At 41.6% G+C, this 72089-nt stretch overlaps 1 protein-coding gene across 1 annotated transcript; it reads right to left on the bottom strand.

Moving 5' to 3' along the window:
- Positions 1 to 23776: 23776 nt before the first annotated feature.
- TGM6 (transglutaminase 6) lies at positions 23777 to 60146 on the bottom strand (the record flags this gene model as incomplete). The annotated part of the gene is given in 14 exon segments (XM_079944630.1): positions 23777 to 24035; positions 25219 to 25340; positions 25619 to 25773; positions 38148 to 38454; positions 38458 to 38474; positions 50621 to 50869; positions 50948 to 51051; positions 54949 to 55087; positions 55637 to 55814; positions 57288 to 57419; positions 58927 to 58950; positions 58954 to 59001; positions 59003 to 59049; positions 59852 to 60146. Coding segments are annotated over 14 exon segments (2076 nt in total).
- Positions 60147 to 72089: the final 11943 nt, after the last annotated feature.

Genomic DNA, 72089 nt, shown 5'->3' with positions numbered 1-72089 from the left:
GATGGAGGGGATGAAGTTAGAGAGCAGCTAGGGGCCCTGAAGGACACTTGTTTTCACTCAGTGGGAGGGGATCGGAGCAAAGGAATGACAGGACATGACAGATTTTGGAAAGTTCCATCTGGTTGCTTAGAGGAGAAGGGACAACTCATTGTTTTGACTTGCATTTCTCTAATAATTAGTGATGTTGAACATCTTTTCATTTATCTGTTAGCCATCTATATGCCTTTTATTCAGGTATTCTGCCCATTAAAAATTTCTTTTTAGTATTGAGTTGTATGAACTGTTCACATATCTTGGATATTAACTCCATGTCAGTCATATCATTTGAAAATATTTTCTCCCATTCCATTGGTTGTCTTTTTGTTTTGTTGAAACCATCAACAAAACAAAAATCAAAAATCTTTTAAAAGCAAAGGCTTTTAAGTGTAATAATGTCCCATTAGTTTATTTTTGTTTTTATTACTTTTGCCTTAGGAGACAGTTCCAAAAAATGTTGCTATGATTTTGTGTCAAAGGGTGTCCTGCCTATGTTCTCTTCTAGGAGTTTTATGGTTTCAAGTCTTACATTTACTCTTTAAACCACTTTGAATTTATTTTTGTATATGATGTAAGGAAATGTTGTAATCACATTGTTTTACATGTAGCTGTCCAGTTTTCCCAGAACCACTTATTGAAGAGACAGTCTTTTCTCCATTATATATTATTGCCTCCTTTGTTGTAGATTAATTGACCATAGGTACATGGGTTTATTTCTGGGCTCTATTTTGTTCCATTGATCTATGTGTCTGGTTTAGTGCCAGTACTATGCTGTTTTGATTATGGTAGCTTTGTAGTATAGTATGAACTCTGGGAAAGTGATATTCCAGCTTTGTTCTTTTTCTCAAGATTGCTTTGGCAATTCGGGTTATTTTTTGTGGTTCCATATGAATTTTAGGATTATTTGTTCTAGTTCTATGAAAAATTTCATGGTATTTTGATAAGGATTGCATTAAATCTGTAGATTGCTTTGTGTAGCATGGCCATTTTAACAATATTAATTCTTTGAATCTAAGGGCATGGGATATCCTCCCATTTCTTTGTATCATCTTCAATGTCTTTCATTAGTGTTTTATAGTTTTTAGAGTATAGGTCTTTCACCTCCTTGGCTAAATTTATTGCTAGGTATTTTATTCTTTTTGATGCAATTTTAAATGAAAATTTATAAAACTTTCTGATAGTTCATTATTAGTATATAGAAACAACAGATTTCTGTATATTAATCTTGTATCCTGCTACTTTGCTGAATTAATGTATTAGTTCTAATAGTTTTTGAGTGGAGACTTTAAGGCTTTCTATATAAAGTATTGTGTAATCTGCAAATAGTGACAGTTTTACTTCCTCCATTCCAATTTGGATGCCTTTTATTTCTTTTTTTGTCTGATTTCTCTGGCTAGGACTTCCAATATTATGTTAAACAGAAGTGGTGAGAGTGGGCATCCTTATCTTTTACTAAATTTAGGGGAAAGGCTTTCAGCTTTTACCATTGAGTATGATACTGGCTGTGGGCTTGTCATAAATGGCCTTTATTATGTTGAGATATGTTCCCTCTATGCCCACTTTGATGAGAGTTTTTATCAGGAATGAGTGTTGAATTTTGTCAAATGCTTTTTCTGTATCTATTGAGATGATCATGTGATTTTTATCCTTCCTTTTGTTAGTGTGGTGTATCACATTGATTGATTTGTGAATTTTTAAAAATAAATTTATTTATTTATTTATTTATGGCTGCATTGGGTCTTCATTGCTGTGTGTGGGCTTTCTCTAGTTGTGGCGAGTGGGAGTTACTCTTTGTTGCAGTGGGCGGGCTTCTCATTGCAGTGGCTTCTCCTGTTGTGGAGCATTGGCTCTAGGCACACGGGCTTCAGTAGTTGTGGCATGCAGGCTCAGTAGTTGTGGCTCACAGGCTCTAGAGCACAGGTTCGGTAGTTGTGGCACCCAGGCTTAGTTGCTTTGTGACATGTGGGATCCTCCCTGACCAGGGCTCAAACCCGTGTCCCTTGCATTGGCAGGCAGACTCTCAACTACTGTGCCACAAGGGAAGCCCAATTTGTGAATGTTGAACCATCCTTGTGTTCCTGGAATAAAACCAACTTGATCATTATGTATCATCCTTTTTATATTTTGTTGGATTTTATTTGCTAATATTTTGTTGAGGATTTATGCATCAATATTCATCCAAGATGTTGGCCTCTAATTTTTTTTTTTAATAGTGTCTTTGGTATCAGGGTAATGGTGGTGTTGTAGAATGATTTTGGGATTGTTCTGTCCTCTTCAATTTTTTGGAATAGTTTAAGAAGGATAGGTATAAGTTCTTCTTTATATGTTTGGTAAAATTTCCCTGTGAGGGGCTTCCCTGATGGCGCAGTGGTTAAGAATCCGCCTGCCAATGCAGGGGACATGGATTCAAGCCCTGGTCTGGGAAGATCCCACATGCCGCAGAGCAACTAGGTCTGTGTGCCACAACTGCTGAGCCTGTGCTCCAGAGCCCGTGAGCTACAACTACTGAAGCCCACATGTCTAGAGCCCATCCTCCACAACAGGAGAAGTCACTGCAATGAGAAGCCCGTGAACCACAATGAAGAGTGACCCCTGCTCACCACAACTAGAGAAGGCCCACGCACAGCAATGAAGACCCAATGCAGCCAAAAAAAAAAAAAAAAAAAAAAATTCCCTGTGAAGCCTTAAGTCCTGGACTTTTGTTTGCTGGGAGGTTTAAAAGTTTTTATTTATTTTTTAATTACAAATTCAATTTTACTACTAGTGAGTGGTTTGTTCAAATTGTTTGTTTATTCTTGATTCAGTCTTGTCAGGTTGTATGTTTCTAGAAATTTGTCCATTTCTTCTAGGTTGTCCAATTTGTTGGCATACAACTGTTTGTAGTATATTCTCTTATGATTTTTTGTATCTCTGTGATATTGGTTGTTATTTGTCCTCTTTCATTCTTATTTTATTTACTTGAGTCCTCTCTCTTTTCTTCTTGGTGAACCTGGCTAAATGTTTATCAATTTTATCTTTAAAAAAGAACAGGGGGCTTCCCTGGTGGTGCAGTGGTTGAGGGCCTGCCTGCCAATGCAGGGGACACGGGTTCGAGTCCTGGCCTGGGAGGATCCCACATGCCGCGGAGCAACTGGGCCCATGAGCCACATCTGCTGAGCCTGCACGTCTGAAGCCTGTGCTCTGCAACGAGAGGCCGCGATAGTGAGAGGCCCATGCACTGTGATGAAGAGTGGCCCCTGCTCGCCGCAACTAGAGAAAGCCCTCACGCAGAAACGAGACCCAACACAGCCAAAAATAAATAAATTAAAAAAAAAAAGAACAGATCTTGGTTTCACTGATCTTTTCTATTTTTTTGATCTCGATTTTATCAATTTCCATTCTGATCTTTATATTTCCTTCCTTCTGCTGATGTTGGGCTTTGTTCATTTTCTAATTCTTTTAGGTGGTAGGTTATGTTGTTTGAGATTTTTCTTGTTTTGTGAGGAAGACTTGTATCACTGTGAACTCCCCTCTTAGAACTGATTTTGTTGCATCCCATAGATTTTGGAGTGTTGTGTTTCCATTTGTCTTGAGGTATTTTTCTGATTTCCCCTTTGATCTCTTCATTGACCTATTGGATTTTTAGTAGCATGTTGTTTAGTCTTCACGTGTTTGTTCTTTTCCCATTTTTCTCTCTGTAGTTGATTTATAGTTTCATACCATTGTGATTGGGAAAAAAATGCTTGATATAATTTCTATCCTTTTAAATTTGTTGAGACTTGTTTTGTGGCCCAGCATGTGATCTATCCTGGAGAACGTTCCATGTGCACTTGAAAAGAATGCATATTTTGCTGCTTTTTGATGTAATGTCCTGTAGTTATCTATTAAATCCAGCTGGTCTATTGTATCATTTAAGACCAATCTTGCCTTTTTGATTTTCTGTCTGGATGATCTGTCCATTGATGTAAGTGGGATATTAAAGTCCCCTACTATTATTGTATTATTGTTAGTTTCTTCCTTAATGTCTGTTTGTATTTGCTTTACATATTTAGGTGCTCCTGTATTGGATGCATATATGTTAAGGGGTGTAATATCCTTTTCTTGTATTGATTCCTTTATTATTACCTAATGATTTTCTTGGTCTTTTGTTATAGCCTTTGTTTTAAAGTCGGTTTTGTCTGATATGAGTATTGCCACCCTTCTTATCATTTCCATGAAATATTTTTTTCATCCCCTTACTTTCAGTCGTGTGTGTGTGTGTCTTTGGCCCTGAAGTGAGTCTCTTGTAGGCATGATATTGAAGGGCCTTGTCTTTTTTTTTTTTAATCCAATCAGCAACCGTATCTTTTTTTTTTTTTTTTTGCGATGTGCGGGCCTCTCACTGTTGTGGCCTCTCCCGTTGCGGAGCACAGGCTCCAGACGCTCAGGCTCAGCGGCCATGGTGCACGGGCCAAGCTGCTCCGCGGCATGCAGGATCCTCCCAGACCGGGGCACGAACCCTTGTCCCCTGCATCGGCAGGCGGACTCTCAACCACTGCGCCACCAGGGAAGCCCAGCAACCGTATCTTTTGAGTGCAGCATTTAGTCCACTAACATTTAAAACAGTTATTGGTGGGTCTGTACTTTTTGCCATTTTATTACTTGTTTTCAAGTTGTTTTTGTAGTTCTTTGTTCGTTTCTTCTTCTTTTTGTTCTTCCAAACAAAGACGATTTTCTTTGGTAGTATGCTTGTGTTCCTTTGTTTTCGGTTTTTGTGTATCTATCATAGGTATTATTTTTTCTTTTGTATTTTTGAATTTTATTTTATTTATGTTTTTATACAGCAGATTCTTATTAGTCATCAATTTTATACACATCACTGTATACGTGTCAATCCCAATCACACAATTCATCACACCTCCACCCCTACCCACCTGCTGCTTTCCCCCCTTCGTGTCCATATGTTTGTTCTGTACATCTGTGTCTCAGTTTCTGCCCTGCAAACCAGTTTATCTGTACCATTCTTCTAGGTTCCACATATATATGATAATATATGATATTTGTTTTTCTCTTTCTGACTTACTTCACTCTGTAGGACAGTCTCTATATCCATCCATGTCTCAACAAATGACCCAGTTTCATTCCATTTTATGGCTGAGAAATATTCCATTGTATATATGTACCACATCTTCTTTATCCATTCATCTGTCGATGGGCACTTAGGTTGCTTCCATGACCTGGCTATTGTAAATAGTGCTGCAATGAACATTGGGGTGCATGAGCCTTTTTGAATTATGATTTTCTCTGGGTATATGCCCAGTAGTGGGGTTGCTGGATCACATGGTAATTCTATTTTTAGCTTTTTAAAGAACCTCCATAGAGGCTGTATCAACTTACATTCCCACCAACAGTGCAAGAGGGTTCCCTTTCCTCCACACCCTTTCCAGCATTTGTTGTTTGTAGATTTTCTGATGATGCCCATTCTACCTGGTGTGAGATGATACCTCATTGTAGTTTTGATTTGCATTTCTCTAATAATTAGTGATGTTGAGCATCTTTTCATGTGCTTCGTGGCCATCTGTATGTCTTCTTTGGAGAAATGTCTATTTAGGTCTTCTGCCCATTTCTGGATTGGGTTGTTTGTTTTTCAATATTGATCTGCATGAGCTGTTTATATATTTTGGAGATTAATCCTTTGTCCATTGATTTGTTTGCAAATATTTTCTCCCATTCTGAAGGTTGTCTTTTTTATGGTTTCCTTTGCGGTGTAAAAGCTTTTAAGTTTCATTAGATCATATTTGTTTATTTTTGTTTTTATTTCCATCACTCTAAGAGGTGGATCAAAAAAGATCTTGCTGTGATTTATGTCAAAGAGTGTTCTTCGTATGTTTTCCTCTAAGAGTTTTATAGTATCCGGTCTTACATTTAGGTCTCTAATCCATTTTGAGTTTATTTTTGCATATGGTGTTAAGGAGTGTTCTAATTTCATTCTTTTACATGTAGCTGTCCAGTTTTCCCAGCACCACTTATTGAAGACACTGTCTTTTCTCCATTGTATATCCTTGTCTCCTTTATCATAGATTAGTTGACCATAGGTACGTGGGTTTACCTCTGGGCTCTCTATCTTGTTCCATTGGTCTATGTTTCTGTTTTTGTACCAGTACCATATTGTCTTGATTGCTGTAGCTTTGTAGTATAGTCTAAAGTCAGGGAGTGTGATTCCTCCAGCTCCGTTTTTTCCCCTCAAGACTGCTTTGGCTATTCGGGGTCTTTTGTGTCTCCATACAAATTTTAAGATTTTTTGTTCTAGTTCCGTAAAAAATGCCATTGGTAATTTGATAGGGCTCGCATTCAATCTGTAGATTGCTTTCAGTAGTATAGTCATTTTTCACAATATTGATTCTTCCAATCCAAGAACATGGTATATCTATCCATCTGTTGGTATCATCTTTAATTTCTTTCATCAGTGTCTTATAGTTTTCTGCATACAGGTTTTTGTCTCCTTAGGTAGGTTTATTCCTAGGTATTTTAGTCTTTTTGTTGCAATGGTAAATGGGAGTGTTTCCTTAATTTCTCTTTCAGATATTTCATCATTAATGTAAAGGAATGCAAGAGATTTCTGTGCATTAATTTTGTATCCTGCAACTTTACCAAATTCATTGATTAGCTCTAGTAGTTTTCTGGTGGCATCTTTAGGATTCTCTATGTATAGTATCGTGTCATCTGCAAGCAGTGACAGTTTTACTTCTTCTTTTCCAATCTGTATTTCTTTTTCTTCTCTGATTGCCGTGACTAGGACTTCCAAAACTATGTTGAATAATAGTGGTGAGAGTGGACATCCTTGTCTTGTTCCTGATCTTAGAGGAAATGCTTTCAGTTTTTCACCATTGAGAATGATGTTTGCTGTGGGTTTGTCGTATATGGCCTTTATTATGTTGAGGTATGTTCCCTCTATGCCCACTTTCTGGAGATTTTATCATAAATGTGTGTTGAGTTTTGTCAAAAGCTTTTTCTGCATCTATTGAGATGATCATATGGTTTTTCTTCTTCAATTTGTTAATATGGTGTATCACATTGATTGATTTGCGTATATTGAAGAATCCTTGCATCCCACTTCATCATGGTGTATGATCCTTTTAATGGGTTGTTGGATACTGCTTGCTAGTATTTTGTTGAGGATTTTTGCATCTATATTCATCAGTGATATTGGTCTCTAATATTCTTTTTTTGTAATATCTTTGTCTGGTTTTGGTATCAGGGTGATGGTGGCCTCATAGAATGAGTTTGGGAGTGTTTCTTCCTCTGCAATTTTTTTGAAGAGTTTGAGAAGGATAGGTGTTAGCTCTTGTCTAAATATTTGGTAGAATTCACCTGTTAAGCCATCTGGTTCTGGACTTTTGCTTGTTGGAAGATTTTAAATCAGAGTTTCAATTTAATTACTTGTGATTTGTCTGTTCATATTTTCTATTTGTTCCTGATTCAGTCTTGGAAGGTTATACCTTTCTAAGATTTTGTCCATTTCTTCCAGGTTGTCCATTTTATTGGCATAGAGTTGCTTGTAGTAGTCTCTAGGATGCTTTGTATTTCTGCAGTGTCTGTTGTAACTTCTCCATTTTCATTTCTAATTTTATTGATTTGAGTCCTCTCCCTCTTTTTCTTGATGAGTCTTGCTAAAGATTTATCAATTTTTTTTATCTTCTCAAAGAACCAGCTTTTTGTTTTATTGATCTTTGCTATTGTTTTCTTTGTTTCTATTTCATTTATTTTTACTCTGATCTTTATGATTCCTTTCCTTCTGCTCACTTTGTGTTTTGTTTGTTCTTTCTCTAGTTCCTTTAGGTGTAAAGTTAGATTGTTTAGTTGAGATTTTTCTTGTTTCTTGAGGTAGGCTTGTATAGCTATAAACTTCCCTCTTAGAACTGCTTTTGCTGCATCCCATAGGTTTTGGATCATCGTGTGTTCATTTTCATTTGTCTCCAGGTATTTTTTGATTTCCTTTTTGATTTCTTCAGTGATCTCTTGGTTATTTAGTAACGTATTGTTTAGCCTCCATGTGTTAGTGTTTTTTACATTTTATTTGCTGTAATTCATTTCTAATTTCATAGCGTTGTGGTCAGAAAAGATGTTTGGTATGATTTCAATATTCTTAAATTTACTGAGGCTTGATTTGTCACCCAAGATGTGATCTATCCTGGAGAATGTTCTGTGCACACTTGAGAAGAAAGTGTAATCTGCTGTTTTTGGATGGAATGTCCTATAAATATCAGTTAAATCCATCTGGTCTATTGTGTCATTTAAAGCTTGTGTTTCCTTATTTATTTTCATTTTGGATGATCTGTCCATTGGTGTAAGTGAGGTGTTAAAGTCCCCCACTATTATTGCATTACTGTCAACTTCCTCTTTTATAGCTGTTAGCAGTTGCCTTATGTATTGAGGTGCCCCTATGTTCGGTGCATATATATTTATAATTGTTATATCTTCTTCTTGGATTGATCCCTTGATCATTATGTAGTGTCCTTCCTTATCTCTTGTAACATTTTTTATTTTAAAGTCTATTTCATCTGATATGAGTATAGCTATTCCAGCTTTCTGTTGATTTCCATTGGCATGGAATATCTTTTTCCATCCCCTCACTTTCAGTCTGTATGTATCCCTAGGTCTGAAGTGGGTCTCTCTTTTTTTTTTTTTTTTTGCGGTACGTGGACCTCTTACTGCTGTGGCCTCTCCCGTCACGGAGCACAGGCTCCGGACATGCAGGCTCAGTGGCCATGGCCCATGGGCCCAGCCGCTCCATGGCATGTGGGATCCTCCTGGACCGGGGCACGAACCCGCACCCCTTGCATTGGCAGGCCGACCCCCAACCACTGTGCCACCAGGGAAGCCCTGAAGTGGGTCTCTTGTAGACAGCATATATATGGGTCTTGTGTTTGTATCCATTCAGCAAGACTGTGTTTTGGTTGAAGCATTTAATCCACTGATATGTATGTTCCTATGACAATTTTCTTAATTGTTTTGGGTTTGTCTTTGTAGGTCCTTTTCTTCTCTTGTGTTTCCCACTTAGAGAATATCCTTTAGCATTTGTTGTAGAGCTGGTTTGGTGGTGCTAAATTCTCTTAGCTTTTGCTTCTCTGTCAAGATTTTGATTTCTCCATCTAATCTAAATGAGATCCTTGCTGGGTAGAGTAATCTTGGTTGTAGGTCCTTCCCTTTCAGCACTTTAAGTATATCATGCCACTCCCTTCTGGCTTGTAGAGTTTCTGCTGAGAAATCAGCTGTTAACCTTATGGGAGTTCCCTTGTATATTATTTGTCATTTTTCCCATGCTGCTTTCAATAATTTTTCTTTGTCCTTAAAATTTGCCAATTTGGGGCTTCTCTGGTGGTGCAGTGGTTGAGAGTCCGCCTGCTGATGCAGGGGACGTGGGTTCGTGCCCCAGTCTGGGAAGATCCCACATGCCGTGGAGCGGCTGGACCCGTGAGCCATGGCCGCTGAGCTTGTGCGTCCAGAGCCTGTGCTCTGCAACGGGAGAGGCCACAGCAGTGAGAGGCCCGTGTACTGCAAAAAAAAAAAAAAAAAAAAATTTGCCAATTTGATTACTATGTATCTTGGCGTGTTTCTCCTTGGGTTTATCCTGTTTGGGACTCTCTGGGCTTCCTGGACTTGGGTGGCTGTTTCCTTTCCCATGTTAAGGAAGTTTTTGACTATAATCTCTTCAAATATTTTCTCTGGTCCTTTCTCTCTCTCTTCTCCTTCTGGGACCCCTATGATGCGAATGTTGTTGCACTTAATGTTGTCCCAGAGGTCTCTTAGGCTGTCTTCATTTCTTTGCTTCTTTTTTCTTTATTCTGTTATGCAGCAGTGAATTCCACTGTTCTGTCTTCCAGGTCACTTATCCGTTCTTCTGCATTAGTTATTCTGCTTTTGATTCATTCTAGTGTAGTTTTCATTTCAGTTCTTGTATTGTTCATCTCTGTTTGTTTGTTCTTTAATTCTTCTAGTTCTTTGTTAAACATTTCTGCATTTTCTCAATCTTTGCCTCCATTCTTTTTCTGCGGTCCTGGATCATCTTCACTATCATTATTCTGAATTCTTTTTCTGGAAGGTTGCCTATCTCCTCTTCATTTAGTTCTTTTTCTGGGGTTTTATCTTGTCCCTTCATCTGGTACCTATCCCTCTGCCTTTTCATCTTGTCTATCTTTCTTTGAATGTGGTTTTTGTTCCACAGGCTGCAGGATTGTAGTTATTCTTGCTTCTGCTGTCTGCCCTCTCTCTATTGTAGGTTTTGATTTCCGGCTTCCATGGTGTTCATATATGTTGATCCATAATTATATCTACTTGTTTTAAACTGGTAGTCATTTAAGTTCAAACACATTCTAAAAGATCACCTTTTTTACTTCCCTCCCCACATTTTCTGCTTTAGTTGTCATATTTTACATTTTCATGTTTATCCCTAAACTGTTTATTGCAGATATAGTGGGTTTTATAAAAAGCAATTTTTGTCTTTTAATCTATGTACTGGCTTATTTAAGTGACCTTCAATCCTTACTATATATTTGCCTTTTCAATTGGGATTTTCCCTTTCCTACAGATTCTTATTTCTTTTCCATTTAGAGAAGACCCTTGAATTCTTTTTGTTCTTGCTTGTCTGAGAAGTTCTGTGTTTTTCCTTCTATTCTAGATGATAATCTTGCTGGGTAGAGTATTCTAGATTGCAGATTTTCCCCTTTTAGCCCTGACAGTATATCTTGCCACTCCCTTCTGGATACAAAGTTTCTGCAGAGAAACCAGGTGATAGCTTTATAGGGATTAACTTGTATATGACTCTTTTTTTTCTTGCTGCCTTTAGAATACTCTCCTTATCTTTAACTTTTGCCATTTTAATTATGATATGACTTTGTGTGGGTCTGTTTGGGTTCATCTTGCTTGGGAAACTCTGTACTTCCTTTACCTGGATATCTGTTTCCTTCTTCAGTTTGGGAAGTTTTCATTCATAATTTCTTCACATACATTTTTGAAGATATATGATTTTTACTCTTCAATTTGTTAATGTGGTATATCACATTGATTTATTTATGAATATTGAACCACCTTTGCATCACTGGGATAAATCCCACTTGATCATGATGTATGATCCTTTTAATGTATTGTTGAATTCAGTTTGCTGATGTTTTGTTGAGGAATTTTTGTGTCTATGTTCATCCGGGTATTGAGCTGTCATTTTCTTTTTTTTTTGTGGTGTCTTTCTCTGATTTTGGTATCAGGGTGATGCTGCCCTCATAGAATGGGTTTGGAAGCATTCTTTCCTGTCCAATTTTTGGGAATAGTTTGAGAAGTATAGGTTTTAACTGTTTTGTTAATGTTTAGTAGAAATTACCTGTTAAGCCATGTGGTCCTGGACTTCTGTTTTGGGGAGTTTTTTGATTACTGATTCAGTTTCATTACTGGTAATCAGTCTGTTCATAATTTTAATTTTTTCCTGTTTTGGTCTTGGGGGACAGTACATTTATATGAATCTATCCATTTCTTCTAGGGTATCCATTTTATTGGCATATTATTGTTTTGTAGTAATCTGTTATGATCTTTTGAATTTTTGTGATGTCATTTGTAACTTCTCTTTCATTTCTGATTTTATTTATTTGGGCCCTTTCTCTTTGTTTTTTGATGAGTCTGGCTAAATGTTTATCAATTTAGTTTATCTTTTCAAAGATCTAGCTCTTAGTTTCATTAATATTTTTTCTATTTTTAAGTCTCTATTTCACTTATTTCTGCTCTGATCTTTAAGATTTGTTTCCTTTTACTAATGTTGGATTTTGCTCATTCTTCTTTTTCTAATTCCTGTAGGTATAAGGTTAGATTGTTTATTTGAGACTTTTCTTGTTTCCTGAGGTAGGCTTGTACTGCTATAAACTTCTCTCTTATAACTGCTTTTACAGTGTCCCATAGATTTTGGACCATTTTACTTCCATTTTCACTTACATCAAGGTATATTTTGATTTCTTCTTCACTTTCTCCAGTGACCCATTGGTGTTTAGTAGCATATTATTTAGCCTCCATGTGTTCATATTTTTTGCAGTTTTTTTCTTGTAGTTGATTTCTAGTTTCATATTGTTGTGGTTAGAAAAGATGCTTGATATTTCAATATTCTTAAATTTATTGAGACTTGTTTGTGGCCTAGCATGTGATCTATCTTGGAGAATGTTCCATATGCACTTGAAAAGAAAGTTGTATTCTGCTGCTTTTGGATGAAAAAAAAAAATGTATACATACATTACCTATATCTATATCCACATTCATCTCTATCTATATCTCTATCTATCTGATCTGTCATTTAAGGCCAGTGTTTTCTTATTGATTTTCTGTCTGGATGATCTGTCAATTGATGTGAATGGGGTGTTAAAGTCCCCTACTATTATTCTGTTACTTTCAATCTCCCTTTATGTTTGTTAGTATTTGCTTTATGGATTTAGGTGTTCCTATGTTGGGTACATGTCTCTTTACAATTGTTGTATCTTCTTGTTGCATCAATATCTTGTTGGATAAATCACTTTATCATTATGTAATGTCTTTCTTTGTCTCTTGTTATAGTCTTTATTTTAAAGTCTATTTTGCCTGACGTGAGTATTGCTATCCCAGCTTTCTTTTCATTTCCATTTGCATGGGATACATTTTTTCCATACCCTCATTTTCAGTCTGTCTGTCTTTAGATCTGCAGTGAGTCTCTTGTAGGCAGTCTTGTTTTGCTTTTAGCCATTCAGCCACTCTACGTTTGTTGATTGAAAGCATTGAGTCCATTTACATTTTAAGTAATTATTGATAGGTATGTTTTTATTGCCATGTTGTTCATTTTTTTGTTTGTTTTTGTAGCTCTTTTTTGTTCCTTTCTTCTTCTTTCACCCTCTTCCCTTGTGATTTGATGACTATCTTTAGTGTTATGTTTGGAATCTTATATCTTTTTTGTGTGTATCTGTTATAGGTTTTCGGTTTGTGGTTACCATGAGGTTCATATTTAACAACATGTATACAAATATACATACATATATGTAATTATTTTAAGTTGATGGTCTTTTCAGTTTGAATGCATTCTTACAACCTTGCATTTTTATTCCTCCCCACATTTAATGTTTTTTAATTTACTTATTTATTTGGCTGTGTCACATCTTTATTGCAGCATGTGGGCTCTTCTTTACAGCATATGGGCTTCTCTCTAGTTGTGGCGTGTGGGCTCCAGAGCATGCGGGCTCAGTAGTTGTGGCATGCGGACTCTCTAGTTGTGGCATGTGGGCTGTAGAGCAGGTGGGCTTAGTTGCCCCATGGCATGTGGGATCCTAGTTCCCCAACCAGGGATCAAACTCATGTCCCCTGCATTGGAAGGCAGATTTTAAACCACTGGACCACCAGGGAAGTCCCAAATGTTTTTGATATCATATTTTACATCTTTTTGTTTTGTGTATCTCTTAACTGCCTATTGTGGATATAGATGATTTCACCAACTTTGTCTTTTAACCTTCCTACTAACTTGATCTACTACATTTACTGTATGTTTGCCTTTACCAATGAGATTTTTCCTTCTGTAATTTTTATATTTCTAGATTTGGTGTTTTCTTTTCTGCTTAGAGAAGTCCCTTTAACATTTCTTGTGAAGCTGATGTAGTGTTGCTGAACTCTTTTAGCTTTGCTTGTCTGTAAAACTATTAAAGTCTGAATGATAGACTTCCTGGGTAGAGTATTCATGATTATAGGTTTCTTCCTTTCATCATTTAGAATATATAGTGCCACTACTTCTGGCCTTCAAAGTTCTGCTGAAAGGTCAGCTGATAGTCTTATGAGAGTTCTCTTGTACATAACTAGTTGCTTTTCTCTTGCTTCTTTTAAGATTCTCTTTCTATCTATATTAATTGCTATTAATTAGTTGTTATTTTAATTATAATATGTCTCAGTATGAACCTCTTTGGGTTCACTTTGTTTGGGACTCTGTACTTCCTGGACCTAGATGTCTGTTTCATTTCCCAGGCTAGGGAAGTTTTAAGCTATTATTTCTTCAAATAGGTTCTCTGCTCTCTTCTCCTTCTGGGACCTCTATAATGTGAATTTTCTCATGCTTGATGTTGTCCCAGAGGTCTCTTAAACTATCCTCATTTTTTTTAAACCATCCTCATTTTCAAAAATTCTTTTTTCTGTTCAACTTGGGTGACTTCCACTACTCTGTCTTCCAGTTCACTGATCTGTTTCTCTATATCATCTAATCTACTGTTGATTCCTTCTAGTGTATTTTTTTTATTACAGTCTTCACCTCTGATTTTCTTCTTTATATTTTTTAACTCTGTTAAACTTCTCACTGTGTTCATTCATTATTCCCCAATGTTCATTGAGCATCTTTATGATCTTACCTTGAACTCTTTATCAGGTAGACTGCTTATCTCCACTTTACTTAGTTCTTCTTCTGGGGTTTTGTCTTGCTCCTTCCTTTGGAACATATTCCTCTGTTTTCTCATTTTGTCTAATTCTCTGTGTTTATTTCTATGTATTGGAGAGGTCATTTATGCTTCTTGATCTTGGAGAAGTGGCCTTATGTAGGAGACATCCTATGCGGCCCAGAAGCACACTCCCCTATGGTCACCAGAGCTATATGCTCTAGAGGTGCCCCCTATGTGGGCTGTGTGGGCCCTTCTCTTGTGGCAGGGTCAACTACTATGGGTATGCTGGTAGGTGGGGCTGACCCTCAGGTCAGTTGGCTGCCAGGCCCTGCTTCATGTGGTGGCTGCCAGCTCCCTGGTGGGCAGAGCTGTGTCCCAGCATGGCTGATCGTGTGGCTCTGCTGTGTGTGGGATATCACTGGACTGGTTCTGGCCAATGGGTTGGCGAGTAAGAACCCAGCATTAATAGGCTAGAGGGAGTTCTCCAAAATGACATCTGTCAACACTAGTGTCCTCGTAGTAGAACAAACTCTCAAAAATGGCTGCCACCAGCATATTGCTTTCATGTTACTCACCTGAGCTGGGACTCAGAGTGTGAGATTTTGCATGCACACTTTAAGAGTGTCTTGTTCCTACAGCCCTGGCTCTCCCATACTCAAGCCCCACTGGCCTTAAAATCTAGATGTTCTGGGAGCTCATCTTTCTGGTGCAGGACCCCCAGACTGGGGAGCTTGATGTGGGGCTTGGACCCCTTCTCCTTGGGGAGAACCTGTGGAATTGTGGTTATCCTTCTGTCTGTGCATTACCTACCCAGGGGTGTGGGTCTTGACTATACTGCATCTCCACCCCTTCCTTCTCTTCTTATTGTGGTTCCTTCTTTGTGTCTTTAGTTGTAGAAAATCCTTTCTGCTATTTTCAGGTCTTTCTCAGAGAGAGTAAATAGTTGTAATTTTGGTGTGCTCATGGGACAAGGTGAGCTCAAGGTCTTCCTACTCCATCATCTTGGCCACACTGAATAATTCCAAGGTTTTTGATCTGAAAAGCTGGAAGGAGGGAGATTCCAATTACAGTGGGAGGGGATAGGAGTCATGGATTCAGTTTTGGATGTGTTACATTAGACACAACAAACTGAGAAGCACATTTACCAAGCCTTAATATGAATGATGGGAATTCATGGCATGTTAGCTCCTCTCCCACTACCCACTGCCCACAGCTCTGTAGTCCTATGAGGACTGCAGCTCTGCTAATAAAGGGGACAGACTTTATTGGAAAAGAGTACAGAAAATTACTTGCCAGGGTGGTTGTAAAAATCAACAGCGATATCAGTGTCAAATAATTAGAGAAGGACAACATCACAGCTAGCCTAAGGTCTCTAGTGGTTGGAGCAACACATAGGTAGACCAGCCAGAAATTTAACAAGGGAGATCTAGGAAGGAAACAGCCAGAGTGGGTCTTGATAAAATCTTTACTTATGCCTGGTGGTCTGGAATGCTGTGCTCATGTTCAAGGCTGTGAGCACCTAAGGAGAGACCAGAGAGGACACCAGCCAGCTTACTCCTTCCTTGCTGAATGTGAGGTGTTGTAAACATAGAACATAAAAGGTCGAACCTACTTGTAAGTTGCTTGAATGTATTCCCCAAACCACCCACAGATCCATCAGCAAAGGATGGATGCCTTACTGGATAAAGGTGCTTTAAGCACAACCTCTGACTAATCCTATGCTGCCCAAGGGTGACCTCTAGGAAGTCAGGCTTAAAAGTAAAAACAAGAATTAAAAAAAAACCCTAAGTAGAGATACTAGCCACCACACAATGTGAGGGAAATAGACTCCATGGAATTAATCCAGGCAAACAAATCCAGGACACAAAGAAACAAGTAAACGATACTAACAACCATCCCTTCCGGGGGGGATCAGAATTCAGAGTTTCAGTGATATATAAAATGTCCAATCTTCAACAAGAAATTATAAGACATGCAACACATACACACACACACACACACACACACCCAGGAAAGTGTAACTTCCACAGAGAAAAAAAGCAGTCAATACACATAATCTCTGAGGGGGCCCAGATGTTAGAGTTAGCAGAACAAGACTTCAAAGCAGCTGTTATCATTATGTTGGCCTAACAGGTCTATAGAACACCCAACAGCAACAGACTACACATTCTTCTCAAACACACACTGAACATTCTCAAGGATAGACTAAATGTCAGACAACAAAAGAAGCCTCAATCAACTATTTTTTACATTAAACTTCTTATTTTCAGATAACTATAGATTCACATGCATCTGTAAGAAACAATATGGAGAGATTCCACAGACACTTTACCTAGTTTCACCCAGTGGTAACATCTTGCAAAACATCTTGTACAGTATTACAACCAGGATATTGACAATGATACAGTCAAGAGAGAGAACATTCCATTACAAGGACCCTTATTGTGCCCTTTTATACCCACACTCACTATTTCTCCTTCAACTACCTCCTTAACATCTGGCAACCACTAATCTGTTCTCTATTTCTATAATTTTGTCATTTCAAGAATGTTGTATACTGTTGGCTCTCTGCATCTACGGGTTCCACATTCATGGATTCAACCAACTGTGTATTGAAATTCTGCGACTAGTTGAATTCATGGATGAAGAACCACTGGATGAAGACAGCTGACTATACGATGTCATTTTTATATAAGAGACTTGAGCATCCTTGGATTCTGGTACCTAAGAAGGGTCCTGGAACCAATCCCCCATAGATACTGAGGGATGATTGTACATGGGATTGTACAGAAGGTGACATTTTAGAATTGGCTTTTTTTACTTGGCATAATTCTAGGAGATTCCTCCAGGTGTTGCATGTGTCAATAGTCTGTTCCTTTTTATTGCTGAGTAGTATTCCACAGTATGGATTACTCACCAGTTGAAGGACATCTAGGTTGTTTTCAATTTGTGGTTACTACAAATCAAGCTGCTATAAACATCTATGTACAGGTTTTTTTGTGACCACAGGTTTCGTTTCCTGGAATAAGTGCCAGGAGTACAATTTTTGGGTTATATGTTGGTTGTGTGTGTGTGTGTGTGTGTGTGTGTGTGTTTTACTGCCAAACTCTTTTCCAGAGTAGCTGTAACATTTACATATATACCAGCAATGTAAGAGTTATCATGTTTCTCAGTATCCTTCCCAGCATTTGGCATTGTCACTATTGTTTTTTAAGCCTTTTTGTTGATATATAGTGCTATCTCACTGTGTTTTAGTTTGCATTTCCCTAATGTTTAATAACATTAACATCTTCTCATGTGCTTGCCATCTGTATCCTCTTCAATGAAAAGTTTATATATTTTGCACATTTCCTTAATTAGATTGCTCTTTTTTTTACTGTTGAATTCTGAGAATTCTTTATGTATATATTCTGAATACTAGTTCTTTGTCAGATATGTGGTTTGCAAACATTTTCTCCCAGTTTGTAGCTTGTTTTTTCATCCTCTTAACAGGATCTTTTGCAGAGCAAACGTTTGAATTTTGATGAAGTCTAATTTATCAATTTTCCTTGCTGGGATTTTGATAGGAATTGCGTTAGACCTGTGTATCATTTTGGGTAGAACTGACTTTTTAACTACGTTGGGTCTTCCAATCTATGAACATGGTATGTCTCTCCATTTATTTAGATATTCTTTGATTTCTTTCACCAGCATTTTGTCATTTTCAGCATATAAATACATGTGTTTTGTTAAATTTACATCTAAGTTTTTTTTTTTACCATTGTGAATATGTTTTAAATTTTGGTTTGGATTATTCATTGATAGTACATAGAAATGCATTTGATTAAGGAATTGGCTCACACAACTATGGAGGCTGACAAATCTGATATCTACATCCTATTGGTTCTATTTTTCTGGAGAACCCTGACAAATACAAGCACCACCACTACCACAATCATCCCTTTGTCTTTTTTGCTTCAATTTAAAAAGAGTCATAAATTGAGGGAAGGGGACTGACTACAGAGAGGCATGTAAAAATTTGGTGGAGATAAAGAAAAAGAGTCTTAAAACCCACTCTGCCAGACCAATAAATAGAATGTCAAGGATCTTTCTGAGGGACAGCCTTTTAGGCATACAGAAACTGCAAAGATGACACAAATGAGAAGCTATTGAAGTGGTCAGAGTCAAGGTACTGGCCTCTGAATTCCCCTTGTTGGTTGATATCTAGGAATTGTAGGTCAGGGCCACTGACCTATGTCAAGAAGAAGGTATTGAGCTGCAAGTCACTTTGGGTACATTGGCTTTCGCTTTGTCCCTTGGATTCATCATGCTTTTTTCCACCTCACTGCTTTATGAGTCAGGGTTCTTGGTTGCAAGCAAAAGAAACTGACTTTTGTTGGCTTAAGCAAAAGGGGATGGAGTAGAAATTAGAGAGGATGCTAACAGACAGACCAGACAGAGGGCAATACGGGGTTCCATGAGTCTCCAGAGAGTTAGGAAGCAGGCAGCAGGAAGCAGTATGGCAGATCATGTATTTCCAAAAATATCTACAGCAGTATTTCCAGCCCTACAAGCTCTTCCAGAATCTTTCCACTTTTTATTATGGATTGGGTCTACTTCCCCTCCCTTTGAACTTCTCTGATGAACAGAGCATGTGGCAGAGGTGACACTGGTGACTCCCAATCTTAGATCATAAAGGCAACATGGCTTCCATCTGACTCTGTCTCTTGAGATGCTCCCCCTTGCAATCCAGCCATCATGTTGTAAGGAAGCCCAGGCCATGTGGAGAGGTAGTAGGTAGGTGTTCCAGCCCACAGCCCAGCTTAGGACTCAGCCAACAGCCAGCATCGACCACCAGAAGTATGAGTAAACAAGCCTTCAGATTATCCCAGACTTAGCCTTTGAGCTGTAAAACCTTAGCTTCACTAAGTTGAGCAGAGATGAGTTATCTCTACCTAGCCCTGCCTGAATTGCAGATTCATGAGCAAAATAATTATGGTCATTATTTTAAGCCTTAAGGTATGGGTTGGTTTGTCACACAGTGACTGGTAACAGGAACATACAGCAACTATGTCATAGCAGAAATCACCTGGTTAGGACACTGCCCAGGGCTCTACCACCATTAAATAAATTAATATGTGCAAAGCCCTTGAAACAGTTTCTGGCATATAAGGAACTCTCCAGGAAACACACTAATTTGGCTTTTAATCATTATTTTATTGTCATTATTGAAATTTCAGCTTAAACGTCACTTCCTCAGAAAGTTTTTCTCTGATGCCACAATCTAACTCCCCACCATTTGGGGAGAGGTGGCCTTCCGTTTTATTTTCTTTTTGTCATGTGTCACTAAATTGAATTAACTTATTTATTTACGAATTTGCTTGTTTACTTGTATTTCTCTTTTTACTTTTTATACCTTTAAAAATGTATTGAATACCTCTGTATACCACATGGAAGATAATCTCCATGAGTGCAGGGAACTTGGAATCTGACTGCTCTGTCCTTGCATTGAACAGATCGCAGGTGTGGTGGACATGCAGATGTGCTGTCCAGACTTTCCTTCAGTGAAGGGCTTGTTGCTCCAACTGCTAGAAGTGCTTCCCGCAGATGACCCTCAGCTGTTGGCCACTTCAGGGATGGCCTTGGCTGTAGAGTCGCCAAAAGTCACGCCCCTTCTGAGGCGAATTGGTGACAGATGGAAGCATAGAAAGGCCCAGCTATCTCAGCTAAGCCTGGAACAACTCTAACAGGTCATTCTAGCTTCAGAGCTGCCCGTGGGTGTGCGCCCAGGCTGTCACTGGACCTGCATCATGGGCCGACTTCTCCTCCGGCCCCTTCCTCCTTCTTCCTCCCCTTCCCTTCCTTGGGGGTTGATCCCAAGGTCACCCCTCAGTCAATACCCTGCACCCTAAGCTCCATCTCAGATTCAGCTTCCTGAGAAGCTCAGCCTGCGACAGCCAAGCTTAAGGAAGACAGGGAGTTGGTGTTCGCAGGGAGAGTGAGGTGTCTGGGGCTCCCACAAGGGGAGACCATCTTGGATGACATATGGAGCCTCCCTGCTGACAGGAGTGTGCTTTATACTAAGAGCAGGAGATGACCTCCTGCTCTGGTATCAGGTGCTTAGCAGAGCTCCTTCCACTCTTGGCAAATGCGTAAGAGAAGTGAATGCACAGGGGTGGAGAGAGGGCCCTGGTCAGCTGCCAGGCCTTTATATTTACTCCTGGAGAGATGGGCTGTGAGTCCAGACTCTCACAGCATGACACAGATGTGAGGATCCAGTGGTTCACCATGCTTCTCAAATATTTCTGCCCAAGTACCTCAAAGGGAAAGGAAGGTGAGTTCAGATCCCTGGTGCAAGAAGACAGGTCATGTTTGCCCAGTGACATCAAATATCCTGGAGGGGTGTGTGGGCCCCCATTTGAGAAACTCAGATCTGCATGAGAAATCCAAGGCATAGAGCTCAATCTGGCTGGGGTCTGATTGAGATCAGGACTTGGAATGAGACTGGATCAGGGCTCGGGGTGGGGTCAGAGCTCAGTCTGGTACCAGAGTTCTGTTTGGGACCAGGGTTCAACCTGGGTTCAGGGCTCAATCAGATATCAGGATTGAAGCTCAGTCTGGGGCCAGGAATGTCTGGAGCTGGGTCAGGGCTTGATCTAGGGCCAGTCAAGTCATGGGTTAGCTGTGGTAGGAGCCAGGACTTAGTGTGAGGTCAAGGTATAGGACTTATTCTAGCATCATGGTCATGACTAAGTCTAGGCAGTCATGGATAGTGATGGCTCTATCTAAGGTCATGAGCACAAGCTGGAACCTCATCTGAGTTTCCTTGTGGGGTTTGCTCAGGGCTTGGCCTCAGTTCAAGTCTGGGCTTGATCCTAGGCTTGGTATACCCTGGCATCAGGACTCAGTCCTGGAGCAAGCAGCTGAACCAACATGTTGTTCTGCAGCAGGGTCAGCAAAGCCCAACCTGTGGGCCAAACCTGGCCTGTTGCCTGTTTTTGTAAATAAAGTTTTATTGCAACACATCCACACTCATTTGTCTACCCCTAGTCTATGGCTGCTTGCACACCATGACAGCAGAGTGGAGTAGTTGGAACAGAGACCATATGGTCTGCAAAGCCCCAGATATTTACTATCTGGTCCTTGACAGTAAAAGCTAGCCAACTGCTGTTCTAAAGGCTTCTCTGGCATGTGAAAGCCAGATTATGACCTAACTCAGTGTCAAGAGCTTCCCTGAAGGCAGCATTTAAGAGACCAAGGGGACTTAAAGGAAGCAGGGGGGGGACCTGAGTCTCAGGTTGCTGGTGTCGTTCTGGGTCCCCATGGCCAGCTGACTCTAAGGTTTTGCAGTCTTAAACTATGTGTTCTGCCTTCCTCCATGAAGGGCACTATCAAGGTGTTGCCCTATCAACTGACAGGTAATCCCTACCTGCACATTTTTCTTTGCAGCTTCAAAAGTAGCATTTCCATCCACAGTCCCCCTTGGGCTATCTTCGCTCAACGTCCCCACCTATCCCAGTCCTGACCAGGGTATTCTCACTGGCTGCTGCAGTGGCTTCTGCTTTCAGCTGGAGCTAGAAGGACCTGTGAGGCCAGTTTGGTCCCAGTGAAGTGCTACCTCAGCCCAGCTGAGAGGTGTGAGGGCAAGGGGGCTGAACTGGAGCTGCAGCTACCCGGCAGGTGACCCCATCACCTTCAGCTACTTTCCCTTATTCAAATACACACACTCTGACAGGCCATACAAGCTTCAGAGCTGCCCGTGGGGTGCACCCAGGCTTCACTGGGCCTGAATCATGGGCCGATTTCTCCTCTGGTTCCTTCCTCCTTCTTCCTCCCCCTCCCTTCCATGGGGGTTGATCCCAATGTCATCCCTCAGTCAACACCCTGCACCCTAAGCTCCATCTCAGACTCAGCTTCCTTGGAAACTCAGCCTATGACAGCCGAGCTTAAGGAAGACGGGCAGTTGGTGTTTGTGGGGAGAGTGAGGTATCTGGGGCCCCCCCAAGGGGAGACCATCTCGGTCTCCCTCCTGACAGGTGTGTCCTTTGTACTAAGAGTGGGAGATGGCCTCCTGTTGACTTCAGCCCCCAAGGCTCCTTCCTGTTGCTCAAATTTGAGGAAATGGCTGCCTGCTCTGAACCTCCAGCTGCCCTTTTTATACAGGATCAGCAACCAAAACCTTTGGATGGTTTGGAGAGGAGTCCTGGAGCTGAGGGCCTGACTCATTAAATGCATCCACTCATCTGGATTCTCCAAGCTGTCCCCATGGTGTGTGGAATCATCACAGAAATGTCTTCATTAAGGCTTAGGTCACAAAGGTCATGCAAAAGTCTGTGTGTTTGCCTGACCCCCTTCATGAATTGTTCTCACCTGAGTCATGACCAGGAGACGTCTCACTGCAGATGTGCCTGTTTTGTTGTCGTTCAGATTATTTAAATTGCATGCTTAGTTATAATTCCTTGGCTATCTAGAGCATTTCGGAGCTGATTTCTATGTCTGATGCAGTTATCTTCAGGGCCTGATGGTCTCCACTCTTGTCCTCATCCTAGTAGTCTCTGTTCTGCTTTGATGCTAAGAGAGTGATTGTGTGTAAGGTAAGCTGCTGGGGATGTTTTTCAAAGGCAACACTGTTCTGGTTCCAAAGAAGTAAATGAACATTGGGTGTAGCTGGGTTGGTTGTACGAGATCCCTGATGACCATAGCTAGATCAGATTTGGGGCTCTATCCCCAAACTCAGCTGGGCTTGATGGTCCTTCCTCTTTCTTCAGCTTCTTTCAGGCAGCAGTAACCACTCCCTTCCCCACGCGTTCCCCCTCCCCAGCTCCAGTTGCTGGGCCTGTGTCTTCATTGAGGGAAATTCTCCCATCACTTTAAACCCAATGCTTTTCAGGAACATGACTTTGGGGTAAAACTTTGCTGATGTAAATGGCATGCACAAGGGCCCCAGCTCTGTCTCTAGCTTACCCCGTGGCCATAGGCTAGACTGTCCCCTCTGTGTAAGACAGGAGTGTTGAGGGATATTTAGGTGTCAGTGCCAAAACTTTTGGGTTCTCTGTCAGAGCTTGGAGAATATTCTTGATCTTGCTGTGGTCAGAGCATTGAAGAGTTGAGAGACAAGCAAGGATAGTGCAGGGGTCAGCCAGGGTGACGGTGAACTGGCTGGCAGGAGGTGGCACAGCCGGGTGGGCCAAGGTTACTGTGACTCTCAGTCCATTAGTCCATCAGCAATGAGGGTGATGAGATGAAGGTGGTAGTGGCTCCTTATATCATCCATCATTGTCCAAAAGTTTAAGGGTTACTGAGTCTAACACCTCATTTTACATATAGGGACACTGAGGCCCAGGAGGGGAAGGACTTGCCCAAGTTCACAGAGTAGGGCAGAAGCTGAATCAGGACTGGAACCCAGACCTCCTGGCTCCCATATGGGAAGGGCAGAGAGGTGGACAGGAGGAGAACAGGGGACATCTCCTCCACTCTTGGCCCCCCATGGCCCATAATTTGGCTGTGGCCACGTGGATGATCACAAAGACCTTGATGTCTGGGAAGTGGGAGCTGACAAGGTCCACCTGCAGCTGCCGTGGGCCACTCTTGGAGGGGATGATGTTGAATTGGACTGAGGCCCTCTCTTGGGGCTGCAGGCTGGGCACACTGGGGAGATGGGAGAAAGGCAGACCTTCAGCTCTGTCTCCTTCCTGAACCTGGTCTGCCAGTCCACAGCTCTCCAGAGCACTTAGGATCAAGGTCACACCTTGTGGCTTGACATTCAAGCCTTTCAATATGCTTCAGCTTAGTTATCCCTTCTACCACTTCTTGCTTCTTTCAACCAGTCAGGCTAGTCTCCTCCCTGTGCCCTGAACATACCTTACACTTCTCCTCCTCTGGGCTTTTGTCTGGTCTGTTCATCCTACCTAGAGTGCCCTTCCCATTCCAATTACATCTGAGGCCCAGATTAGTTTTTCTTCTTCCAGGAGACCTTCCCTGACTATACCAGCCATGGAGACCTCTGACTGGGAAGTTCTCCATCCTTCTTGATCCCTGAAAATCTCCTCAATTCATCACTTAAGCCCCAGCTTAAATACCAGCTCCATTGGGGCTTTCCCCTGGTCCCACCCAATCCCAACTCAAGGGTTATCTCTGAGCTTTTGGACCTTGAGGGTCCATCCCTTTGTACAAATCACACTGTTTTCATTTGAAGAGCCATATATTGCTGAGAGTCCTTCTTCAGGCAGAACCGCATCTGTTCATCTTGGTGTTCCCAACAGTTGACAGGTGGGTCAGAGCACAGGCCAATATGATGAAGGACCAGATGAGTGTGAGTGAGTGAATGAATGAATAAATGAGTGAATGATTGAGAATAAGTAAATAAATGAGTACACTGATAAATAGAATATGTGTGAATGAATGCATACATGAATGAATGAGTGAATGAATAGGTAAATGAGTGAGCAAATTAAAGAAAGAATGAGTGGATGAATGAACCAGTCAAAACTGAGCTGAGTAGATAAATACATGAATGAATGAGTGAAAACATGAAAAAAAGTGTGAATGAATGAGTGAAGGAGAGAGTAAATGAATAAGAGTGAGTGAATGAATAAGTAAATGGATAAATGAAAGAAAATATGAATGTGAATGAGTGGACAAGTTATATGACCAAATAAGTTAATTATTAAATAAAGAAATGAATAAATGAAGAAAGGCTGATGTGTCTAGGCAGTGGGCTGGTTCCTGGGGATCCAGAATCTCTCCCTCCTCCCCCTGCTGGCAGTGTCTTTATGGCCCATTTTATAAGGAAAGGCTATAAGCAGCCCTCCCACCCCAGGCTGACACTTAGTCGATGCTGAGCTGTCCCTGGAGAAGGCCACTGCCCTCCACCATCAGCATACAGTCCTGCACTCTCTCCGAGAGGGGGTTGACCACCATCACTTCCACCCCCACCGCGGCTGGGCCAAGCACCTGGAGGGGCAGTACCCATAAGTCAACTCCCATCCTCCCCATTCTCCCAGGAAACCCATGATCTTGGCTGGGTCAGAGGATGGGGAGTTAAACTTGTCTACCCCTTGCTTCCACCTACCCCATTACTGAGATCTATCATTATATCCATACTCCTGCATCCACACCACTTATTCCAACCTTTGAGAGCTGAAGCCAGAGCTAAAAGTACAAACCCCCAGCCTCTGATGCCCTCCCCCAGCTCTGATGGAGGCCTGCCAGGAACAGCTTACAGGAGTCACCTTAATAATGATGAAGTCCTCCAGAGTAATGTCCTTCTCCACCAGGAGCTTCTCTCCCTTGGTGACAAGGTACATGGCAGCCAAAAGCATCTTCTTGTCCTCTGTCAGGTCTTCCTTATATTGAAAGTAAGATATTGCAATTGGGATCTTTTTCTCTGGAAGGGAAAGCAGAGGTGGGAACTGGGAGTCTGATGTTCTTTTTCAAAGAACCTAGAAAAGGAAGGGAAGGCTAAATTCATAGTTATACCCTCTATGATCCTTGCAACCAATCTGAGATAGTAATTACTATCATCAGTTCACAGATTAAGAAAGCTAAGGCTCAGAGAAGGTAATTTCTTGTCCAGTGTCACATAGCAAGTAAATCAAGGCTCCAAGATAAGGTCGGATTCAAATTCAGGCCAGTCAGCTATGATGACAGCAGACTGTCTCTCTAAGAGCTTCTGGAGATGTGTTTAAAATCCCCCCAATCATTCCAAAAGGAAATCTCTCACTCCATCAACAATTTATCCCATCAGGAATTCACTCACTGCTTAATGAGCACCTACTATGTGCTAGTGCAGAGAAGAGGGAGGCCAAAGGCCTACCTCAAGCTTCCAACTCAGTGAGGAGGCCAACTTCCTCACAGCTTCTCCAAATCCTCTCTCCCCATTAAGGCGCAGTTCCAGTCAGGCTCACCAACTGTGGAAAGGCTTCACTGATGCCCTTACTCAATCATCTTGTGCCCTTTGCCTACTGAGCTCCTGTGGTTCTGGCCATTTCCATCTCTCTCTCATCAGCCACAAACAACCTGCCTATGCAGTCCCTTCTTTTTTTTTAAAAAAAATTATTTATTTACTTGTATATACATTTTTATTTTTGGCTGCTTTGGGTCTTTGTTGCTGCATGCGAGCTTTCTCTAGTTGTGGCAAGCGGGGCTACTCTTCATTGTGATGTGCAAGCTTCTCACTGCGGTGGCTTCTCTTGTTCCAGAGCACGGGCTCTAGGTGTGTTGGCTTCAATAGTTGCAGCATGGGGGCCCTAGAGCGCGTGGGCTTCAGTAGTTGTGGCACACGGGCTTAGTTGCTCCGCAGCATGTGGGATCTTCTCGGACCAGAGCTCAAACCCATGTCCCCTGCATTGGCAGGCAGATTCTTAACCACTGCACCACCAGGGAAGTCGCATGCAGTCTCTTCTTTTGAGCATGGGTCACCACAGGCCATAGGTGATTGTTAGTCACATATATATATTTGACCACTATACATTTTTTTCTTTTAGGTACAACATGTCATTTCCAGTTTGCCCAGGTTCTACCATCCCCTACTGCCTTATCGCTACTGCTTCCTTTATTTCTGTTTCCTTCCTGCCTCCAAAGGCATCTGAGTTTTCAATCTGTGGGAAAGATCCTTAAAGGATTCAAACTCTCTGTTCCCCAAGAGCTTTGCATATAGTTGATGCTTCTTGAATGCCCATAGCTGATCCATGTGTCAAAGTTCTACCATGTTTTTATGGGTTCCCTTAGTCCAGCAGGCCATTACTAGGAGAACCCTTACTACAGTACTAGTAATAATTAATCATTTTAAAAGCTGACTTTTACTGAGGGATTAAAGTGTCTGGGGCACTTGGAAGCACATTCATGGATTAACTCATTTAATCCTTACAACAATCCCATGAGCAAGTATTATTATCCCCAGCTTATAATAATACCAACAATACTGACAATCACTACCATAAATTTAATGTTCATTAGTGGTAGGAATTATACCAAATATTTTATATATGTTATATCATTTACTCCTTGCATGGTGGGAGATGAGTGGTTCTCAAAGTGTGGTCCTGGAACCAGTAGCATCAGCATCTCCTGGGAACTTATTAGAAGTGCAAATTTTAAGGCTCCAGAGTGAAGAACCACCAGATGCTCCCAATTATGCACATGGACAGAGCTTTGGACATTAGTTCAGACCACGGGAGAAGGGAGGAGAAAGACTACTCCTTACAATATTCAGAACAGAGCTCCTTGAAGTTCTGTAGGTCATGGACTCCACCAACAATCTAATAAAAACTGAGACCCTTTTCTTAGAATAAATGTTCTCAACAGCACCATCAACCACTAGATATAACTGAAAACTATAGACTACTTCATCCAACAAGAGCAGAATACACATTCTTCTCAAGCTCATATGGAATATTTCCCAAGAAAGACCGCATTCTGGGCCATGAATAACACATTAACAAATTTAAAAGAATAAAAATTATACAATGTATGCTCTCAGACCACAAGAGAATTAATCTAGATATCAGTAACAGAAAGATAACTGGAAGACTCCAAAATATTTGGCAATTAAACCACACACTTGTAAATAACACTTAGGCTAAAGAAGATATCTTGAAAGAAATTTAAAAATATTTTGAACTAAATGAAAATATAACTTAAAATTTGTGGGATGCAGCAAAGCAGTGCTTAGGTAGAAATTTATAGCACTGAATGCATATATTAGAAAAGAAGAAAGATCTAAAAGCAATAAATCTTAAATTTCCATCTTAAGAAACTAGAAAAAGAACAAATTAAATCCAAAGTAAGCAAAAGGAGAGAAATAAAATTTAGAAAAAAGCTAGATGAGAAATCAATAAAATTGAAAACAAGAAATCTAAAGAGAAAGTCACCAAAACCAAAAGCTGTTTTTTTTTTCAAGATCAATAAAACTGATAAGCCTCCAGCCAGGCTAAATAAGAAAAAAAGAGAGAAGACACAAATTCCTAATATCAGAAATGAAAGAGGGACATCACTATAGATCCCATGGACATTAAAAGGATAATAAAGGAATATTTTGAACAACCTTATGCCCACAAATTTTATAACCTAGATGAAATGTACCAATTCATTGCCCACAAATTTTATAACCTAGATGAAATGTACCATTTCATTGGAGAGGATGTGGAGCAACAGGAACTCTCATTCATTGATGGTGGGAATGCAAAGTGTTACAGCCATTTTGGGATACTTTGACAGTTTCTTAGAAAACTAAACATATTCTTATCACACCATTAGCAATCATGCTGCTTAGTATTTACCCATATAAATTGAAAACATGTTCGCAAAAAAACCTGTACATGGATGTTTATACCAGCTTTATTCATAATTGCCAACACTTGGAAGCAATTAAGGTATTCTTCAGTAGGTGAATGAATCAATCAACTGTGGTATATCCATATAAAGGAATACTATTCAGTGATAACAAAAAATGAGCTATCAAGCTATGAAAAAATCATGAAGAATCTTAAGTACTTATTTCTAAGTGAAAGACACCAATCTGAAAAGGCTACACACTGTATGATTTCAACTCTATGATATTTAGGGAAAGGCAAAACTTTGGCGACAGTAAATGGATCAGTGGTTGCTAGGGGTTTGAGATGAGGGAGGGAGAAGTGAATAGGTGAAGAACAGGGAATTTTAGGGCAGTGAAACTATTCTGTATGATACTCTAATGATGGATACATGTCATACATTTGTCAAAACCCACAGAATGTACAATACGGAGTGAACCCTAATGTAGACTATGGACTTTAGTTAAGAATAACATGTACCAGTATTAGCTTGTCAACTGTAACAAATGTACCACACTAATGCAAGATGCTAATAATAGGGAAATATAGGAGGTGGTGAGGGGTATATGGGAACCCTCTGGACTTTCTGCTCATTTTTTCTGAAACCAAAACTGCTAAAAAAAAGCCTATTAATTTAAAAAATTATAAATTTTAATAAATTATTTATATTTAATAGCTATACAATTTGTCTTAGTAATTCCATTTTTGTGAATGTATTCTAACAAAACAGTCCAAAATCTAGATCAAAAAAGGGGAATTTTTTTCACCAAGATGTTTACTTTAGTGCTTTTTAGAAATAGCAATAGCTGATAGCTACCCAAAAGAAGGGAAAAGATGAAATAAATCACCATATATTTGTTTACAGATTATACATCCATTCAAATGATGTGAATGAAGAGCTTATTAAAAATATTTAAATTATAATGTAATATGAAAGGAGCAGGGCACTAATGAGTGTTTGTGATATCATTAGAACTGTTTTTCTTTTTTCTTTTTTTGGCAGGCTTTTACAAACTGCCAACAAACACATGAAAGAATGCTCAACATCATTAATCATTAGAGAAACGCAAATCAAATCTACAATGAGATATCATCTCACACCAGTCAGAATGGCCATCATCAAAAAATCTAGAAACAATAAGTGCTGGAGAGGGTGTGGAGAAAAGGGAACACTCTTGCACTGCTGGTGGGAATGTGAATTGGTTCAGCCACTATGGAGAACAGTATGGAGGTTCCTTAAAAAACTACAAATAGAACTACCATATGACCCAGCAATCCCACTACTGGGCATATACCCTGAGAAAACCATAATTCAAAAAGGGTCATGTACCAAAATGTTCATTGCAGCTCTATTTACAATAGCCCGGAGATGGAAACAACCTAAATGCCCATCTTCAGATGAATGGATAAAGAAGATGTGGCACATATATACAATGGAATATTACTCAGCCATAAAAAGAAACGAAATTGAGCTGTTTGTAATGAGGTGGATAGACCTAGAGTCTGTCATACAGAGTGAAGTAAGTCAGAAAGAGAAAGACAAATACCAGATGCTAACACATATATATGGAATTTAAGAAAAAAAAATGTCATGAAGAACCTAGGGGTAAGACAGGAATAAAGGCACAGACCTACTAGAGAACGGACTTGAGGATATGGGGAGGGGGAAGGGTGAGCTGTGACAAAGCGAGAGAGAGAGGCATGGACATATATACACTACCAAATGTAAGGTAGATAGCTAGTGGGAAGCAGCCGCATAGCACAGGGAGATCAGCTTGGTGCTTTGTGACCGCTTGGAGGGGTGGGATAGGGAGAGTGGGAGGGAGGCAGACGCAAGAGGGAAGAGATATGGGAACATATGTATATGTATAACTGATTCACTTTGTTATAAAGCAGAAACTAACACACCATTGTAAAGCAATTATACCCCAAAAAAAGATGTTAAAAAAAACCTAATTCATTGATTAATCAACTCCTTAATATTTGTTTGATAATTTCTGAGTGCTAGAAAATGAGTGCAAATTTTGCATTCTATTCCATAATAACTTCGTGTTAATATAAATAGTGCATTAATTTATATAACATGGAATGATACAGCACCATATATCCAAGACAATAGGAAGCCCAGTTTGAGAAGCATACACAAATATATTTTGATGTTCCTAATATCTTAAACATTATATAGAATGTGTATGTGTGTGTGTGTATTTACTGTGTCTATGTCTCTATCTGTGTGTATATTTGACTGAAAGCAAATTGATTATAGATTTTGGTGACCATACATAGAACCAAACATTTTAACAGATTCTTTTCTTTTGTTTAATTTTCCTTTTTTAATTAAAAAAAAGGAAATTTTACTGGACTTATATTCTGTAATATCTTTTATTTTAATAAAAATATAAAGACCCTATTTTGGAACCAAAAAAAATTATTTATTTTGCTGCACTGGATCTTAGTTGCGACACATGGGATCTTTGTTGCCACGTGCAGGATCTTTAATTGTGGCATGTGGAATCTTTAGTTGCAGCATGCAAACTCTTGGTTGTGGCATGTGGGATCTAGTTCCCTGACCAGGGCTCAAACCCGGGCCCCCTGCATTGGGAGCACAGAGTCTTAGTCACTGGACCACCAGGGAAGCCCCAGAACTGTTTTTCAAAAAGCAACAGGCATTAAAAATTTGGAAGGAAAACGTTAACAATTTGTAGGTGGGTGGCAGGATCATAGGTGATCTTTCCCTTCTGCTCTCTAAATCTTTAATGAATATGTATTATATTTTTTTTGAATTTTATTTTATTTTTTTATACAACAGGTTCTTATTAGTTGTCCATTTTATACATATTAGTGTATATATGTCAATCCCAATCTCGCAATTCATCACACCACAGCCCACACCCTCGTCACTTTCCCCACTTGGCGTCCATACGTTTGTTCTCTACATCTGTGTCTCTATTTCTGCCCTGCAAACTGGTTCATCTGTACCCTTTTTCTCAGTTCCACGTATATGGGTTAATATACGATATTTGTTTTTCTGTTTCTGACTTCACTCTGTGTGACAGTCCCTAGATCCATCCACATCTCTACAAATGACCCAATTTCGTTCCTTTTTATGGATAATATTCCATTGTATATATGTACCACATCTTCATTATCCAATCAGCGGTTGATGGGGATTTAAATTGCTTCCATGACCTGGCTATTGTAAATAGTGGTGCAAATGGACATTGGGGTGCATGTGTCTTTTTGAATTATGGTTTCATCTGGGTATATGCCCAGTAATGGGATCGCTGGGTCATATGGTAATTCTATTTTTAGTTTTTTAAAGAACCTCCATACAGTTCTCCATAGTGGCTGCATCAATTTACATTCCCACCAACAGTGCAAGAGGATTGCCTTTTCCTACACCATTTCCAGCATTTGTTGTTTGTAGATTATCTGATGATGCCCATTCTAACTAGTGTGACGTGATAATCATTATAGTTTTGATTTGCATTTCTCTGATAATTAGTGATGTTGAGCAGCTTTTCATGTGCTTCTTGGCCATCTGTATGTCTTCTTTGGAGAAATGTCTATTTAGGTCTTCAGATCATATTTGGATTGGGTTGTTTGTTTTTTTAATATTCAGCTGCATGAGCTGTTTATATATTTTGGAGATTAGTCCTTTGTCCATTGATTCGTTTGCAAATATTTTCTCCCATTCTGAGAGTTGTCTGTTCGTCTTGTTTGTAGTTTCTGTTGCTTTGTAAAAGTTTTTAAGTTTCATTAGGTCCCATTTGTTTATTTTTGTTTTTATTTCCATTATCCTAGGAGGTGTATCAAAAAAGATTTTGCTGTGATTTATGTCAAAGAGTGTTCTTCCTATGTTTTCCTCTAAGGATTTATAGCGTCCAGTCTTATATTAGGTCTCTGATCAATTTTGAGTTTATTTTTGCGCATCATGTTAGGGAGTGTTCTAATATCATTCTTTTAAATGTAGCTGTCCAGTTTTCCCAGCACCACTATTGAAGAGACTGTCTTTTCTCCATTGTACTTCCTTGCCTCCTTTGTCACAGATTAGTTGACCATAGGTGTGTGGGTTTATCTCTGGGGTTTCTATCCTGTTCCATTGATCTATATTTCTGTTTTTGTGCCAGTACAATATCATCTTGATTACTGTAGCTTTGAAGCATAGTCTGAAGTCAGGGAATCTGATTCCTCCAGCTCCGAATTTTTCCCTCAGGACTGCTTTGGCAATGCGGGGTCTTTTGTGTCTCCGTAGAAATTTTAAGATTTTTTGTTTTAGTTCTGTAAAAAGTGCCATTGGTAATTTGATAGGGATTGCATTGAATCTGTAGATTGCTTTAGGTAGCATAGTCCTTTTCACAATATTGATTCTTACAATCCAAGAACATGGTATATCTCTCAATCTGTTTGTTTCATCTTTAATTTCTTTCATCAGTGTCTTATAGTTTTCTGCATACAGGTCTTTTGTCTCTCTAGGCAGGTTTATGCCTAGGTATTTTATTCTTTTTGTTGCATTGGTAAATGGGAGTGTTTCCTTAATTTATCTTTCAGATTTTTCATCATTAGTGTACAGGAATGCCAGAGATTTCTGTGCATTAATTTTGTATCCTGCAACTTTACCAAATTCATTGATTAGCTCTAGTAGTTTTCTGGTGGCATCTTTAGGATTCTCTATGTATAGTATCATGTCATTTGCAAACAGGGACAGTTTTACTTCTTCTTTTCCAATTTGTATTCCTTTTATTTCATTTTCTTCTCTGGTTGCCATGGCTAGGACTACCAAAACTATGTTGAATAATAGTGGTGAGAGTGGGCATCCTTGTCTTGTTCCTCATCTTAGAGGAAATGCTTTCAGTTTTTCACCATTGAGAATGATGTTTCCTGTGGGTTTGTCATATATGGCCTTTATTATGTTGAGGTAGGTTCCCTCTATGCCCACTTTCTGGAGAGTTTTTATCATAAATGGGTGTTGAATTTTGTCAAAAGCTTTTTCTGCATGTGTTGAGATGATCATATGGTTTTTATTCTTCAATTTCTTAATATGGTGTATCACATTGATTGATTTGTGTATATTGAAGAATCCTTGCATTCCTGGGATAAACCCCACTTGATCATGGTGTATGATCCTTTCAATGTGTTGTTGGATTCTGTTTGCTAGTATTTTGTTGAGGATTTTTGCATATATATTCATCAGTGATATTGGTGTGTAATTTTCTTTTTTTGTAGTATCTTTGTCTGGTTTTGGTATCAGGGTGATGGTGGCCTCATAGAATGAGTTTGGGAGTGTTCCCTCCTCTGCAATATTTTGGAAGAGTTTGAGAAGGTTGGGTGTTAGCTCTCTTCTAAATGATTGATAGAATTCACCTGTGAAGCCATCTGGTCCTGGACTTTTGCTTGTTGGAAGATTTTTACTCAGAGTTTCAATTTCCTTACTTGTGATTGGTCTGTTCATATTTTCTATTTCTTCCTGGTTCACTCTTGGAAGGTTATACCTTTCTAAGAATTTGTCCATTTCTTCCAGGTTGTCCATTTTATTGGCATAGTGTTGCTTGTAGTAGTCTCTTAGGATGATTTGTATTTCTGCAGTGTCTGTTGTAACTTCTCCATTTTCATTTCTAATTTTATTTATTTCAGTCCTCTGCCTCTTTTTCTTGATGAGTCTGGCTAATGGTTTATCAATTTTGTTTATCTTCTCAAAGAACCAACTTTTAGTTTTATTGATGTTTGCTTTTGTTTCCATTTCATCTATTTCTGCTTTAATCTTTATGATTTCTTTCCTTCTACTAACTTTGGGTTTTGTTTGTTCTTCTTTCTCTAGTTCCTTTAGGTGTAAGGTTAGATTGTTTATTTGAGGTTTTTCTTGTTTCTTGAGGTAGGCTTGTATAGCTATAAACTTCCCTCCTAGAACTGCTTTTGCTGCATTCCATAGGTTTTGGATCGTCGTGTTTTCATTGTCATTTGTCTCTAGGTATTTTTTGATTTCTTCTTTGATTTCTTCAGGGATCTCTTGGTTATTTAGTAACGTATTGTTTAGCCTCCATGTGTTTGTGTTTTTTACCTTTTTCCCCTGTAACTGATTTCTCTTCTCATAGCATTGTGGTCAGAAAAGATGTTTGGTATGATTTCAATATTCTTAAATTTACTGAGGCTTGATTTGTCACCCAAGATGTGATCTATCCTGGAGAATGTTCTGTGTGCACTTCAGAAGTAAGTGTAATCTGCTGTTTTTGGATAGAATGTCCTATAAATATCAACTAAATCTATGTGCTCTATTATATCATTTAAAGCTTGTGTTTCCTTATTTTCTGTTTGTATGATCTGTCCATTGGTGTAAGTGAAGTGTTAAAAGTCCCCCACTATTATTGTATAACTGTCGATTTCCTCTTTTATAGCTGTTAGCAGTTGCCTTATGTATTGAGGTGCCCCTATGTTGGGTGCATATATATTTATAATTGTTATATCTTTTTCTTGGATTGATCCCTTGATCATTATGTAGTGTCCTTCCTTGCCTCTTGTCACATTCTTTATTTTAAAGTCTATTTTATCTGGTATGGGTATTGTTACTCCAGCTTTCTTTTGATTTCATTTGCATGGAATATCTTTTTCCATCCCCTCACTTACAATCTGTATATGTCCCAACGTCTGAAGTGGGTCTCTTGTACACAGCATATATATGGGTCTTGTTTTTGTAACCATTCAGCGAGCCTGTGTCTTTTAGTTGGAGCATTTAATCCATTCACATTTAAGGTAATTATTGATATGTATGTTCCTATGACCATTTTCTTAATTGTTATGGGTTTGTTTTTGTAGGTCTTTTTCTTCTCTTGTGTTTCTCACTTGGAGAAGTTCCTTTAGCATTTGTTGTAGAGCTGGTTTGGTGGTGCTGAATTCTCTTAGCTTTTGATTGTCTGTAAAGCTTTTGATTTCTCTGTCGAATCTGAATGAGATCCTTGTTGGGGACAGTAATCTTGGTTGTAGGTTCTTCCCTTTCATCACTTTAAATATATCATGTCACTCCCTTCTGGCTTGTAGAGTTTCTGGTGAGGATTCAGCTGTTCATCTCATGGGAGTTCCCTTGTATGTTACTTGTCATTTTTCCCTCGTTTTCAACAATTTTTCTTTGTCTTTAATTTTTGCGAATTTGATTACTATGTGTCTTGGCATGTTTCTCCTGGGTTTTTCCTGCCTGGTACTCTCTGTGCTTCCTGGACTTGAGTGGCTATTTCCTTTCCCATGTTAGGGAAGTGTTTGACTATAATCTCTTCAAATATCTTTTTGGGTCCCTTCTCTCCCTTCTCCTTCTGGGACCCCTATAATGCAAATGTTGTTGCATTTAATGTTGCCTCAGAGGTCTCTTAGGCTGTCTTCATTTGTTTTCATTCTTTTTTCTTTATTCTGCTCCATGGCAGTGTACTCCACCAGTCTGTCTTCCAGGTCACTTATCCGTTCTTCTGTCTCAGTTATTCTGCTATTGTTTCCTTCTAGTGTATTTTTCATTTCAGTTATTGTATTGTTCATCTCTGTTTGTTTGTTCTTTAATTATTCTAGGTATTTGTTATTTAATTCTTCTAGGTCTTTGTTAAACTCTTCTTGCATCTTCTCGATCTTTGCCTCCATTCTTTTTCTGAGGTCCTGGATCATCTTCACTACCATTATTCTGAATTCTTTTTCTGGAAGGTTGCCTATCTCTACCTCATTGAGTTGTTTTTCTGGGGTTTTATCTTCTTCCTTCATCTGGTACATAGCCCTCTGCCTTTTCATCTTGTCTGTCTTTCTGTGAATGTGGTTTTTTTCCCACAGGCTGCAGGATTGTAGTTCTTCTTGCTTCTGCTGTCTGCCCTCTGGTGGATGAGGCTATCTAAGAGACTTGTGCAAGTTTCCTGATGGGAGGGACTGGTGGTGGATAGAGCTGGGTGTTACTCTTGTGGGCAGAACTCAGGAAAACCTTAATCCGCTTGTCGGCTGATGGGTGGGGCTGGGCTCCTTCCCTGTTGGTTGTTTGGCCGGAGGCAACCCAACACAGGAGACTACCTGGCTCTTTGGTGGGGCTGATGGCGGACTCTGGGAGGGCTTACTCCAAGGAGTACTTCCCAGATGTTCTTCTGCCTGTGTCCTTGTCCTCACGGTGAGCCACAGCCATCCCCTGCCTCTGCAGGATACCCTCCAACACTAGCAGGTAGGTCTGGTTCAGTCTCCTATGGGGTCACTGCTCCTTTCCCTGCGTCCTGATGCGACCACTACTTTGTGTGTGCCCTCCAAGAGTGGAGTCTCTGTTTCCCCTAGTCCTGTCAAAATCCTGCAATCAAATCTCGCTAGCCTTCACCGTCTGATTCTCTAGGATTTCCTCCTCCCATTGCCGGACCCTCAGGTTGGAAAGTCTGATGTTGGGCTCAGAACCTTCACTTCAGTGAGTGGACTTCTGTGGTATAAGCGTTCTCCAGCTTGTGTGTCACCCACCCAGCAGTTACGGGATTTGATTTTATTGTGATTGCTCCCCTCCTACTGTCTCACTGTGGCTTCTCCTTTGTCTTTGGATGTGGGGTATGTTTTTTTGGTGAGTTTCAGTGTCTTCCTGTCTATGATTGTTCAGCAGTTAGTTGTGATTCACGTGCTCTCACAAGAAGGAATGAGCGCACGTCCATCTACTCTGCCATCTTGCTCCTGCTTTCCCCTACGTAGCTGTATTACTTTTAATATGAAAAAAACCAGGAGAAAGTGTATGTTAATTAACATTTCCTTGTGAAGTGTTATTTTGTGATTTAGACTGTGTGAAAAATAAGTGACAGAAAAGCAAAAAGTATGTGACACCTCCTTCACATACTTTCACATCCTGTCAAAACACACAAGGTTTCACTTAGCTGAAACTGGTTCAGAGGAACAATGTCTTTATTTAATCAAATCCTTCAGAATGTATGTGCTGGTGGGGCAGGGGAGAGAGAAAGACAGGGACAGAGGAAGAATATGGGAGGAAAGGGGAAGGGAGAGGACTGAGGGTGGTTGTGGGTTGTAGCTGATGCCTGCAGAATTCTTGGGACAGGGCCTGCCACATGTAGGCACTTAATAAACATCTCTTACTGGTCCATTCCTCTCACACCAAACACCTGGAGCCAGATGAGCTCTGAAATTTGTTGGATTTTAGAAAGGTAACACAGGGCATATTCCACATACTATGAAATGCTCCCAGCAGGTATTTATTCAGTGTGTGAATATTCATACTAAGTGGGAACACCTGAGCATTATATGTTTGCCACTAGATGATTGTGTACTTTTATTACTATCTTCATTATTCAGCCCCTCTGAACCTCAGTTTTCTCATCTGCAAATGCTCAGAAATATCTCTTTCTTTCCTGGGAATGAATGTAGGATGCCGTGAAGTCTGCCCCCAACCCCAACCCTCCTGGAAAAGGAGCTGGGCCAACCAGGTCCCACCCAGCTGTGGTGTTCTTATCCTCTTCTGGCCCCAGCTTCACTGCATGGGATTCGTGCAGGATCTCTGCCACCGGCTTGTGGGTGTAAAATATGGTGACTTGGACCCACTGGACCCAGGATGTGAGGTTAGCCAAGCAAAGGACCAGCCTCAGGTCATGGCCCAGCACGGGCGGCTCCAGCACCTTGAACTTTCCAGTGATGCTGGGCTTATTGGCAGGCTCCAGGAGGTCTTCATGCCAGAGACCATGGCTGCCCACACTGTGGACCTGGGCCCTCCTTCCAGAGGCTTCCACTCTTAACAGCTTCTTCATGGTCTTGCTGTACATCTATCTCTCCTTCTGGGATCCTGCAGGGCATCGGACATCATGAGACAGGCATTCTCTCCTCTGCCACCTGTCCCAGGGCCAGCTCTTCTTATTTTCCCTTTTCTCTAGGTAAAACCACCACTCGATCCCCACTTTAACTTACCATGGCTGTCAGAGGTCTCAAATTGGAAGCTCAAGAGCCATATGCAGACCTCATCCATATGCATTGTGTTTGATTCTGGACTATTTAAATAAAATTTTAATCGGTTGCCAACAACTTCAGGTTAGTAAATTTCACATAACATTATAGATGTGTAGCCCCTCTGACAGCTGGATCTGAAGTCTCATATGATAATGATAGCTGACACTTTTGTAGACTTGCTATATGCCATACACACATATGTATATACACACACACACACACATATATATATATATATATTTTTTTTTCCTAGGAGGAAGGTACTATATTATCATCCCCATTTTACAGATAAAGAACCCAAGGCACAGAGAAGTAAAGCAACTTGTAAGGGAGCTGGAATTTGAACCCAGGCAGTCTGGCTCCAACTTCCATGTTCTTAATCATGCTCCCTTCCCACTCTCTACATGGCAGTTATAGTCTAGAGCTGAGTAAGGGGTGCTCTCTCTGGAAGGGAGTGTACTTGCTTGTTCTCCATGGTCTCCACCTGTAATTCTCCCACTGGCCTGCTGCACTCATGGCTTGCCATCTGCAAGCTCCTGAAGACATGTGAATTTAGGAACCCTGATCATCCACTTACCCTGTTGCTAGCACAGACTTCTCTCTCTCTTTTTTGATCTCCAGATCAATACACAACCTGACAACCCCCACCTCACCCCCAGGATGTGCCACAGGTGCCTCCAACCCAACCAAGCATGCCATCTTCTGCCTGGCAGTATTCCCCATTTCAGCAAACAGCTCCATCATTCACCCAATATACAAACTGGAAACTGGATGTGTCCTTGACTCTTCCCTCATCTTTACCGCTCACAGCTGATGAGACAGCAAGTTCTGCCAGCATCCTCATTGATCTCTGGAATCTTCCCCCTTCTCCCATCATTCTTTTCCCCTCATACCACTGTACAAAACGTCTCACCATCAGATCAATTTGCCACCAGGTGACTGTGGACTTTTTCTTACTATTATCATTACCCAGTCCGTCCCAGTCTCAGTTTCCCATCTATGAAGTGAGGACAAGAGGTGCAAAGGCTAGGCCCCAAGCACAGTGCTCAAGAATGCCCCTCCCTTCCTGAGGACATGGGCTGTATGCCCACTCTAGTCCTTTTTCCACCCTGATCCTTCCAAGATCCAACTCTGATAGTTCTGATTCCCTCCTTGAACCCTGTGCTGTGCTGCTTCTCAAACGTTCTCCCAAGTACCTCTCTACTGTGTGACCTGGGCTTGAAGGGACACATGTGGACCTAAAGGTTCTTTAACATATTATGTTTTATTATTAAAATGTATGTGAATTGTTCATTCTATTCCATAATGTACTCATAATATATTTTTACTAAGAAAATGTTTCATTTCCCTGCCAAAACTTCTAAAGTCAGTTTCTCAGGGAGGGCTTCTCTGGCCACCTGATTTTTTAAAACAGCTTTATTCAGATATACGATAATTCCATAACAAGCAATCCACCAGTTTAAAGGTTACAAGCCAGTGTTTTTTAGTACATTCATAGAGTCGTGCACTCATCACCACAATCTAATTTCAGAACAATTTCTGTCACCCCAAAGAAACTCTGTAACCATTAGCAGTCACTTCCTGTTCCTCCCTGCCCCACCCATAGCCCTAGGCAACTGTTAATTTAATTTCTAACTTGCCTATTCTGGGCATTTCATATAAAGAGAATCATACAATGTGTGGTCCTTTGCGACTGGCTTTTTTTTCACTTAACATAATATTTTTAGGGTTCATTCATGTTGTAGCCTACATCAGTACTTGATTCCTTTTTATTGCTAAATAATACTCCATTGTATGGACAGACCACATTTTATTTATCCACTGACAGATGTTAGGGTTGTTTCCACTCTAGCTATTTTGAATAATGTTGCTATGAAGGTTCATGTACAAGTTTTTGGGTGGATTTTTTTTCCATTTCTTTTGGGTGTATACCTAGAAGTGCATCTGCTAGGTTGTTATGTTAACTCTGTGTTTAATATTGTGAGGAAGTGTCAAAGTGCTTGCACCATTTTACATTCCCACCAGCAATGTACGAGTGTTCCAATTGCTCCACAATCTCACCAACTCTTATTGTCTGTCTTTTTGCTTATAGCAGTTCTAGTGGATATGAAGTGGTATGTTGTTGTGGTTTTGATTTGCATTTCCCTGATGATTAATGATGCTAAGCACCTTTTCATGTTTATTGGTCATTTGTATATTGTCCTGGGAGAAAGGTCTTTCAAATCCTTTGCCCATTTAAAAATTGGGTTATTTATCTATTTATTACTGAGCTATAAGAATTATTTGTATATTATGGATACAAGTCCCTTATTAGATACATGATTTGCAAATATTTTCTGTTCTGTGGGCTTTTCTTCTTTCTTGATGGTGTCATTTGTAGTGCAAGTTTTTAATTTTGATGAAGTCCGATTTATCAATTTTTTCTTCTGTCATTTATGCTCTTGATGTCATATCCAAAAACGTTCTGTTTAACTCAAGCTCATGAAGATTAACTCCTGTTTTCTTCTAAAAGCTTGTAATTTTAGCTCTTCGATATAGGTCAATGATCCATTTGAGTTAATTTTTGTGTACTGTGTGAATGTAGGAGGCCCATTTTATTCTGTGCATGGGGATAATTAGTGGTCCCAGCACCATCTGTTGAAAAGACTGTTCTCATTCTTTCCCCACTGAATTGTCTTGGCACTCTTGTCAAAATCAATTAAACATAATTTTAAGAGTTTATTTCTGGATTCTATTTCATTGATCTATATGTCCATTCTTATGCCAGTATCACACTATCTGGGTTATTGTATATTTATAGTAAGTTTTGAATTTGGGAAGTTTGAGCCCTCCAACTTTGTTCTTCTTTTCCAAGATTGTTTTGGCTATTCTGGTTCCCTTGAATTTCCAAGTGAATTTTAGGAACAGTTTGTCAATTTTGGAAAAAACTTAGCTGGAACTTTGATAGAGGTTTCATGGATTCTGTAGGTCAATTTTGGGGCATTGCCACCTTAAAAAAATAGTCTTTCAATCCATGAAAATGGGATGTCTTTCCATTTACTGAAGTCTTTAATTTCTTTCAACAATGTTTTGTAGTTTTCAGTGTACTAGACTTGCTCTTTTTTTTGTTAAATTTATTGTTAAGTATTTTATTATTTTTGATGCTATTGTAAATGGATTTGTTTTCTTAATTTTATTTTCAGATTATACATTGCTAGTGTCCTGAAATACAATTAATTTTTAAAAATTGATCTTGTGTTCTACAATTCTTCTGAACTCATTTATTGGCTCTAATAACTTTTAGTGGATTCCTTAGGATTTTATATATACAAGATCATATCATGTGCAAATAGAGATAGTTTTACCTCTTCCTTGCAAATCTGGAAATTCTTCTATTTCTTTACTTTCCCTCCCACCTTACCCTCCTACCTTCCTTCCTTTTCTTTCTTTTACTTTATTTTTTCTTCTTTCTTTTTATTTTTTAAAAAATTATGGTAAAATATACATAATATAAAATTTACCATCTTAACCATTTTTAAGTGTGCACTTCAGTGGCATTAGGTACATTCCTATTGTTGTGCTATCTTCACCATCATCCATTTCCAGAACTCTTTTCATCTTGCAAAACTGAAACTCCGTGTTCATTAAACAATAACTTCCCATCCCTCCTCTCCCAGCCACTGGCATCCACCATTCTACTTCTTGTCTTTAAGAATTTCACTACTCTAGATACCTCATACAAGTGGAATTGTATGGCATTTGTCCATGTGGGACTGGCTTATTTCATTAGCATCATGCCTTCAAGGCTTCATCCATTTGTAGCATGTGTTAGAATTTCCTTCCTTTTTAAGGTTGAATAATATTCCGTTGTATGTATATACCGCGTTTTGTTTATTCATTCATCTCTTGATGGACACTTGGGTTGCTTCCATGTTTTTTTAGCTATTGTGAATAATGCTGCTATGAACATGGGTGTAATATCTCTTCAAGTCCCTGTTTTCAGTTCTTTTGGATATATATTCAGAAGTGGAATTGCTGGATTATCTGACAATTATATTTTTAATATTATGAAGAACTTCAATACTGTTTTCCACAGTGGCTGCACCATATAAAAATCCCAGCAACAGTGCACGTGTTCTAATTTCTCCACATCCTTATCAACACTTGTGCTTTTCTTACTTTCTTCTTCCCTCTCCTCCTCCATCCCTTTATTCCTTTCTTCTTTCCTTCCTTCCTGACTTCTTTCCTTCTGTGATAGTAGCCACCCTAATTGTTATGAGGTGGTATCTCATTGTGGTTTTCATTTTCATTTCCATAATGATCAGTGATGTGAGCATATTTTCATGTGCTTATTGGCCATTTGTATACCCTCTTTGGAGAAATGTCTATTCAATCCTTTGCCCATTTTATTTTTTTGTGCTGTCGAGTGTTTAGAGTTGTCTATATATTCTGGATATTAACCTCTTTTCAGATACATGACTTGAAAATATTTCCTCCTATTCTACAGGTTTCCTCTGTTGATAATGTCACAAAAGTTTGATGAGGTCCAATTTGTCTTTCTTTTTTTACCTTTGCCTTTGGTATCATGTCCAAGAAATCACTGCCAAATTCAATGTCATGAAGTTTTCTCCTATGTTTCCTGTTAAGAGTTTTATAGTTTTAGGTCTTACATTTAGGTCTTTGATCCACTTTGAGTTAATTTTTGTGTATGGTGTAAGGTAAGGGTCCAAATTCAGTCTTTTACATGTTGATATCCAGTTTTCCCAACACTGTTGAAAAGATCTCTATTTTTTTCTTGACTAATTTCCTTGGCTAATACTTCCATCACAATGTTGAACAAAATGGCAATGGTGTACAACATTGTATTTTCCTCATCTTAGGGGGAAAGCATTCAATCTTTTACCATTAGATATGATGTTAACCTGTAGAAGACTTTTATCAGGCTAAGTTCACTTCTATCCTTAATTTGTTGAGAACTTTTTATAATGAAGGTGTGTTGGATTTTGTTAAATATTTTTCTGCATCTATTGAGATGATCATGTGGTTTTTGTCCAGTTTTTCTATTGATATGGTATATTACATTAATTAGTTTTCAATGTTAAACCCATTTTGCATTCCTGTAATAAACCCTTGGTCATGGCATATAATCTTTTTTATGTGTTGTTGGATTCACTTTGCTAGTATTTTTGTTGACAATTTTTGCTTCTATGTTCATAAGGGATATTGATCTCTAGTTTTCTTTTCTTGTGATGTCATTATCTGGTTTTGCTATCAGGGTAATACTAACCTCATAGAAAGAATTGGGAAATGTTCCCTCCTATTTTTTTGGGAGGAGTTTGTGAAGAATTGGTATTAATTCTTCTTTTAATGTTTGGTAGAATTCACCAGTGACATCATATGGGCCTGGTCTTTTCTTTGTGGGAAGTTTTAAATTACTACTCCAATCTCTTTACTTATTATAAATCTATTCAGATTTTCTAATTCTTCCTGAGGCAGTTTTGGTAATTCTTAGAGGAATTTGTCCATTTTATCTAAAGTTATCTAATATGTTGGTAAATAGTTGTTCATTCTGTCTCCTAATGAACTGTTTTATTCACAACTCTTCTGACACAAAATGTGTGGGAGTTTTCCACACCAACCAACTCTCCAACTCTCTGGTCACCACCTGGCTGTCCTGCATTTGAATTCAATCCAGACTCTAACTACCTGGAGTTAGTGTCAGATTCCACAGATTTAAAGGCTCAGTCCAAGACTGCCCACAATTTAGATACCAGTCACAAGTATTGGGTGCCCAAGTTACCTACACTTCTGTTTGACTTGGTTACAAATTGGGGGTTACCATGACTGTGACGGCCCCAGGTTCAGTAATTTGCTAGAGCAGTTCACAGAACAGAAAAACAGTTTAGTTACTATTACCAATTTATATTAAAGGATATAACTTAGGAATAGGCAAATAGAAGAGATAAACAGAAGAAACATAGGGCAAGGTAGAAGGAGCGGGGAGGTAGCATGGAGCTTCCATGCCCTTTTTGGGAGGGTAACCCTCTTAGTTCCTGGATGTGTTCACCAACCTGGTAGCTCTCTGTACCCTGTGTTTAGGGGTTTTTATGACAGTTTAATTATATAGGCATGATTGATTAAATTATTGGCCATTGGCATTTAACTCAATCTCCTGTCCCTTTCCCATCCCCAGAGGTTCAGGTGAAGTGTAAAGTTCTAATCTTCTAAGCATGGTTTTGGCCTTTTTGGTAACCAGCCCCATCCTGAGCTACCTGGGGACCCCCAGCCACCTGTCATCTCATTTCCATACAAAAGACACTCTTATCACTCCAGAGATTTCAAGGGTTTTTAGGAGCCATGTCCAGGAACTGGGGACAAAGACCAATTAGTTATTTTTTTTACCACACCCCTTATAATTTTTTTGTAAGTTTAGTAGTGATGTCCTCTCTGACTTTAGTTATATGAGTCTTCTCTCTGTCTAGCTAAAGATTTGTCAGTTTTGTTGATCTTTAAAAAAAATCAACTTTTGGTTTTATTGATTTTCTTCATTGTTTTTTATTTATTTCTCCTCTAATCTTTCTTATTTCCTCTTTCTGCTTTCTTTGGGTTTTCTTTGCTCTACTTTTTCTAGTTTCTACTTTTTCTAGTTTCTTAAGGTGGAAGGTTAGGTTATTTACTTGAGATCGCTCTTCTTTAATATAGGTATTTACAGCTATAAAGTTCCCTCTAGGTACTGCTTTATCTCGCCTCATAAATTTTGGCATGTTGTGTTTTCATTTACTTTCATCTCAAAATATTTTCTAATTTCACTTGTGATTTCTTCTTTGACCCACTGATTATTTAGGTGTATGTATTGCTTCATTTCCACATATTTGTGCATTCCCCAAATTCCTTTCTGATTTTGATTTCTAATCTTATTCCATTGTGATCAGAGAATATACTTTGTATGATTTCAATCCTTTAAAATTTCTGAGGTTTGTTTTATGGATGAGCATATGGTCAATTCTGGATTATGTTCTATTTGGACTTGCCAGGAATGTGTATTCTGCTGCTACTGGGTGGGCCTTCTATAGATATCTGTTAGTGATCACCTGATTTTAATGACAAATGTTCACTTCCTCCCAATCTGTTCCTAAAATCCTTCTCTGCTTTATTTTCCACCAGAATACTTATCACCATCTGAGATACTATTTATTTTACTTTTTCCTAACTTCTAACTGCCCCACTAGAATGTTAGCCCCTTTAAGGCAAGGGTCATACATGTTTTGTTCTCTGGGCACCTGGCACACAGCAGATGTTCAATAAATATATATCAATACAGAGAAATGTGAAAATGTGCCTCATGTATCTCATAACATAAGCCAGTCTTACAATCAATAAAGCAAGGCCCTCCGACATATGGATCACAGTCCTTAGGCATTCAAAGCCCATTATGTGCTATCAGCCTGCATTCATTCATTCATACGAATCCATATTGAGCATCACTATGTGGTAGATGCTGAAACAGGAGCTGGAGATACAGCAGAAGACAAAATAGTCAGGTTTCCAGCCATACCAGAACTCACAGTCTAGTTGGTGGGGAAAGAATAAAGATTAAAGCAAATATCAGATTGTGATATGTACTTAGAAGGAAGCCAGTAGGGTCCTGAGACCCCTGGTCAGGCAGACTTGGGATGAAGTCAGCAGGACCTTCCCAGGCAGAGAAAGCATCCTGTGCAAAGTCCTTTAGGTATAAAAGAGCCTCCAATGACCCTTTCACACTTGCTATTGCCTGAACAAGCTGTGCCTTCCCCCATGCTGTTCCCTTGGCCATTTTGTACTTTGGCAGGCAGACAGCAACACGCTGTGCTGTGATTGTCTGCTTTCCTGTTCATCTTGCCCACTCTCCTACCTGACACTTGGGGGACCCACTAAATGCAAGAAGGAAGGGCACAGCAGAAAAGTGTAGAAAGAGACAGACAGCAGAGTAACAGAGAAGGAGAGAGAGGGTGGAAGGGGAGTTCCCTGGGGTCTGGTCACTGAGTCTCTGTGGATCAGCCTCTGAGCTCCAGCCCCACAGCCACTGGATGTGCTGGCTGGCCAGGCCCTGATCAACAGGTGCATGGTCTTCCCCGCTCACAGGCTGTAGTGGGCAGAATAGTGTCCCCCTAAATGGTATGTCCAAGTCCTAACCCCTGGTACCTGTGAATATAACCTTATTTGGAAATAGGGCCTTTGCAGATTAATTAAGTATCCTGGGATAAGATAACCCTGGATTTACGGTGGGACCTAAAGTCAATGATTGATGTCATTGTAAGAGAAAGGAAATGGAGATTTGAGACACATAGGAGGAAAGAAGGCCACGTGGAGGCAGAAATTGGAGTGATGCAGCCACAAGCCAAAGAATGCAGGGGCCATCATCAGCTGGAAGAATCAAGGAAAGATTCTCCCCTAGAGCCTTTGGAGGGAGTATGGCCCTGCTAAACCTTGATTTTGAACTTCTGGCCTCTAGAACTATGAGAGAATAACTTTCTGATGGTTTAAGCTGCTACATTTGTGGTAATTTGTTATGGAAGCCCTAAGAAGCTAACAGGCAGGGCCAGAGGCAGATGGCTGAACTGCCAACCTGGCTCCCCTGCAAACCCCTGGCACCAGCCTCTGACTAAAATCTTGCCTCTGTGTTTAGTGCCTCTGTCTGAAGGTTAGCGGGGGAAGCTGCCTTCCTCCACTCTACTCTGAAGCCTGTTGCAGAAAGCCCACCTGAATCTGAGGACGGCCAGTGCGTTTTTTGTACACAGTTTCCTTTGCTTGGAAGGCTGGTTCCTCTTTGCTCAGCATCCAGGCTGACTCAGTGGCAGGGGCAAAGCACATTGTCCCCAAGGACTCTGAATCTGCTCTATCATGTATCCTCCTTCAGTGGACGGAGCAAGCAGACAGGCCCTGCCATTTCATCCACAGAATGGGATGCCCATGGCTTGGATGAACAGCACTGCTTACAGTGAATCTGGAATCAAGATGCATAGGGTCCTCTCCTGGAATGCCTTCCCAACCCTTCATCTCCTGGCTAAATCTACTCCCTTCAGGATCCCTTCCCATGGATGTTCTTGCCCTTTCCTCCCTGGCTGGTTAGCAACCTGTCCTCTGGGCTTCCTCAGCCTTCTGGCCTCCCCAACACAGTACAGCTGATCACCCTGTACTGTCCTGATGCTGTCCGCTCACCAGATGGTGAATCCTCTGGGCACTTCTCTTTCTCCCCTGCCTCTAAATCATGCCTGACACTTAGGGGTGCTTTATTTCTTGAGCACATAAAAGAACCTGGCACGGTACATGGCACATTGTGGGCACTCATGGAAGAGAGGAGCAGTCTAGCAGAGTGGAGAGGCAGAGGCTCTGAGATTACACAGAGGCCCTGGTTAGCATTCCAGCTCTTCTAGGTTTTGGAAACTTGGGGAAGTTACTTAACCTTCCTATGCTTCAACTTGCTTATGTAAGATGGGGTTTTTATGAATATTAAATGAAATAATGTGCAGACATTGCTTATCACCATGCTTAACAATATTTAGATGCTATTATTATTATTAACCTAGATGTAAAATCACTTGCCCCACAGTGGGCAATCAACAGTAGATAATATTATAATTAGATAGCGCAGCCAAGCGTAAAGGAATAGCATGGGCTCTGGAGCCAGACTCGCTACTCACTGGCTGTGTCCCTTCACTGAGTCCACTTCCCTCTGTGCACCTCTGCTTGTTCCTCTATCAAATAAATGTTATACCAGCATCTACCTTACAAGCTTGTGGGAACTGCTTTGTAAGCATTTGTTAAATAATAGAATTAAATAACATGTGAATATGGCCAGCCCACAGTGGGACTCAGCAGTGGTGACTACTGTTATTCGCATCTTGTAACAGGATGTTGATTTCTCATGTGGCCATGGCTAAAGCTTAGGATAAGAGACCCCAAAGACCCCGTATTCTAAGTTTTAGAAACTCCCAGCAGATGGGACCAGGCATCAACCTGAAGGACTTATGAGAGAAGTAGTAGTTTGGAAGAGGCCTTACCACCTACCGTCCCTCACTGCCCACCCTGAGACAGTGAAGAAGAGAAGGTCATCAACATCAAGGGCCATGTTCCTAGTGAAGGAACTGGGGGAACGTGTGTGTGTGTGTTGGGGGGTGTTTAAAAGAATCAATGTTAAAGTTTAGGGGTGCCTGCAGGAAGGAGCTGGCCGGTAAAGACTGGCAGAGTGCCTACAGGAAGGGGAAGCTGGCATTTCATCCTTGTGGGAGGTCTGCTTATTGAGCCGTGTGTTCCCTGAGCACAGAGGAGAGAACTGAAGGGAGATGGCAGGTGGGTAACAGCCCATCAAGAACTCTCCCCACCAGGTTTGGAGGTGGTCACAGCATCTAGATGAGTGTGGGGGCCACAGCCTTGCAAACCCCCTCCAGAATCTGGGGACAAAAACTTCCATGCATCAGAGGGAAGCTGTGTGACTGCCAGTGGGGTGGGAGGGGCTCCACTGCAAGAGGGGGCAATGTCTCAAGAAATCAACAGTGCCTGGGGACAGCACAGGAGTGAGTCCCAAGGCAGCAGGCTGTGACGGAGCCACCACCTGTCCTCCCTGAGCTACGGAGTAAGTAGGGCAGCAGCACCCGCCTGCCTTAGGGCACTGAATCCTCGCTCCCTGAAGTCAAAGGCATTTCCATTCTTCTGTCCTCCTCCTTCTTGGCCTAACACACCAGAAGACTTAGACTGGTGTTCTCAACATTGGCTGCACGTTCGAATCGCCTGGGGAGCTTTTATAAGTCCTGATGGCTGGGCCACACCCTCTAGAGACTGCAATTCACTTAGGGTGCAGTCAGGGCTGCTGTGGTAGATTAAAATGGCCATAATACTTTCTTTGCAACTCTTCCTATTAAGATGTAGAGTGTGCTTCCTGCCCCTTCAATCTGGGGTGGTGTTTGTTGCTTGACCAACAGAATGTGGCAAAGGTGACATAGTAAGTTCTGAGTGAGGCCTTGAGAGACCTTGCAGCTTTCATTCTGACCTGCTGAGCACGTTGCTGCCATGTGGACAAGCCGGGGCTAGCTACTGGAGCATGAGAGGCTCCAGTAGCCAGCCCAGCAGTCCCATCTGAGGCCCCAGATAAATTTGAGATACCAGCAGACACCACGTGCGAACCATTGCAGCTGAGCACAGCCCACACAGCTGACCCACAGAATCCTGAGCAAAAAGTAATTGTTGTTCAATCTGTGCCCCAGGTGACTCCAGTGCATTGCAAACCACCACCCTAGAGGGTAAACTGCAGGGGCTGGAGGAAGCCAGAGCTGGTGCCCCTCGATTACAGCAAACTTCTGGGGTCACCGCTCCAGTTCGTGCTCAGAGGAGGGGAGGAGACTAGCTCTGATTCAAGTTTGAACTTGAAGTCTTGATTACCCAAATAACATTCCTTTAACAAGCAGGAGTAGCTGAAAGTGTGTGATCAGATCACAGCACTGCTAAGGGACCTGTTATTTAGGGGGAGGGGAAAAGGGTGACTTTTTATAGCTAGAGGCAGTGACCAGAAAAAATACATGTTTTGTTTTTGTACCCCCGACAAGTACAGGCTCTTCAGTAAACCAGTGACCATTAATTAGTGACCATGGCTTAGCTGCTATATTATTATTATTTTGCGTGGGGCCTATTGTTGTGTATCCTAGGTGTTCAATAAATAATACCTGCTACTAACATCACTATTATTAGTAAGTATTGTTATCACATGTGAGCATACCTGATACAGTACCTGGAACATATATGTTAAAGGAAATGTAGCTATTGATATTGTTAGATGTGGAAAATCTACTTGCAAACAGAGGAAGCTGTTAATATAAGCTAAAAGTACTTGGCTCAATCTCAGAGGCAGTACTGAAGGAGGCTATCACCACCACATCACATGGGAAAGGGCCTGGCGCCGGGGCGGCCCGTGGTTGTCCCTCTGCAGCAGCCGGGTCACTGGGGAGGCTGATGGAGGCCGCTATACGCCCTTACCTTCCGGATACTTGTAGAGGCTGGTGATGTCCACGTGGGAGTCGCTGCCCACTGCCTTGGTGCTGAGGCACCTCCCGATCTTCTTAGTACTTAGTGTCTGAGGACACACGCTCCCGGCTTCATTCTCATTCCAGAGCCAGGTGATGTAGTCCACGTTGACCTCCGCAAACACAGAAGGACTGTCGTGGGCCAAGTGCGCGTCGCCCTTGCGGATGGCGGTGACCGAGGCCGGGCCGCACTGGAACACACCTGCGCAGGAGGGATGGGCGTGAGCAGCTCCAGGGGAGCAAAAGTGGGGGTCTGGGACCTGCCCCCCTAAGCCTGTACTTTCACTCTCCTCCCTGGGGGTGGCATCCAGAACCTGCCAACCATTGTAAGCGGGGCCCAGGTCCTGCCGGACAAACCAGCTCTCATTCCAGACATGGAAATTCCTCCCACAGAGAGAGGATGGGGCAGGGTGGCCTCCGGTGAGCAGAGAGGAGCCCTCGGAGAGGGAAAGTTCCTGTTGCCAGCTAGGCCCTGGGCCCTGCTCTGTGGCTGAATTTTTTTTTTTTTTTTTGCGGGACGCGGGCCTCTCACTGTTGTGGCCTCTCCCGTTGCGGAGCACAGGCTCCGGACGCGCAGGCTCAGCGGCCATGGCTCACGGGCCCAGCCGCTCCGCGGCACGTGGGATCTTCCCGGACCGGGGCACGAGCCCGTGTCCCCTGCATCGGCAGGTGGACTCTCAACCACTGCGCCACCAGGGAAGCCCTGGCTGAATTTTTTTTTTTTTTTTTTTTCCTGGCTGAATTTTTTGAACCGTTCATCTACTGTAATGATAGAGCACCTAGCATTCATATACCTACAGGCAGACTTTTTAAAATTGCACTTCACTTATTGCACTTTATAGATATTGCATTTTTTACAAATTGAGAGTTTATGGCAACCCTTCCTTAAGTAAGTCTATCTGCCCTGTTTTCCCAATGGCACTTGCTCACTTCATGTCTCTCTGTGTCACATTTTGGTAACTCTTGCAATATTTCAAACGTTTTCATTATTATTGTATTTATTATAGTGATCTGTGATGAGTGATCTTTGATGTTACTAGTACAACATGCTGAAGGCTCAAATGATAGTTAGCATTTAGCAATGAAATATTTAAAAATTAAGGTATGTAGATTGTTTTTTAGACATAATGCTATAGCACGCTTAATAGACTATAGTATAATATAAACATAACTTTTATATGCTCTTTTGGATTAAAAAATTCATGTGACTCACTTTACTGTGATATTTACTTTATTGAAGTGGTCTGGAACTGAACTGGCACTATCTCTGAGGCCTGCCTGTATGTATAAATATACATGTGTATATCTATATCTATATATCTATATCTATATATCTAGAACCTGTTGTTCAAGGTCCAGAAATACAACAGCAAATAAGACGGAAGATCCTTGTTCTCGTGCAGCTTACATTCTAACAAAGGAGACAGATAAGGAGACAGGCAAAAGTAAGTAAGCAGATAAATAAAACAATAAAGTAACAATAAATAAACAAATAAATAAAACAATAAAGTAATAATAAATGCTGTGAAGAAAGAGAGGAGCTTTAGTTAGGGAATAACTGCAGGAGACCTACTCTAGGTAAATGACATCTAAGATGAGACTTAAAGTGAAAAGAATTAGCCATAGGAAGAGTGAATGGGACAGTGTTTCAGACAGAAGGAACAGCATGTGCAAAGGCTCTTGAGACAAGAAAAAACTTAGTGTGTTCAAGGAACAGAAAGTATATCTCTGGGCTACGGCAAGCACGGGGGTAGGTAGGTTTCATATTATGCAGAGTTCTGTAGGCCTTCGTTTAGGCTTTAAGTCTCTTATGTTAAAGATGAGAATATGAGATTAGGAAAAGTGACATCATTTGCACAAGGTCACACAGTAAGGAAGCAGCACAGAGAAACGCTTCTTGGCCTGGGTTGGCGTCTTTACTCTGACCTCCAAACTCTTCTTTGGGAAAATATTGTGAAAAGCATTTGGGGTTGAAAGGGAGAACATGGACAACCTGTATGGCGACAGAGATCCCCAAAACAAAAAGAAGGGTCTGTCCTGCATAAAGAGAAGAATGCAATTTTTTTTGGAGTTCCTGTATCTACAAGGCTTCCATGAATAACCTTGTCTGAATGTCTGCTTATACATGTGCAAGTTGCCAAGAAAAGCCGACTTTCTAAAGAGCAGGGGAATAGTGAAGAGCACATAGTACAGAAGGAAACACAGCCAGCCTCAGCAGCCCTCTTCTTAAAATGTCCTTCAGCCACGCCCAGGGGAATGAGCCCAGGACTCCTTCCTCCCAAGCTGGTGTCCAGCCTCAGACCATCTCTCTGTCTCTCTTCTCCCCTTTCCTTCTCCTCTTTTTGGTTTTCCAAAAGCCTTGTTTGTAAAGGCAAATATTTGGTCCAGCCATGTGAGGTGGTTAGATAAACAATGGTTTTGCTGTACAATTGAAAGGCAGGACAGGTTTGTAACTTCTCATCCACTCACTAGCTGTGGAGCCTTAGACAAGTTACTTAACCTCTCTGTTTCCTCATCTGCAAAATAGAGATAACAATACTAGCTTGCTTACAAGGTTGTTTGGAGGAATGAATTAGTACACAGGTACACCTTGGAGATATTGTGGATTAGGTTCCAGACCACTACATGTGGATAAAATGTGGATACAGCAATAAAGCAAGTCACACAAACTTTTTTGGTTTCCCAGTGCATATAAAAGTTATGCTTACAGTATGCTGTAATCTATTAAGTATGCAATAACATTACGTCTAATAAAACAATGTACATACTTTAATGAAGCTGTTGGAAAAATGATGCCAATAGACTTGCTTGTCACAAGATTGCCACAAACCTTCAATTTGTAAAAAAATGCAATGTCTGGGGCTTCCCTGGTGGCGCAGTGGTTGAGAGTCCGCCTGCCGATGCAGGGGACGCGGGTTCGTGCCCTGGTCCGGGAGGATCTCACATGCCGCGGAGCGGCTGGGCCCGTGAGCCATGGCCGCTGAGCCTGCGCGTCTGGAGCCTGTGCTCCGCAACGGGAGAGGCCACAACAGTGAGAGGCCCGCGTACCGCAAAAAAAAAAAAAAAAAAAGAAAGAAAAATGCAATGTCTGTGAAGCACAATAAAAAGAAGAGTAATAAAATGAGGTCAGCCTGCATGTGCAGCACAACTGGGTCTGGCATAGACGAGGTGCTCACTGGGCACGGTGTTACTACTTTTTAAACACTATAAAAAATAAGGGGACTTCCCTGGTGATGCATTGATTAAGAATCCACCTGCCAATGCAGGGGACACAGGTTCGAGCCCTGGTGGAGGAAGATCCCATATGCCGTGGAGCAGCTAAGTCCGTGCGCCACAACTATTGAGCCTGCGCTCTACAGCCCGCGAGCCACAACTACTGAGCCCGTGCGCCACAACTACTGAAGCCCGCGCGTCTACAGCCCGTGCTCTGCAAAAAGAGAAGCCACCTCAATGAGAAGCCCGCACACCGCAACGGAGTAGCCCCCGCTCGCCGCAACTAGAGAAAGCCCGCGTGCAGCAACGAAGACCCAACGCAGCCAAAAATAAATAAATAAATAAATAAATAAATAAGGAAAAAAAAGAAAGGAAACCTTGTATGTACCAATATGGAATTGTTTCATGCAGAGAAAAATGAACAGTTTACATTATGCTGTCGATATTAAGTGAGGGGAAGTGGGGGTGGGTGGGGATTGTGCATATGTGTGCCCCTGTAGCTGCAGGGCTTCTCTCTGATGTTGTATCCAGAAGGAGGAGGGGGAGGCTGGCAATGGAGAGAGGGAGACTTACACTGTAGCCCATTCTGTACCTTTTGAAGATTAAAGCACATGAATGTATCTCCTACTTTAAAAAATCAAATCAAAATGAATTTTGTAAAGCTTTGTGCAAAGAGTTTTGCTTGAGCTGAGAAAGGAGCTTGTTTCCCACCTGAGACACAGCTCAGTGCACAGGCAGCTGACAGACAGCAGGAGCAGGATACAGAGGTGACTCTGCAGGGGCGGGACTTGGCCCCACCTGCAAGTCACAGGTGTCTAGGGGAGGGCTCATAGCCCTGCAGAGCGGAGAGCCAGGGGTACAAGGCTGTCAAATCCTGAGCCCACCTCTTGGCTTCTGAGTCATGTGTCCAAAGACCCCTGTATCTCAGAAGAGGAGTCACCCTGCCAGGGACCACCCCCTCTGCTGGGCACCTGTCACCCCTTCCAGAACTGGCTCAGACTCAGTGGAGCTGAGCTCCATCTGGGAGGACCTCAGGGTGCCCCTGGGAGCCAGCGGCTGAGGACCCACCACATGCTGTCCTCCATCAAGTCCTCCAGTGTCCACCCGAAGGAGTCCATGTACTTGTCCACACTAAGGTTCCTGCCCGTGTCATGTGCCAAGTTAAATTTGGACACAATCCGTGTCGAAATCCCCAAGCACCCAAGGAGTGAAGAGCAGGATGCTTGCAAGATTCCAGGACAGGCCAGGACCCCAGACTCAGGGAGGAGTGGTGTGGCCTCCCCTAGCAGGCCGCCTGCCTCAGGTCTGGCCACAGCCCCCTCCCTATCTTTGCCAGGGCCGACTCTCGTCTCCACTCTGAGAAACACCTCCATCTCCTGTACATTCTCTCAGGGGACTTCTAGAGTCACCACCCCCCCCCCCCATTTGAATAGATGGGCTCTGAGGCTGGCAGGACCTTGGAAGCCGTATAATAACCCTATAATAGCCATAATAGCCTGTAGGGACTGAGGACCCAGGACCACAAGACTCACTCAAGGGCACTCAGTGGGCTTGAGAGGTGGGACTCCTGTAAAATAAAAGACCAAAAGTCACATAAATGAGGGATCTGGTTTCTCTCTTCATTACCCAGACTTCTATTTCCCCATCACTAATAAAGAAAGATTTTTTTTGTTGGGGGAGGAATGCCTATGCAAATATATGGAAACAAATGCAAACTGAGCTGACTAGGGGTTGGGGAACTTCTTTCCCAGGGTACCTGTACACATGACTCCAGCAAAGACCCAGCACTGGCCGTATCTGACTGGCTTGAACCTGCCCTTGAACGACTTGTGCAGAATGGCCACGCTGCCACGCCAGTGCAGTGGGCTGGTGCTGCCACCGTACTTGCCCTGCCACTGGCCTTGTACCATGCCCTGGTCGTTGTTGCTGTTCACCTGGGTAGAGGAGGCCAAAAATCCACCACCAGGCAGGGCTTCCCTCTTCAGGAACATTGCCATCGTAAAATCATCTCCAACTTTGGGCCACCCATTTATTTGGGGCCACTGTTTGTTTTTAAATTGTCTGAAAATTGGGGCCATCTGCTGTTTTAAAATACCTACTTTTTGGTACCATTTATCATTTTCAGTTACCTTCCATTGGGATGCTCTATTGCTGAAAATCGTATTCAGTTTTAGAGCATTTCCTGTTTTAAGTAATCTGTTTTTTTGGGACTGTTGGTGGTAATGATAGTTATAGAGATGCTTAACATTCATTAAATGTTTACCGTGTGCCAGACACTATTCTAAGGGTTTAGTACACATTATATTAATCTATGTTAGTCTATGATGTAGGTTCTATTACTTCCTTTTTTTTTCAGATGAGGAAACTGAGATTCATAGAGGTTAGGGCACTTGCTCAAATCGCACAGCAAGTTAGCAAAAGGGGTTCAGGAGTTCAGGACTTTGACTTGGGAGCCTGTACCGCTATCCTACAGGGTTGTACCACTCTACTGTTCGGGACTGGTCACTGCTTTTGATTCTCTGTGCTCCAACATGTCTCTGAAGTCTTGAGGAATTGAGAGTATCAAATATGAGAAAAACAGCTTTGCCCATTTTTGGAATCACAGTTACCCACCCACTGATCTTAACACCTACTTGCTATAGAGAGGGCTAGTAGGCCCTCTGGCTACCTTCCAAGGAGGAAGCACTGGCATGTAATAGATTAAAGATGGTACTCCTCTCACAGCGAGGTGGTTCTGTGTACCCTTTCCCTGAATCTGGGTTGGCCTGTGACTACTTTGATTAATGACATGGTGGAAGTGATGTTGTGCCTGTTTCCAGGCCCAGGCTTTATGAGACTGGCAGCTTCCACTTAATTTTAGAATAATCGCTTGGGGAGAAGCCAACTGCCTTATCTGATTACCCTGAGACTGCCATGCTTTGAGGAAGCCCAACCTAGCCATGTGGAAAGGCTGCATGGAGACACAGAGCAATGACTGGCCAGACCCAGCTCTTCCAACCATCCCAGCCCAGGGGCCAGACATGAGAGTGAGCAAGCCACCTGGGCATTCCAGTTCCAGCAGACACAGCATGGAAGAGAACCAAGGAAACATTGACTGTTGGAACAAATGCCCTAGATATATGGTCCCGTCAAACCATCACAGACATCTGCAGCCATTCAGACACACCCAGCTGAAGCAGCTTGGAACAGAGGTGTTCTGTCCTCACGTTGCCCTGACCAAGTCCCTGATTTGCAAAGTTGTCAACATAGTAAATGGCTGTTTTATACCACTGAGTTTTGGGGTGATTTGTTATGCAGCAGTAGAGAATTAAAACAAGAGGTGATGGGAAAAATCTTAGGGTGTGGCCCTGGAGTTGGCCCGGGGACCCACGAGGGAGTGAGCATGCAGGGATAGCTGGGCTCCTTACCATGGCGCTGATGGCTCCAGTGACGTAGATGGGGTCGTAGTGGTGGGACGCTTTGGTGGTGGCTGGGTCATCTTGGTGACTAGGGCTTCGGTCCAGGATGCAGAAGCAGATGTCCAGGATGTCCTCCTCAAACTGTCCCCAGAGAGGCTGCTCTTAGAGGCCAGAGCCACACCTACACTTCAGACCCTCTCACAACCCTCCCCTAGTCAGTCACTGTATTGTGCAGGGAGTTTGCCTACCCCACTGCCCACCCGTCCACCCCCTCCAGGGACACAACAGAGCACACCCAAGTCTCAAAAACCCTCTTTCAAAGAGTCACTGGGAACCAGAAGCTCAGCCTTAATCACCTCCCTTCCCTGTTCAGTAGGCCCATGGCTCCCCACGAACCACAGTAAAGTTCATGATAAACTGGGACTCTGGAGCCACATCGATCCCACTGGTTTACATAATGTTTTCAAATGACTTAGTTGACAACATTTAAAAACTGGGGGATTTTCACATACAAATTAAGATTTCTGGTCTTTGAAAATTGGGAAGGTCTGGGAACCCTGGGCTCACTTTCCTATGTGGCAATAAGAAGTGGATGCTGGGTTTCCCTGGTGGTGCAGTGATTGAGAGTCCGCCTGCCGATGCAGGGGACACGGGTTCGTGCCCTGGTCCGGGAAGATCCCAGATGCCGCGGAGCGGCTGGGCCTGTGAGCCATGGCCACTGAGCCTGCTCATCCGGAGCCTGTGCTCCGCAGCGGGAGAGGCCACAGCAGTGCGAGGCCCGCATACCACACACACACACACACACACAAAACAAACAAAAAAAACGAAGTGGATGCTGAGATGGGGTTACCCTTAGATGGACCTTAAACTCTCTGGTATATCATCCCTGCCCAGCCCCTGAGCCCCAGATGCTTTCAAACCCCAGCTCCTCAGTCTGACAGTCAAGGCTCTCGACTTGCCCGGAGCCCGGGCAGACAGAGCTCCTCTACAGAACCTCCGCTACTCTCTGGCTCCCCTCCTCCACTGCTCTGTCTGCTCTTCCTTCTGCCTGTCCAGATCCTGCCCGACTTTGGGGGCTCCACCCCAATATCATGAAGCCTTCTGCAATCCCTGAGATGGAGTTTCCCTTCATGACCTTCTGAACTCCCTCTGCTCCCATCTCTACCTTTCCAACCGCCTCCGCCCCCTCGCACAACATCTCACCTTGTATTGTAGCTACTTATCTAAGTCAGGGGCTCTCAAAATGTGGTTCCAGGCCAGCGACGGCAGCAGCACCTGGTAACTTGCTAGAAATACAGACTCTCAGGCCCCACCTCAGACCTAGTGAATCAGCAACTTGGGGAGTTGTGGCCCAGCCACCTGTGTGTTTTAACGAGCCCTTGGTGGCCTTCTGGTGCACACTCAAGATTGAGAGCCCCTGATCTAAGCTATTTATTTGTACCCAATGTACCACCCCTTCCCAAGGACCCAGCACAACTAGTAGTAGAGACTGGAGAAGTGGACTTGGTCTAAGAGTCAGCCCAGCTTGTCCCTCCTGGGAAGAAGAGGGCAGACATAATGGCTCCTGCACTGACTTTTCCCATCTCCCCAGCCCCCCTTCTGTCTCTTATGACTCTCAGTCCCCCTTCTGGCCTGGGTCCCTGGAGACCTTCCTGAAGTTCCAGCCTTGGGCTCAGATGTGCTTCTCCACTCCTCGGAAGATGATCCCGCTGTCATTGAGCATGTATGTACTCCTGTCTCTCTTCCTCTGTGGCCAGAAACACATCATCCTCTGAAAGGCAGTGGTTGGGTCTGGCGTGGGCAGGGAGTCTGGCCTCACTGGCCTGGGGAAAGGGCTACAGCAGGGCTCAGCTGCAGGATGGCGCCTAGAGGCTGCTGGGGCAGGAGAGGTCAAGAGGGGCTTGCTGGCTCCCAGGCTGCCTCCCGGCCAAGCCCTACTCTACCTGGCCAGTCTTTCCCCAGGCAGGGACCACCCCCAACCCAGCCCCAGATGGAAGGTATTTAGAAGTCCTGATGCTTTCGAGTGACCTGATTTAATGACAATGGCAGGTTCATATTTCTTAAACATTAATAAGAATACTGATCCAGGCTACTGCTTACTGACTTACCCCTTAATAAGAATACTTACCCCAGTACTCCTTAAGATGTGCCTTGCATATTACAAACATTAGTTCTATGGTTTCTCACCATAACACTAAGAGGTAGGCACTGTTATTCCCATATTACAGGTGAGGAAACTGAGACTCAGAGGGAAGAAACTTAGCAAAGCTGGGACTAAACCAAGGCTGTCTGGTGGCTGAAACCTGGCTCTTACCCAATCCTAGGCCTCTCCTGCCATTAGGCCCCCTCCTTGCCCACTGGCCTCCATACACCAGAACCCACTAATACCTGCCCCTCTGTCGCGGCAGGTTTGGAACATCTGCTACCAGCTTCCTCTGTCCCGTGCCTGTCTCCTCCTGGGCCCACTCTTGCCAAGCTCTTGGCATTCATCTCCCTGTCCCTAACTTGCCTCCCAGGACTTCCTGAAGGACAGCTTCCAGGAAAACCTCAGCCTTGGACTCAGGAGCTCGTATCTGGGCACCATGGGTTGAAAAGCAGAACAAACTCGCCCAGCTTCCTGTTACTGTGTTTGCAGCGAGAGGAAACCTTGGTGCTCAGCTGGTAGCAGGCAATGACAGCATCTGGAGGGTTGGTGAGGCTGATGGTCATGGTGTTCTCCATATGAGCCTCCTTCACTGCCATCCAGGCATTGCTCTCCTCCAGCTCCGATGTCTGGAACACAGCTTTGGTGCGGAGGGCCTCAGAAGCCTGGGGTCCTGGCAGAGAGGAGAGGGAATCAGGAGATCCAGCCACCCACAGGAAGCTCATCTCTGGAGAAAGGGAAAAGCTACAGACCTGGAAGACCAACCTTCAGGCCCTGAGCTGCTGGGACACTGCTGTGGGGAAGGGTCTGACCAAGATGCAAGAGGGCCAGCTGTAGGGAGGGGTCCACTTTAGCTGTTCTGACTTCCACCCACTTCCTGGATCAAGGAGGAAGTGAAAGCACTCTTTGAAACCAAAGTGTGCCTTCTGTCTGATCAGCAAAGGAAAGCATGGACTCCAAAAATGCCTGATGAACTTCCATACCCTTCCAGAGCTCTGGATTTCTTGGTGTGCCTAGGATTCCAGAGTTGTCATCTCATCTGTCCCACTGCCTGCTGGCAGCACCTTCCAACCATCCCCAGAAAGCTGTCATCAAAAGCCTCCAGGAGCCTGAACAAAGATGGCAGAGTAGAAAGACGTGCTCTCACTGCCTCTAGTGAGAACACCAGAATCACAGCTAGCGGCTGGACAATTATCGACAGGAAGACACTGGAAGTCACCAAAAAAGATACCCCACAACCAAAGACAAATGAGAAGCCATAATTTGACGGTAGGAGGGGCACAATCACAACAAAATCTAAGACCATAACTGCTGGGTGGGTGACTCACAGACTGGAGAACACTTACACCACAGAAGTCCACCCACTGGAGTGAAGGTTCTGAGCCCCATGTCAGGCTTACTAACCTGGGGTCTGAAAACAGAAGGAGGAATTCCTAGAGAATCAGACTTTGAAGGGTAGCAGGATTCGACTGCAGGACTTCGACAGGACTGCGTGAAACAGAGACTCCACTCTTGGAGGGAACACACAAAATAGTGTGTGCATCAGGATCCAGGGGAAGGCCAGTGAACCCAGGGGAGACCGAACCAGACCTACCGGCTAGTGTTGGAGGGTCTCCTGCAGAGGCAGGGGATGGCTGTGGCTCACCGTGAGGACAAGAACACTGGCAGCAGAAATTCTGGGAAGTACTCCTTGGCATGAGCCCTCCCAGAGCCTGCCATTAGCCCCATCAAAGAACCCAGGGAGGCTCCAGTGTTGGGTTGCCTCAGGCCAAACAACCAACAAGAGGGAACATCAGCAGTCAAGCGGATTAAAGTTTTACTGAGCTCTGCCCACCAGAGCAACAGTCAGCTCCACCCACCACCAGTCCCTCCCATCAGGAGACCTGCACAAGCCTCTTAGGTAGCCTCGTCTACCAGACAACAGACAGCAGAAGCAAGAAGAACTACAATCCTGCAGCCTGTGGAACAAAAACCACATTCACAGAAATATAGACAAGATGAAAAGGCAGAGGGCTATGTACCAGATGAAGTAACAAGATAAAACCCCAGAAAAACAACTCAATGAGATAGAGATAGGCAAACTTCCAGAAAAAGAATTCAGAATAGTGATAGTGAAGATGAAACAGGACCTTGGAAAAACAATGGAGGCAAAGATGGAGAAGATGCAATAAATGTTTAACAAAGACCTAGAAGAATTAAAGAACAAACAAACAGAGATGAACAATACAGTAACTGAAATGAAAACTACACTAGAAGGAATCAATAGCAGAAAAACTGAAGCAGAAGAACGGACAAGTGACCTGGAAGACAGAATGGAGGAATTCACGGCTGCAGAACAGAATAAAGAAAAAAGAATGAAAAGAAATGAAGACAGCCTAAGAGACCTCTTGAAAAGCATTAAATGCAACAACGTTCGCATTATAGGGGTCCCAGAAGGAGAAGGGAGAGAGAAAGGAGGCGAGAAAATATTTGAAGAGATTATAGTCGAAAATTTCACTAACATGGGAAAGGAAATAGCCACTCAAGTCCAGGAAATGCAGCAAGTCCCAACAGGATAAACCCAAGGAGAAACAAGCCGAGACACATAGTAATCAAATTGGCAAAAATTAAAGACAAAGAAAAATTATTGAAAGCAGCAAGGGAAAAATGACAAATAACATGCAAGGGAACTCTCATAAGGTTAACAGCTGATTTCTCAGCAGAAACTCTACAAGCCAGAAGGGAGTGGCAGGTTTACCTAAAGTGATGAAAGGGAAGAACCTACAACCAAGATTACTCTACCCGGCAAGGAACTCATTCAGATTTGATGGAGAAATCAAAAGCTTTACAGACAAGCAAAATCTAAGAGAATTCAGCACCACCAAACCAGCTCTACAACAAATGCTAAAGGATCTTCTCTGAGTGGGAAACACAAGAGAAGAAAAGGACCTACAGAAACAAACCCAAAACAATTAAGAAAATGGTCATAGGAACATACATATTGATGGATTAAATGCTCCAACCAAAACACAGTCTTGCTGAATGGATACAAAAACAAGACCCATATATATGCTGTCTACAAGAGACCCACTTCAGATCTAGGGACACATACAGATCGAAAGAGAGGGGATGGAAGAAGATATTCCATGCAAATGGAAATCAAAAGAAAGCTGGAGTAGCAACACTCATATCAGATAAAATAGACGTTAAAATTAAAAATGTTACAAGAAGCAAGGAAGGACACTACATAATGCTCAAGGGGTCAATCGAAGAAGAAGCTATGACAATTATAAATATATATGCACCCAACATAAGAGCACATCAATACATAAGGCAACTGCTAACAGCTATAAAAGAGGAAATTGACAGTAACACAATAATGGGGGGGGACATTAACATCTCACTTACACCAATGGACAGATTATCCAAAATAAAAAAGGAAACAGAAGCTTTAAATGACACAATAGACCAGATAGATTTAATTGATATTTATAGGACATTCCATCCAAAAACAACAGATTACACTTTCTTCTCAAGTGTGCATGGAACATTCTCCAGGATAGATCATACCTTGGGTCACAAATCAAGCCTCAGTAAATTTAAGAAAATTGAAATCATATCAAGGCATCTTTTCTGACCACAATGCTATGAGATTAGAAATAAATTACAGGAAAAAAAAAAAACGTAGAAAACACTAACACACAGAAGTTAAACAATATGTTACTAAATAACCAAGAGGTCACTGAGAAGTCAAAAAGGAAATCAAAAAATGCCTACAGACAAATGACAATGAAAACACAATGATCCAAAACCTATGGGATGCAGCAAAAGCAGTTCTAAGAGGGAAGTTTATAGCTATACAAGCCTACCTCAAGAAACAAGAAATATCTCAAATAAACAATCTAACCTTACACCTAAAGGAACTAGAGAAATAAGAACAAATGAAACCCAAAGTTAGCAGAAGGAAAGAAATCATAAAGATCAGAGCAGAAATAAATGAAATAGAAACAAAGAAAACAATAGCAAAGATCAATAAAACTAAAAGCTGGTTCTTTGAGAAGATAAAGAAAATGGATAAACCATTAGCCAGACTCATCAGGAAAAAGAGGACACAAATCAATAAGATTAGAAATGAAAAAGGAGAAGTTACAACAGACACCACAGAAATACAAAGCATCCTAAGAGAGTACTACAAGTAACTGTATGCCAATAAAATGGACAACCTGGAAGAAATGGACAAATTCTTAGAAAGGTATAACCTTCCAAGACTGAACCAGGAAAAAATAGAAAATATGAACAGACCAATCACAAGTAAGGAAATTGAAACTGTGATTAAAAAACTTCCAACAAAAAAAAAGTCCAGGACCAGATGGCTTCACAGGTGAATTCTATCAAACATTTCGAGAAGAGCTAACAGCCAACCTTCTCAAACTCTTCCAAAAACCTGCAGAGGAAGGAACACTCCCAAACTCATTCTATGAGGCCAGCATCACCCTGATACCAAAACCAGAGAAAGATACTACAACAAAAAGAAAATTACAGACCAAAATCACTGATGTATATGGATGCAAAACCCTCAAAAAAATACTAGCAAACAGAATCCAACAACCCATTAAAAGGATCATACAGCATAATCAAGTGGGATTTATCCCAGGGAGGCAAGGATTCTTCAATATACGCAAATGAATCAATGTGATACACCATATTAACAAATTGAAGAATAAAAACCATATGATCATCTCAATAGAAGCAGAAAAAGCTTTTGACAGATTTCAACACCCATTTATGATAAAAACTCTCTAGAAAGTGGGCATAGAGGGAACCAACCTCAACATAATAAAGGGCATATATGACAAACCCACAGCAAACATCATTCTCAATGGTGAAAAACTGAAAGCATTTCCTCTAAGATCAGGAAAAAGGCAAGGATGTCTACTCTCACCACTATTTTTCAACATAGTTTTGGAAGTCCTAGCCACAGCAATCAGAGAAGAAAAAGAAATAAAAGGAATACAAATTGGAAAAGAAGAAGTAAAACTGTCACTCTTTGCAGATGACTTGATACTATACATGGAGAATCCTAGAGATGCCACCAGAAAACTACTAGAGCTAATCAATGAATTTGGTAAAGTTTCAGGGTACAAAATTAATGCACAGAAATCTTTTGCATTCCTATACACTAATGATGAAATATCTTTTTTTTAACATCGTTATTGGAGTATAATTTCTTTACAATGGTGTGTTAGTTTCTGCCCCATAACAAAATGAATCAGTTATACATATACATATGTTCCCATATCTCTTCCCTCTTGCATCTGCCTCCCTCTCACCCTCCCTATCCCACCTCTCCAGGTGGTCACAAAGCACTGAGCTGATATCCCTGTGCTATGCGGCTGCTTCCAATTAGCTATCTACCTTACGTTTCTTAGTGTATATATGTCCATGCCTCTCTCTCGCCCTGTCACAGCTCACCCTTCCCCCTCACCATATCCTCAAGTCTGTTCTCTAGTAGGTCTGTGGCTTTTTTCCTGTCTTACCCCTAGGTTCTTCATGACATTTTTTCCCCTTAAATTCCATATATATGTGTTAGCATACGGTATTTGTCTTTTTCCTTCTGACTTACTTCACTCTGTATGACAGACTCTAGGTCTATCCACCTCATTACAAATAGCTCAATTTCGTTTCTTTTTATGGCTGAGTAATATTCCATTGTATATATGTGCCAATTTTCTTTATCCATTCATCCGATGATGGGCACTTAGGTTGTTTCCATTGCCTGGCTATTGTAAATAGAGCTGCAATGAACATTTTGGTACATGACTCTTTTTGAATTATGGTTTTCTCAGGGTATATGCCCAGTAGTGGGATTGCTGGGTCATATGGTAGTTCTATTTGTAGTTTTTTAAGGAACCTCCATACTGTTCTCCATGGTGGCAGAACCAATTCACATTCCCACCAGCAGTGCAAGAGTGTTCCCTTTTCTCCACACCCTCTCCAGCATTTATTGTTTCTAGATTTTTTGATGATGGCCATTCTGACTGGTGTGAGATGATATCTCATTGTAGTCTTGATTTGCATTTCTCTAATGATTAATGATGTTGAGCATTCTTTCATGTGTTTGATGGCAGTCTGTATATCTTCTTTGGAGAAATGTCTATTTAGGTCTTCTGCCCATTTTTGGATTGGGTTGTTTGTTTTTTTGTTATTGAGCTGCATGAGCTGCTTGTAAATTTTGGACATTAATCTTTTGTCAGTTGTTTCATTTGCAAATATTTTCTCCCATTCTGAGGGTTGTCTTTTGGTCTTATTTATGGTTTCCTTTGCTGTGCAAAAGATTTGAAGTTTCATTAGGTCCCATTTGTTTATTTTTGTTTTTATTTCCATTACTCTAGGAGGTGGGTCAGAAAGGCTCTTGCTGTGATTTATGTCATAGAGTGTTCTGCCTATGTTTTCCTCTAAGAGTTTGATAGTTTCTGGCCTTACATTTAGGTCTTTAATCTATTTTGAGCTTATTTTTGTGTATGGTGTTAGGGAGTGATCTAATCTCATACTTTTACATGTACCTGTCCAGTTTTCCCAGCACCACTTATTGAAGAGGCTGTCCTTTCTCCACTGTACATTCCTGCCTCCTTTATCAAAGATAAGGTGTCCATATGTGCGTGGGTTTATCTCTGGGCTTTCTATCCTGTTCCATTGATCTATATTTCTGTTTTTGTGCCAGTACCATACTGTCTTGATTACTGTAGCTTTGTAGTATAGTCTGAGGTCTGGGAGCCTGATTCCTCCAGCTCCTTTTTTCGTTCTCAAGATTGCTTTGGCTATTCGGGGTCTTTTGTGTTTCCATACAAATTGCGAAATTTTTTGTTCTAGTTCTGTGAAAAATGCCAGTGGTAGTTTGATAGGGATTGCATTGAATATATAGATTGCTTTGGATAGTAGAGTCATTTTCACAATGTTGATTCTTCCAATCCAAGAACATGGTATACCTCTTCATCTATTTGTATCATCTTTAATTTCTTTCATCAGTGTCTTATAATTTTCTGCATACAGGTCTTTTGTCTCCTTAGGTAGGTTTATTCCTAGATATTTTATTCTTTTTGTTGCAATGGTAAATGGGAGTGTTTTCTTGATTTCACTTTCAAATTTTTCATCATTAGTATATAGGAATGCCAGAGATTTCTGTGCATTAATTTTGTATCCTGCTACTTTACCAAATTCATTGATTAGCTCTAGTAGTTTTCTGGTAGCATCTTTAGGATTCTCTATGTATAGGATCATGTCATCTGCAAACAGTGACAGCTTTACTTCTTCTTTTCCGATTTGGATTCCTTTTCTTCTGTGATTGCTGTGGCTAAAACTTCCAAAACTATGTTGAATAAGAGTGGTGAGAGTGGGCAACCTTGTCTTGTTCCTGATCTTAGTGGAAATGCTTTCAGATTTTCACCATTGAGGATGATGTTGGCTGTGGGCTTGTCATATATGGCCTTTATTATGTTGAGGAAAGTTCCCTCTATGCCTACTTTCTTCAGGGTTTTTATCATAAATGGGTGTTGAATTTTGTCAAAAGCTTTCTCTGCATCTATTGAGATGATCATATGGTTTTTCTCCTTCAATTTGTTAATATGGTTTATCACATTGATAGATTTGCGTATATTGAAGAATCCTTGCATTCCTGGAGTAAACCCCACTTGATCATGGTGTATGATCCTTTTAATGGGTTGTTGGATTCTGTTTGCTAGTATTTTGTTGAGGATTTTTGCATCTATGTTCATCAGTGATATTGGCCTGTAGTTTTCTTTCTTTGTGACATACTTGTCTGGTTTTGGTATCAAGGTGATGTGGCCTCGTAGAAGGAATTTGGGAGTGTTCCTCCCTCTGCTATATTTTGGAAGAGTTTGAGAAGGATAGGTGTTATCTCTTCTATAAATGCTTGATAGAATTCGCCTGTGAAACCATCTGGTCCTGGGCTTTTGTTTGTTGGAAGATTTTTAATCACAGTTTCAATTTCAGTGCTTGTGTTTGGTCTGTTCATATTTTCTATCTTCCTGATTCAGTCTTGGCAGGTTGTGCATTTCTAAGAATTTGTCCATTTCTTCCAGATTGTCCATTTTATTGGCATAGAGTTGCTTGTAGTAATCTCTCATGATCTTTTTTATTTCTGCCGTGTCAGTTGTTACTTCTCCTTTTTCATTGCTAATTCTATTGATTTGAGTCTTCTTCCTTTTTTTCTTGATGAGTCTGGCTAATGGTTTATCTATTTTGTTTATCTTCTCAAAGAACCAGCTTTTAGTTTTATTGATCTTTGCTATTGTTTACTTCATTTCTTTTTCTTTTATTTCTGATCTGATTTTTATGATTTCTTTCCTTCTGCTAGCCCTGGGGTTTTTTTGTTCTTCTTTCTCTAACTGCTTGAGGTGCAATGTTAGGTTGTTTATTCGAGATGCTTCCTGCTTCTTAAGGTGGGCTTGTATTGCTATAAACTTCCCCCTTAGAACTGCTTTTGCTGCATCCCATAGGTTTTGGGTCGTTGTGTCTCCATTGTCATTTGTTTCTAGGTATTTTTTTATTTCCTCTTTGATTTCTAAAGTGATCACTTCGTTATAAGTAGTGTATTGTTTAGCCTCCATGTGTTTGTATTTTTTACAGATCTGTTCCTGTAGTTGATATCTAGTCTCATGGCATTGTGGTTGGAAAAGATACTTGATACAATTTCGATTTTCTTAAATTTACCCAGGCTTGATTTGTGACCCAGGATATGATCTATCCTGGAGAATGTTCCATGAGCACTTGAGAAAAATGTGTATTCTGTTGTTTTTGGATGGAGTGTCCTATAAGTATCAATTAAGTCCATCTTGTTTAATGTATCATTTAAAGCTTGTGTTTCCTTATTTATTTTCATTTTGGATGATCTGTCCATGGGTGAAAGTGGGGTGTTAAAGTCCCCTACTATGAATATGTTACTGTCAATTTCCCCTTTTATGGCTGTTATTATTTGCCTTATTATTGAGGTGCTGCTATGTTGGGTGCAAAAATATTTACAATTGTTATATCTTCTTCTTGGATCGATCCCTTGATCATTATGTAGTGTCCTTCTTTGTCTCTTCTAATAATCCTTATTTTAAAGTCTATTTTGTCTGATATGAGAATTGCTACTCCAGCTTTCTTTTGGTTTCCATTTGCATGGAATATCTTTTTCCATCCCCTTACTTTCAGTCTGTATGTGTCTCTAGGTCTGAAGTGGGTCTCTTGTAGACAGCATATATAAGGGTCTTGTTTTTGTATCCATTCAGCCAATCTGTGTCTTTTGGTGGGAGCCTTTAGTCCATTTACATTTAAGGTAATTATCAATATGTATGTTCCTATTCCCATTTTCTAAATATTTTTGGGTTCGTTATTATAGGTCTTTTCCTTCTCTTGTGTTTCTTGTCTAGAGAAGTTCCTTTAGCATTTGTTGTAAAGCTGGTTTGGTGGTGCTGAACTCTCTCAGCTTTTGCTTGTCTGTAAAGGTTTTAATTTCGCCATCAAATCTGAATGAGATCCTTGCTGGGTAGGGTAATGTTTGTTGCAGGTTTTTCTCCTTCATCACTTTCAGTATGTCCTGCCACTCCCTTCTGGCTTGTAGGGTTTCTGCTGAGAGATCAGCTGTTAACCTTATGGGGATTCCCCTGTGTGTTATTTGTTGTTTTTCCCTTGCAGCTTTTAATATGCTTTCTTTGTATTTAATTTTTGACAGTTTGATTAATATGTGTCTTGGCATATTTCTCCTTGGATTTATCCTGTATGGGACTCTCTGTGCATCCTGGACTTGATTAACTGTTTCCTTTCCCATATTAGGGAAGTTTTCAACTATAATCTCTTCAAATATTTTCTCAGTCCCTTTCTTTTTCTCTTCTTCTGGAACCCCTATAATTCGAATGTTGGTGCATTTAATGTTGTCCCAGAGGTCTCTGAGACTGTCCTCAGTTCTTTTCATTCTTTTTTCTTTATTCTGCTCTGCAGTAGTTATTTCCACTATTTTATCTTCCAGGTCACTTATCCGTTCTTCTGCCTCAGTTATTCTGCTATTGATCCCATCTAGAGTACTTTTAATTTCATCTGTTGTGTTGTTCTTCGTTGCTTGTTTCATCTTTATTTCTTCTAGATCCTTGTTAACTGTTTTTTCATTTTGTCCATTCTATTTCCAAGATTTTTGATCATCCTTACTATCATTATTCTGAATTCTTTTTCAGGTAGACTGCCTATTTCCTCTTCATTTGTTAGGTCTGGTGCATTTTTATCTTGCTCCTTTAACTGCTGTGTGTTTTTCTGTCTTCTCATTTTGCTTATCTTACTGTGTTTGGGGTCTCCTTTTTGCAGGCTGCAGGTTCATAGTTCCCGCTGTTTTTGATGTCTGTCTCCAGTGGCTAAGGTTGGTTCAGTGGGTTGTGTAGGCTTCCTGGTGGAGGGGACTAGTGCCTGTGTTGTGGTGGATGAGGCTGGATCTTGTCTCTCTAGTGGGCAGGTTCACATCTTGTGGTGTGTTTTGCGGTGTCTGTGGCCTTATTATGATTTTAGGCAGCCTCTCTGCTAATGGGTGGGGTTGTGTTCCTGTTTTGCTAGTTTGGCATAGGTTGTCCAGCACTGTAGCTTGCTGGTCGTTGAGTGAAGCTGGGTGCTGGTGTTAAGATGGAGGTCCCTGGGAGATTTTTTGCCGTTTGATATTATGTGGAGCTGGGAGGTCTCTTGTGGACCAGTGTCCTGAAGTTGGCTGTCCCACCTCAGAGGCAGAGCCCTGACTCCTGGCTGGAGCACCAAGAGCCTTTCATCCACACGGCTCAGAATAAAAGGGAGAAAAAGTAGAGAGAAAGAATTAGTAGAAGTAGGAAGAAAGAAAGAAAGAAAGGAGGGAAGGAAGGAAGGAAGAAAGAAAGAACAAAAGAAGCAAAGAAGGAAAGAAGGCAGGAAGGAAAGAAAGCAGGGAGGGAGGTAGGGAGGAAGGAAGGAAGGAGGGAAGGAGGGAGGGAAGGAAAAAAGACAGAAAGAAAGAAGATACAGTACAATAAAATAAAGTGTAATAACGTTATTGAATTAAAAAATAATTATTTAGGGAAAAAAAAAGGGGGCGGATAGAACCTTAAGACAAATGCTGGAAGCAAAGCTATACAGACAAAATCTTACACAGAAGCATACGCATACACCCTCACAAAAAGATGTAAAGGGGAAAAAATCATAAATCTTGCTCTCGAAGCCCACCTCCTCAATTTGGGATGATTCGTTGTCTAAAGGAGGGAAGGAAGGAAGGAAAGAAAGAAAGAAAGAACGAAGGTAAAGTATAATAAAGTTATTATAATTAATAATTAAGAAAAAAATTAAAAAAAAAAACCCATGGACGGAGAGAACCCTAGGACAAATGGTGGAAGCAAAACTATACAGACAAGACCTCACACAGAAGCATACACATACACATTCACAAAAAGAGGAAAAGGGGAAAAAAATCATAGATCTTGCTCTCGAAGCCCACCTCCTCAATTTGGGATGATTCGTTGACTATTCATGTATTCCACAGATTCAGGGTACATCAAGTTGATTGTGGAGATTTAATCCGCTGTTTCTGAGGCTGCTGGGAGAGATTTCCCTTTCTCTTCTTTGTTCTCACAGCTCACAGGGGCTCAGCTTTGGATTTGGCCCTGCCTCTGCGTGTAGGTCGCTGGAGGGCGTCTGTTTTTTGCTCAGACAGGAGGGAGTTAAAGAAGCCGCTGATTCGGGGCCTCTGGCGCACTCAGGCCGGGGAGGGGGGGGAGGGAGGGACACTGCGTGCGGGGTGAGCCTGCGGCGGCAGAGGCCGGCGTGAGGTTGCACCAGCCTGAGGCCCGCCGTGCGTTCTCCCGGGGAAGTTGTCCCTGGATCCCGGGAACCTGGCAGTGGCGGGCTGCACAGGCTCCCCGGAATAGGGCTGTGGATAGTGACCTGTGCTCGCACACAGGCCCCTTGGTGGCGGCAGCAGCAGCCTTAGCTTCTTCCGCCCGTCCCTGGGGTCCCCGCTTTTAGCCGCAGCTCGCGCCCGTCTCTGGAGTTCCTTTAAGCAGCGCTCTTAAACCCTTCTCCTCGCGCACCAGGAAACAAAGAGGGAAGAAAAAGTCTCTTGCTTCTTTGGCAGGTGCAGACTTTTCCCCGGACTCCCTCCCGGCTAGCCGTGGTGCACTAACCCCTTCAGGCTATGTTCAAGCCGCCAACACCGGTCCTCTCCCTGCGCTCCAACCGAAACCCGAGCCTCAGCTCGCAGCCCCGCCCGCCCCGGCGGGTGAGCAGACAAGCCTCTCGGGCTGGTGAGTGCCGGTCGGCACCGATCCTCTGTGCGGGAATCTCCCCGCTTTGCCCTACGCACCCCTGTTGCTGTGCTCTCCTCTGTGGCTCCGAAGCTCCCCCCTCCACCTCCCGCAGTCTATGCCCGCGAAGGGGCTTCCTAGAGTGTGGAAACTTTTCCTCCTTCACAGCTCCCTCCATTGTCCCTATTCTTTTGTCTCTGTTTTTTCTTTTTCCTTTTGCCCTACCCAGGTACGTGGGGAGTTTCTTGCCTTTTGGGAGGTCTGAGGTCTTCTGCCAGCCTTCAGTAGGTGTTCTGTAGGAGTTGTTCCAGGTGTAGATGTATTTCTGGTGTATCTGTGGGGAGGAAGGTGATCTCCACGTCTTACTCTTCCGCCATCTTCCCA

Source organism: Stenella coeruleoalba (assembly GCF_951394435.1).
Source record: "Stenella coeruleoalba genome assembly, chromosome: 15".
Taxonomy (NCBI): Eukaryota; Metazoa; Chordata; class Mammalia; order Artiodactyla; family Delphinidae; genus Stenella; species Stenella coeruleoalba.
Note: the sequence above shows the minus strand (reverse complement) of the source record. Positions and strands in the feature narration are given on the sequence as shown.